Here is a 72,089-nt window from a genome sequence, read left to right as displayed (position 1 = left end):
GATTACTGGCAATTTTTCCTGGAAATTTCCAACCAGCACCAAATTGTTGCAGTAAACAAAATCCCTCAGCTCCTGAATCCTTAGATCTCTCCACCGTGAACAGATGCAAGATGTTATAATGAGGCTTCCAATGTTTTCACAGCTGCAAAGCTAAGTCCGGATGCTGAGAATCCATAGCCAGACTTGAAGAAGGCTGAATTGGGGATGTTGGGGCTTGGTATCCAATATTCAGATCTGGAGGAAGATTGTCTCTCTGCTTGCTCTGAGTTTGAGGACTGGAAAGTTGCCAAGATGGATGATTCTGATATTTTGATAAATCTGTCGGAATCAACTGTGGGAAAATAACTAGGCCTCTATTTTTAACTTGCGAGGCCTCTACCTGTAAGGGCAAATTTGCAGGTCGTACTATAGAATATCCATTAAACTGAGAAGCAGAAACAGGGGGTTTCCAAGTAGGAGAGTTGCAGAAAGGAGAAGAAATGCTTGGCTTTTCTAAAGTGTTTTTACTATCAACTGATTTCCACTGGCCAGAGGTTCCAACTGACATCCATGCTTTTGCAGCTGCAGATGTTGCTGGACTAAAATTCTCCTTGGTAAGTGGTGGAACTATTGTCGTGGATTGTTCTACATGACTAGTGCCACTAGTGACAAAGTTCTGTTGGTTGCTAACCTTCCCCGGAAAACTGGCCAACTTGAAGGGATAATTAGAAACCTGATCATGATTATTAGCACGACCAACACCATAGTTTACTCCAGTTTGATTGCTTGAGATGAAAGCCAAACAATTATTTGAACCTCTTATACCAATTTCTGGAGCAGTATTGAGATTCTGTGATGATACTGCTTGGAATACTTTATGGGTTTCAGTCTGCATATGGCTGTTCTCCCTAGAAAAACTTCCAGGAAAGCTAGTATGTGCTGCTTTATTGGAGGGATTGCCCGTAGACCCCGAAAGGGCTTGTGGCAAAGCATTTGTGAAAGCCTTGGGAAAATCTGCTGTGGTTTGATTTTTCAGCTGATGAGAATTCATTTGGTCATTGGTGCGAATCACTTCTTGCTTCCTCTCTGCAATATCGTCGCACGGGGTTTCCTCCTTTACACGAACAGAAGCTATAGATAAGCTTCTGTTATTCATCATCTGACTATTGACACCAATGTTTATGTTACTGGAATCACTGCACTGTTTCAGCCCAACTGTGCCATTGATTTTGGATTTTGCTGTGCCATCAACACCAAGAAACCTCGGCTTTTGATCTCCTGAATTCTCACAGGAGATAATCTTACCAGAATTAGGTGCTTTTCTGGGGGCTTTAGAGGTCATTCGTTTCTTGACAAGTAACTCTATGTTATCAGAACTGGGAGTCTGTCCATTCTTTGATTTCATTTCAGCAACCTTATCATTTGTGGCTGTCCTTGAAAATGAGGTTGATTTGTTAGTAAGCTGCGGATTGCAGTTTCCAACAGAAAGAAAAGGAGTGGGAAGTGGCTCATATTCTCCAACCCATCCTGGCCCAAATTTTATCCCAGGAGGTAAGGCTTTTTCAATCTTTTTGGACACTATTTCCCAGGCCACAGGCCCAAGAGAAGCAGTAAACCGTGCAAGGCTCCTAGCATAAGAATGCTCAGAATCAAGTCCAACCTAGTAGACAAAGGCAGCAATTAGATGACACTGGTGACCTAACAGAACCAGGTAAAAACAAGTTATTAGTGAAGTCACCTACAGGAACCAGCTGTTTTTGCTCATCGTCGAAGAGATCGAGCACAAAATCAGACTCGACCATAGATTTTTGCTGTAGACTTGTGCTATAAGTTGCCCGTCGATTTTCATCGATAGGTGCTGGTTTTCGACCGATCTTGGAGGGGGAGCACTTAGCTGCAACAAGAACAAATGTAAGGTGGCAACATCATGAGAACTAATATCAAGGATTTAAGGAACGCATCATATATATAGCTAAGGAAAGTTTTAAATCTACCAGAAATATGGCATGCATTGCTTTAGGTTAAATCTCTGAGAACCTTTCCCCACTGTCCTAGTACAGAACAGTATCAGCCATCTCCCCAATCCTGTTAACAGAACTGTATATCATTTCTTAGTAAGTAATTCCCCCCTCTCACCTACTCCAGTGGTCGGGGGAAAGACATCAGGAGCATAAGGAGATGGCTGAAACAGTTAAGGACTATAAATGAAAAGAGTGGTAAGATAATTTTTTTTTTTTTTTAACAAAGCAGCTGTCACATAACTGATAATTCATAAGATATTAGTTATATTTGTTTTAGATGCAATATTATGCAACTTAGCTTCCAAAAATATGTAGAGCATGAAAAACATGAGAACGACCATAAAAATTCTAATCAAACTGCAAAGGATTTGAAAATAAGGATATTGACCTAATACCAAGTTTCCAAAGCTTTGCTGCCAAGCATCATAATCAGTTTATGGCCTAAGGCTTCGTTTGGGACGGCTTTCTTTATGCTTCTTAAAGCAGCTTTCTAGTATAAAATTTTTAATTTTTGTACTAGAAAGCTATTTTATGAAGCAGTGAGAAAACCGTACCAAATGAAGCCTAAGTAATGGATCTAGAAAGTTGGATGGCATGGTATAGTATAACTTTTAGTAATCCTCAGGCAGAAAGAATTTAGTTCTCTGACGTTAGGTAAGCATAGTATCATACCTGAAAAGTCATCTCCTTTATCTTGTTTGCTCTCCCCAAGAGAAGAACTAGCATCTATAAGTTCATTAACAGTGGCAGCCTTCTCTTGCTTGCTCTCCCTCAGAGTAGAACTAGCATCTACAAGACCATGAACAGCAACAGGCTTCTCTTGTTCGCTCACCCTCAGAGAAGAACTAGCATCTAGAAGTCCATTTACAGCAACGGACTTCTCTTGTTTGCTCTCCTCCAGAGAAGAACTAGCATCTAGAAGTCCATTAACAGCACCGCACTTCTCTTGTTTGCTCCCCTCCAGCGAAGAACTAGCATCCAGAAGTTCATTAACAGCGACAAACTTCTCGACGCCATTCACTGTGCTCAAGCCAGTAGAGGTATCGCCGGCAGAGGCAAGAGTGGCACCAGAGGAGATATCAGATACAATAGGCTCCACCACAGCCTTGTGCTGGATCTTGTCACTGCGCAAGGTCCGTGTAATCTTTTTTTCCATGGGAGTTAAACTGGCTTTCTCTTTGGACCTGTGCTCAGTTTGTTCAATTTCTTTGTGTTTTACATTCTCTCTAACACACTGAAACTTTTTCCTTGCCAGGTCTTGTATAGCACATGCCTTTGTTCAAAATAATGAAAAAAAAAATAGATGTTAAGTGTGAAGTCTTGAATTTCATACAACAAAGGGAAACTTCTTAAGAAAACGCTCATACTTGTCTGAAGTAAACGGTGTCTGGTGCATTATATTGCATTGCATTGCTGCAAATTAGCAAAACATCATCCTGCATGCAAGAGAATGAAGTTTATAAACTATATAAAATATGAGAAATTTCAATAGATCTATTTAAAACAGTTGTTACATTCCTTAAGAAAATAATATAGGTTGATTACCTTAAACTGCTCTTCAAAACAGTTGTTACATTCCTAAACATTTAATTGAAATGGAAAGCATACCGTTAAACAGAGCTGACAACTCAAAAGGAAAACCAAACTCTTCCATTGATCTTGAAGGAGAAAATTGCTTACTTTTTATGAATAAATTATATATATTTAATGAAAAAGGTTAGTTGTTCCATTTTTTGCAAGAAGTTTTAGCGAATAGTAAAAACAGTGGCCTTAAAAATCCTTAAGAAAAAGAAGATTTTAAGAAATGAAAGGGAATGGCTAGCTTTTGTGCTTGCTGGTCGCTACTAAGCACAATTGGCACATTTAAGTAGTTCATTCAAGCAATTTGCAATTTCAAATCCACTATGACCTCACAAATTTATTTATAACAATCAGTTGAAGCAGATCCCATCATCAACAGCCATCACAATCATCATTATTTTCATCATCATCATCGTTAAGATAATTGAAAACGTGACATCTTTATAAGGGCAGAATGACATCATTGAAGCAATTTGCAAATTCAAATCTGCTATGACCTCACTACTTTTGTGCTTGCTGGTCGCAGAAAGTGTTCAATAAGGAGATTTCAGTGCTTATATTAAGGTTTCATTTGGGGTGACTTTCTTACTGTTTTTTAAAGCAGTTTTTTAGTTAAAAAATTAAAATTTTATATTAAAAAGTTGTGTTAAGAAGCAGTAAGAAAGTCATCTCAAACAAAGTGTTGGTCACAGTATTTTATTGAAAATAATATAAGGGCAGAAAGACTGATGAAAATATCATAGAAGGAACAATAAATAAATAAAACATATATTTCAAAGCATTACTATACAAATAATTTTAACAGTAAAAATATAGACTTTTAATTCTTGATATAACTATTTCAATACAACAAAGGCTAAAAAAGACATTTTCACAAGCACGCCCAAATAACCCGGGTGTAGTCATTAACTAAAAAACTAAAAAAAAGAAAACCCAGATAATTCGATAAAAGTTATGGAACCTAGATACCAGAATATACCAAGTCCAATGGAACACTACTACTAGAGGATATTAACACGGAAAAAAGAGCACAATGCTATTTATCATACTCAAAGGCATCATATTCAAACTTTTAAACATGTGAGGGATTAACAATGAAGCTCTGAAGATTATTAGGTAGAATGTGATCAAGATGATAATACCATTGGCAAGGTGAAATAATAAAAGATCAATGAAGTAATAAATTCCTCCAACTTCACTACTGCCACCAATCGTGTTCTTTGTGCCAAGATCATAAACAAAATGAGAAGGAGAAAAAAGCACCAATTAATTATGGAATATGTTAAGATAGTTTATGGATAACAATAAGGCAAGCAGTGCTTTATGGCGTAAAATATTGGCCATTAAAATTTCATCAAACGTCGTCGAAGGAGGAATGAAAGCCACTGGAAGGCGGAAGCATTGTTAGGGCTCGCGGGCAGAACGACTTAATCACTTGTACAGTTATACGTTTGGCGAAGATGGTCAAAACCGAGTCCAAATTGGGTTTCTGGATTGACCCGAACCCAACCCATAATTCAAAATGGCTCTAAAATCGAGACCCGAATTCAACCCGTTCTTAAATCAGTTTGACCCTAACCCGAAAAATTTGGGTCAGGTTTGAATCAAGTTTTAGTGTCGTGCCAATTTTTGACACCCCTACATATTATTAAAGGAAAAAAATATGATAAAAATATCACAAAAATTGCTAGATTGATGGATTTAAATCATTTAAACATTTAGCTTCATTAAACACCTAAATAATATCAAATGAATTATACTAATTTAAATTCAAATATATGAATCCGATTATGACTAATAATTAGGCTATATCTTTAAAAAATTAACATCAAACATATAATCAATTAAAGCACAATTATGACCCGAACTGGATAAGAACACTAATAAATAAGCTTGAATAAAAGTTTTAAAACTTAGATCATGTTCAAGCTCAACTAGATCTCGACAAGTAAATAAATGAATGAGCTTTAAACAAAGTGGTACTTAGCTTGACTCAATCATTTGCAACCATAATTGTGTGTTATAATAAACAATCATAGAGAGAAATAATTCTAAAATACGAACTAATAAAATCGATGATCAAAGTGTTCACATGTTGAGTAGTTGAAGGATAACCAATTTTTTCCAACTGTGATCATATGAGTGATTAATTCTCCAAATGCATTGACAAGGAGAAAAGGAGTAGAAACCACCATCACATTCACCCTATGATGCATAGACACGGACTCTGACACGACACAATCACAGGACACATCAATTATTAAAAACATGGGACGCAGTTACGGGTTGGACACGGTATTATAATTTTTTATATCTTAAAAATAATTTATAAAAATTAAGTAGAATATTAAGAATCATTGAGAAATAATAAATCATTTAATATGGATTTGTGTTTGAAATAATTAATATTAGGATGTTGAGATGATGTTGGTCAAAGATGAGATGCCAAAACGATGTAGTGGTGTGATTGTGGGGGTAGAAATTACTAGCATGAAACTTTGATTTTCAGATGATTTTGAAACATTAATGTTGTAACGGAGTCGGACATCGATGTTGTGATAAAATCGGGCATTATTGTGAAACCCTAACTGCGATCTGCATATAGAAATGAAAATGGTATGTTCGGACCAAGGTTTAAAATTGCGTAAATAAGCCTCGAGGCGTTTTTCATCCGTGAGGTGAGGCGTAAGCCACGAGGCGGTGTGAGGCGTAAGCCTACGCCTCACAAACGAAGAATTACGTAAATGAGAATTTAAGGGTGTTTTAGCAGGTAAATAATAATAAAAGACTATCATATAATAAAAACATCTAAATGACAAGTGAAATTACTGGAAAACAATAAAATAGATGCATTATATGCATCGCATAGTATAATTCAAAGTACAAAACAACAAAATATAAGTCTATCAAAGCTCCCAAAGTACAAATAAGAAATAACATATAAAATCCAATCATGTCCCATCACTAATTTCTTTATGAACGGAGAGGCGGCAGAATGGGAACCGAGCAGAGCCTGGGCTTGCAAGAGGATTTTCGTTCGGTTCAGTATAGCCGAATGCAAGAATAGAAGAAATAAGTCATTTTAAGAAGGTGGGACCCGGTTTCAAGAGGCGTGCACCTCACATGCAATTGCGCAATAGCGCCTTAGAGGTACGCCTCACCTGGAACAAAAATTTCTTAGGCAATGAGGCTCTTGGGGGCTAAATTGTGCAAAGGTGCGCCTTGAGGAGCGCCTCTAATTGCGTAATTTTAAACTATGGTTCAGACAATGGGGTATTAAGTAAGGGCAATTGATTTGGGGTTCTTGAGATGAAATAAAAAATTAAGTTTTATTTTTTAATAAATAAAAATTTTAAAAATAAGATATTATATTAAAAAATTTGCATAAAAATATTTAAGACAAGCATATCTAATTTATTTTTCATATTTTTTTAGTTGGACGTGTCTTTGGCATGTCCGATACATATCGAAGGCTTGGTGAATGTGTCGTATCTGATAGGTGTTAGACATTGCATATCTCATTGAGGAGAAGTATTGATGCATAATAGCACACCCCTAAGACCACCACGACCACTATTACCCCAAACATTTCTTGTGCTAGCAGAAAGAGCATTCTATTCATGATTAAAAAAGACAGAGCATCGAGCTAAGTGACTAGAAGAATAGAGAGAAATGTGGAGTTATTTAGATCAATAAAGTCGGTTATTAACTAAACTTGAACATTCTGAGAGATGGATGGAAAATAAAGAGAAACTTGACAACAGGAATACCTCCTTTATCATAAAAGGTATCATAGCAATCCTGAACAAATTGGTCAACATGTTGTAAAAGAATATATTTGTGTAAAGAGTGTATACATGAGTCATGTTATTGATGTGAAAGTATGTGAAACAAAGAAAATCAAATATGCTTTTAGTTGTCTCCTAAACATGACAATAGAACAAATTGTTGGTTTGAGGTTATTAAGCATCCATGTGATAACCGCTTATTATCATTTTGTATATTTGGAGGTGTTCGTTAGTTCTAATGCCAAAAAAATCCAAATGATGAAGCTTCTTGAGAGAGTTAACAAGGAAACAAAAATATCAATATCATAAAGAATAGTTGATGTTATTTAGTTTGTTAGTGATAGCTACATAGGAGAGTTTCATTTCATAGATAATTGAGGCAGCATTAGCAAACACTACAAATAAAATAGGACTACATGAATTAATATAATCATAGATCAAATATTCATGATCGGATGAGGTTACAAAGAAGCAATCATCACAAGTGATCATTTAGCAAACACATGTGCAAGGGCAAATACACAATCAACAAGAGGCTAGGGGGTGTCAATTTCAAGTCACAGGTCGGGTTCAGGATGAACCCGAAATTGACCCGGCACTATTTGGGTCAACCCGAACCCGACTCATTTTTGCAAACGGTCAGTTTTTCAGACACGAACACGGCCCACTTCGGGCCCGGGTCAACCCAACACAAACCAAATGACCCGGACAGTGAAAAAATTGCTAGTTTTCGGGTCAAAAAATGGGTCAATCTCCGCTTTTCAAGTTGAAAACATGTCACTCTCGGGTTTCCGGGTCAAAAACGATTTTCAGATCAAAACGGGTCAATTTAGGCTCAAAGGGTCAACTTGATTTTTGAAACGGATCGAATTGTTGAACCTGAACCCAACCCGTTTCGGGTCCGGGTTGACCCTAACCCGGAATTTTCGGGTCAGGTTCGAGTCAGGTTTTTCGGATCGTGTCAAATATTGACACCCCTACATAAGACGCGCACAAGTGAGGAAGTTATCAGAGGAAGGAATGGTTGCACCAAGCATGAGATCGAGAAAAACAAAAAGCTGCAAGTAGAGGCACGCGATTGCACGTAATAGGTGTGCACAACATGCAGGCTAAAAAAGCAACCTAGTGTGAGGGCAAGTGCAACCCTTGGGTGGGAAGTGTCCAACAGGCCATAACACACGAGTAACTGTAGTGAGCATGCAAAGCATAATGTGAGAGTATAGATGAACAAACGAATCAAAGGGGCATAGCGAGTGAGAAGGCACAAAAAAATGAGAGATAGAGAGGGCCAAGACAGTTGAATGATGGCAATCCTTAGTTAGGCTCTGATGTCATGCTAAGGTAATTGAAAATTCACTATAGTATTGATGCCTGCATATAAGCAAATGCAAGAGAAAAAATAAAAAAGAAATACTCAACAGAATGTCATTAATTAAGATAATATATTACATCATGATGAAATAATATATAATAATAACTAACATCCACTCTAATAAAACCTATAAATTAACAATAACCATTATCACATATCTAATATCTTATCACAACAATTTAGATTCACATTATCTCTCCATTCATTCTTGTTAAGTGTAGCCTTATTGGTGCATCTTCTGCCCTTTGATGTATTAGCCAACCGCTTAAGATTAGTGACCACTTGAGAAGTTACCTAAAATTTTATATTAAGAAATTTGATGGGCTAAAGACTTCAAGCCACTAGAAAATCATGATACATGATGTCTTTGCCAAATAAGATACGCTCATAAGGCATTCAAATATTTCAATGCAACAAGTGAAATTGAAAATATATGTATGGGACAAAAGCAATTACAATGATCTAATTGTGTTTTGCAGGCGATATCTTGACAGAGATCTTGGAGAAGACGCCCTATATAGCTTTATAGCTCGAGCTAAAGTCACTATACATAGCTAAAGGTCTCTCCAAAAAAACTATATCAACTGCAAATATAGCATTTACTTCGCATGCAAGAAGGTAAGCAAATCAAGTCATATGAATTATTATCCATGACTTGAAAAATACTTTGATGTAATTGTTAATGTGAGGTCAACTTTTATTATTATTATGCTTTTTACTTGCCACTTTTAAGTGATCCCATGTTGCATGGGAGAGATGGAGAGATAATATAACTTTATAAGATGTGAAAGATGTACTTGTATCTAATGATGTGATTTTTTTATACGCCCAAACAGATAGGTGCCAATCATCAAAAAAAGGACAACCTACATAAATAGTGATTCATAACATATCTAACGATATTCTTTATATGATTACATATTACAGTCATACTAGTGATTAGTGGGTGTTATCTGCATGTCTCATGATAAGTTATTTTCTAATTATAAATCTTGTAGTTAAATGCATACATGAAACAATGGTGTGCAGGGCTATAGATCTTAATACTATAAATATTAAGACATCTTGAACTTTAATTGGGATGAGAGGTACTTGATTTAAGATTGAATCTTATATCTTTGGGTACTCTAAGTGTGCATGGTACAATTTTTTGAGGGATGATGAGATTCTCAAAGTTTATAGGAATTTTTTGTGTAACATTTACTACTACAATGTTCTAAACTAGTATGAACCTGATCTGGTAAGTCATGCGTGTTTTGAAAATTCTATATGTTCGCTCTACATATGTTTGTGAATGTTTCTGTATGCTTGTAAATATATAAATTCTATTTTAGATCAAATCTCAAGGGTCTATATGTGTAAAATCCAAATTCTCAAAAGTTCCCCTTGGGAGTGCCGCAATGCTGCAGCATAGGTTTGTCCTTGTTCGTTGTGGCGCTGATCTAGCACACTGTGGTGCCTTCTCTTTGAAATTCTAGTTTCTGAAAGACCAAAGGGTGTTGGGTCTCTTAGCGCTGCAGTGCTAAGCAACATTTTTAATAAATATCAAAATTCACAAATTTTTACCAAATGCTAAATCATTTTACCCCTTAAGCTGCTTGTTAAAGAGAGAGAAAGAGAAATGAGGATGATTTATAAAAAGAATGAATTTCGGGCGACTTCGGGTCGGTTTTTTCCATCGAGTTAGTTCAGGGATGTGAAGTAGGTTACGTTTTGCCTATCTTAAATTTTAATAATTTGGAGTTTTGGGGATTTTCTGACGTTAATTAAAATTTTAATGCAAAAGTGGATAAATTCAATCACGTGATAAATTTTACCGTGTAACTTTTGATATGTTACAATGTCAATATTTCACACATTTCGATATTTATTTGTAAATTTTTACTAGGCAATTCTAAATATACGTCATTTTGACAATAAAAAAAAATATTCTAACATTTAAAAATAGTGCTATAATAAAATAAAATCTTCGAAATATACCTATCAACAATGTGCGATAGTTTGTTTGTTTAATTTTTAAAAATATAAAATTTTGTGTTGATTTCCCCTGAATTTTTGTTTGTGGTAGTACCAGTAGGGCATTTTATAAAGATGTTGTGATAAGTCTAATATTGTTTATTATTTCTAAAAATGTGATTATTTTTGTGTTTATATATATATATATAAATCATGTGAATCGACGAAGTACTGATAATTTTTTGGAGATTCTGCTGCATTATTCACAAAGTTATAAAATCCAGAAATTATGAATATGATATTTGAATGGTTAAAGACCTGAAATTCTAAATATGTGAGTGTTATCCACTGTGAGTCATAAAAGTCAAAAATCTAAATTATGTATTTGATGGCATGTATAAGGGCCTGAGCGGGAAATGAATGTGTTTTGTTCTGAGCACTTAATGTGATGTATTTACTATTATGTTACTTATTAATTAGTGTGATAGGTTTACGATCTGCTATTCTGTAGAAATCTATTGGTTATGAGAAATATGCTTATAATTCTATATGAATGCATTAACTCTAACCTTTTGTTCCATTACTAATGTTTATTATTAAAAATTTGGGTAGGTTCAATGTGACCTACTAAGCTGTGGTTTGCTCAAGCCTGCTTTCTGCATTTGTTTCGGGTGAGAATAAAAGGAAAGAGCAGGTTGAGTATAGAATGATTGTAGGTCCTAATAAATATGTCTATATAGATATGTTTTATTAGATTTTGATGATCATGACTTTTTTGTTATGTCCAGTGATGTTTATGTCATGCAATGTTGTAGATGATTATTGTGATTGTATATATTTCTGAGATTAATGAAAAGAAAATTTTGATGAAGAGTATTTATGTGTTTAATTAGTCTATAAATTATATTGAAAATTATATAATTCTCTAAATTGGTCTTGAGGTTCCTGTCTTGTTACAATCCCACACAATATAACATGTACTGATTGTGGGTTATCTCAAGTCACATTGCGGCACTTTGGTTGGCAAATAGCTCAAAAGAGTTAGAAGACTTATGTTGTTTTAAAATGCAACTTCAAGGGATGTTTCAGCTATTTCTTCATTATGTTGGAATAGTTGAAGCATCACATTATAAGCATTGGAGCATCATATTGTGCAGAAATGAAGAATGATCAGCTTCTTAACTATAAGCAAAGATTTAAACCAAGGCCATGAATGAGATAATGAGAAGATTTCAAGTGATTAGACAGATTTGGTTTGTGTTGCACATACTACCCAATGTCAAGTCATACCAATGTCGCACTTAAGGCAAGGAGGTCACTTCAAGGATATGAAGATTCAATTACCAATATTAAGTTTAAATGATCCCCTAACACCAAACTCCATATCAAACCCTAGATCCACCACTGTCCTTCCAAGCTTTAGGAGTTTAAAGTGCTTAGTTTAAAGATAAGTCACAAAAAAACATGTTTGCGATGATATTGAATTAGGTTAGAGAATTATTAATTATTGATGTAACTACGTTTGAAGATTCCCTAAATATTCCTACTTGGAGTTTCAACCAAAAGATCGTAATCTTTAACACCTCATCAATACGCATGATGATCCTTGGGATTGATTCCAAATCTAAAGCTCCCTTGGGATGCATAAAAGCGATCCCGATTTTGGGATTAGCAAAAACCTAATTCAGGATTTGTTTGTTATCTTCTTCAACATGTAAAGAAGACTAATGCTTATAAAAAGAGATTCTAGATCTAGAGCTCAAGTAAACACATCTCCAAACTCTCTTGAATCTTCAAATCATCTCATATCTAGAGTTTTTGGAGAATTGGTAGCTTTGGCAATGCATGTGAGGTAATATCTTTGTGTGAGAAGGAAGATTTTTGTGAGGTAATCTCTTTGTGTGAGATTCTTAGGGATCTTCTTCTTCATGCATGGGTGTACTCTAAGTAGGAAAGAAGCCATTGCTCCTCTTGATTTTGTATACTACAATTATGGTTTAATCGTTGATAGTAGATCGAATATTGTCTACTCTCTCATGAGAGTAATCTTGGTAGAAACTGAACAACATAAACCTTGATGTATTCTGTGCTAAAATGTTTTCCCTCTTTTTGGGTGATTTATGGCACATTAATGCTTCCTTTTTAAAATATATGGCTTTCACACAAAAAAAGGAAATATTGAAACTCGCTTGGGTGCCAGATTTCAATTGTTTGAAGCTGGGATTACAACATGGAACTACAATAGGGGACTTACTACACATGCTAGGGTCGCACTTAACACTGACTGTGTTTTGGACGATTTTAATTTTAAGGACATATGAAAGTTGTTTCATGAAAACTAAAGATATTAAGAGGTTTTTCTTTGTTCTAGTAAAATAACGAATCGGGCATTTTATTTAGGTGCACATTTCTAAATCAAATCATGTACAATGGTAGAACAGTAGTGAGAGAGAGATAAGAATGAGAAAAGGGAGAAAATAGAGCCCAACTTGAGTAGAAAAGGGAGTGAGAATAAACGTGAGATAGATGGGAGAAGAGCAGCCGTTTCTTGCTAGAGAAAGTAGTAATATGCATTACAGCCATTCACTGATCAACCATTACAACCCTAAGTCACCTATTTGTAGAACAAGATCTAACTTAACCAAATATCTAAAAAAAAAACACAGGAATGCTAACATGACATAGATAAGAAACCCTAAAGACAGATAGAATGGTTTCACATTGTGATATAAAAAAAATTAAAATTTAATGCATGGAAAAATCCACAGTAAAGAATGATGCAGCAATTAAAATGGATCAGTCCAAGCCTACATTTTGTAACTATATTAATGCTCATTGCTCCTCTTGATTTTGTACGCTATAATTGTGGTTTATTTGTTAATAGTAGATCGAATATTCTCTACTCTCTCATAAGCATAATCTTGGTAGAAACTGAACAACATAAACCTTGATGTATTCTGAACAATAATGTCTTCTCTCTTTATGGGTGATTTGTGGAACGTTAGTGCTTCCTCATTAAAATATATGGCTTTCACACAAAAAAAAATATCGAAACTATCTTGGGTGCCAGAATTGTTAGAATCTGGGATTACTACAGGGAACTACAATAGGACTTACTACATGCTAGGGTCGCACTTAACACTGACTGGATTGTGGACAGTTTTAAGGGAATGTGAAAGTTGTTTCATGAAAACTAAATGGAATGAGAGGTTTTTCTTTGTTCTAGTAAAAGGACAAATCTGTCATTCCATTTAGGTGCAGATTTCTAAATCAGATCATGTTACAAAGGTAGAACAATGGACAAAGTAATAGAGAGCTAAGAATGAGAAAAATGGGAGAAAATAGAGCCCAACTTGAATAGAAAAGGGAGTGAGAACAAACTAGAGACAACTAGAGATAGATGGGAGAGGAGCAGCCGTTTGTTGCAAATAGAAAGTAGTAATATGCATTACAGTCATTCATTGAACCAGAGAGTCCAAACCTAAGCTTTGTTTCTTGGAGTTAGGTTATTGTTATGCAAAATAAAGATGCCTTTTTTTTTCTTTTTTCTTTTTTTTTTGCACAGATGGAGGAACTACTCCGCAGGCATTTTCTAGTAAATGATAGGTAAAAAGGATGCACATGTAAAGTAAAGAATAAAAATTGAGATGTGACGAGTTTTTTGGGGAAAAAAAAAAACAAAGTACAAGAAAGCACTGATAAATGAAGCTTTGGTAAATAAAAAATATCATTTTGACATACTAACCTCAAACTGCTCAAAGGAACGGTAAGCACCTCTGCCCAGCTTTTTCCTTACAGTCCCAAAATCCATTGGATGCTCAATGACATCATGATAGTCGGGAAGCTGCAAGAGAAACAGCAATATTGCAACTAGCAATCAAATATTATAGATCATATAAAAAATTTAATCCAATAAGAAGGCATTCATACCTCTTCGGGATCCACAGGATCCGCAAATGCATTATATGTATCCTTCCTGCCACATTCGCACGCAAAGCGAATCAAATCTCAGCAGTTAAACGAGCTCAGCAAAAGCATGATAGAAAATTAAGAACATGAATGGAACAACCGCGCGCACCTTTGGAGCTTAAGTAGAATTAACTCCAGCACCTTCTTCTCCGGCATTGGAGTTCCGTTCCACGAAGATGGAAAATAACCTGCAGAAGAACAAATTATGCCCTTCGTTAGAACCGAAGGTGAACTTTTCCAGCTATAGCTTAACCCTAAAGAAACGAAAATCAAAGGAAAAAACTCACCAGAACCATCGCCTGATGATCTTCTGAATGCATTTTTCTTGCTTTCCTGCAGGAAAAAATAAGCAGGGAATTAAAAAAAAAATCAAGAACTAAACTTGACTCCTAATGAACTGTAGACTTCTTTCCCCTGTTCTCTAAGCACTTCCTCGGTAAACTCAACATGGCAAGACGAGCGTGGGTACAGAAAGCCGCTGGTGAGCAAAAACCCTTTTTAGTTCGCAACGAAGCAACTTAGCCAGCTCCGTCGTCCTTCTGAAGGACGGGTTTAACTTTATATACCTCATGATAGCCGGATCTACACACGGCGACTGCCGCAGCATCGCCGCAGCGGTCGATCCGCCGCTTTTTAGGGGGCTTGACGGGCTCGACTTCATCATCTCCGTTCACGCCAAGCTCATCCTCGTCCGCATACGACGAAGAGGAGGACGAGGCCGGTGAGGGCGAAGGGGAGGACGACGACGAGGAGGAGGCCGTACTGACAGCCGCCGCCCGGCCAGGCCTGCCGGCGGGTGAACGAGGCAGCTTAACGACCAAGCGTAGCTTCTTCAGGCCGCGCTCCTCCTCTTCTTCTTCTTCTTCTTCGTGGTCAAACTCGTAGGCAGTGCCCTCGGACAGCTGCCGCCGCCTCCGGGGACGAAGACTACGTCTACGGCGAGTCTCAGGCGGCGGAGGAGGCGGCAGGTGACGAAGAAGAGGGGGATCGGGACGAGGAGGTCGCCCGTTGTGCTTGTTTCCCAGACGAATCTTGGTCGCCGCCGGCTTCGCCATCATTATCTCTCTTCTGTGCTCACTCTTCTCTCTCTTGCAAGCTGTTTACTTTTCTCTCTCTGTCTTTCTCTCTCCTCTATCTTCCAGCTTTAGCGGCCTTTTTTAATTTATTTATTTGTGGTTTATTTATTTAACTGAAGAAAAGTTGAAAAAGGATGAGAGAAGAGGAGAAATTGGGGAAAGGACGAAGAAGGTGGCGAAAGCTGGTGGGGGAGTCCACCCGGCCGTTAAATTACATGTTTGCCACCGCCGGTGCGTATTCGAACCGTTTGTTCGGTCTACCAGATCGGACAAATATTCGATGCTGGGTCCGTAATTAAAAATTAAAATTACTATCATAATAGATTTTCAGGTAATTTAATCTACTTATATTTCATATTCTTAATTATATTATTTTCAGTATGAATTTATGATTTTTTAAAATCATTTTAATATGTTTTGTATCAAAAATAATAATTAATTTTAAAAAATATATTTTTCCTTGCTTATAAATATTATAATAGTTCAAATTTTTAATTATCGAGATATTATATATTTTGGATTAATGATCTCACGGCAATAATCTTGCACAAACAGACTTAACTTTAGAGTTTCTTAATAAATTAACCACCATTATATTAAAAAGTTCCTCAATATATAAAAACTTAGCTTCTTTTTTATTTAAAAAATTTCACATATATAGTATTTTTTTCATTAATTTTCATTAATTATTTAAATGTCTTCATCATTAGTGACATATATTCACATCAGAAACAATTTTTCTAGAAGGAATTTGATTTTTTTGGTCAATTTTGCAGTCGTAATTTAGAAAAATTAGGAAAAAAAAAATATTTATCTAAAAATTCGTGAATAGAAAAATTAATAAATTTTGTCTTAATATAAAAGCATAGTATTTATAAAAGTTTGATATAAATATTATATGTTTTTAAGAGAAAAATAGGCCTCTTAGGAACTTTTAATTACTTTTTTGCTAACTAACCGAATTTAATTCAATTAATATTTTCATAACATTCGAATAAAATTTAGTAAAAGTTAACAACAATCACGAAAAAATTTGATCTATAACTAAGTATTCTTCAAATCCTAATCAAATATTAGTTGTTCTTAATTTTAAAAAAAAATTGAATATGCTTTGAATTATATTAGAATAAGATTTTCATTTTTAGAAAAATTTATAAAATATTTTTAGCTATAAAATGTACTCTTGAAGAATGTCGGTATTGAAACCATTTAAAATCATATAGGTTTAGTTTGAGACAGCTTTTTCTTTTATTTATAAAAAACTTTTTAATACAAAAATTTATTAAACTAAAAATTTTCGTAATAAAAATTTACTTTGGAAATCAATAAAAATGTTGGGATAACGGATAAGGTTTGGTTTATGACAGCTTTATTATTGTTTTTTATAGTAGCTTTCAATATACAAATTTTTTCAGCTATAAATTTTTGTACTAAAAACTAGAAAGAAGCTTTAGAAAGCAATAAGAAAATTATGTTTCGTTTGAGATGATTTTCTTTGTGTTTTCTAAAGCAATTTTTTAGTACAAAATTATTTTAATTAAAATATTTTGTGCTTAAATTTTACTTTAAAAAGTAATAAGAAAGCTATCTCAGAAGCTAGACTTCATTTGGGACAGTTTTCTTACTCTTTTCTACAACAATTTTTTAGTATAAAAATTTATTGAAAACGATGAAAAGTAGTGGTCAAAAGTACTCCGGCTTGTTTATTGCTTCTTAAAATATTTTTTTAACAAAAATTTTAGTTTTTTTGTTATAAATCTGCTTTAAGAAGTAATAAAAAAGTCACCCCAAATAAAATCTTAGGATTCTTTTGAGACATTTTTAGACAACTATTTTTTTCTATGATTTCAAAAGATTTTTATACCAAAAAGCATCTTTACAAAGCAATAAGAAAGCCGTCACAAACAAAGCCTTAGGCTTCGTTTGGGTCGGCTTTCTTACTGCTTCTTAAAGCAGCTTATTAGTATAAAAATTAAAATTTGTATACTAAAAAACTGCTTTAAGAAGCAATAAGAAAGTCGTCTCAAACGATGTCTTAGTCTCATGTAAAAAAAATCGCAAAAAAACTAAAAAAGATTGAGTTATACAAAGAAAGCAATTAGAAAAATCCCAAATAATTCCAATATATTTTTTAAGGAAAACCCCTATTTTTTTTTCCTAAGCATTTAGCCTCGTGATTCTTAGGAGGAAAGATGTGGTATATTCTCTTTATTTAAGAGGATATTTGAGTCAATTAAGATAAATTCATACATATTACATATACAAAATCTCTTAATTAATAGACGAAACTCCTAACGGACCATTCAAAAATGACCTTCTTTGATGTGATATTCTCATATCTTATAAGGTTTGCAAAGGCTTAAGTACAATATGGACTAATTGATTGGAATTAAAAACCCAAGCTGTTCCAGAAGCGAAAAGAAAAGCTATTCTGAAGTCATTGAGAGAAAGAGAAAAAAATATTTTTTCATTGAAGACAAATAATTGATAAAGAGGGGGCTAATTAACAATATACAAATGAACAAAATAAAAAAAAAATTAATAGGGCATACAAAGAAATTATATGCTAAGTGCCAAAGACATATGGACTATGGAGTTTATCAATCAAGCAAAGCTAGTGATACGTTGCATCGCCTTAGCAGCTTAAGTATGATTGCGACATCCTTCTTTTAGAGGAATCTATGTTTTTTTTTTTATTTTTTAGCATAAGCCCTATTTTCATAATTCTTAGAAGGCATGATGTGCTCTTCTCTCATCTTATTGGAGACATCCATTATGGTATGCCGGCTACTCTCACTGCTCCCTCCAACCTCAGTCTCCCACCAACTACTGTCATCCGCGACTACAGTCCCTCTAACCATCGGTGTCCGTTGACTATGGTCCATCAGACCATCATCGCTTACCAACGATCACAGTCCCTCCAACCATTGTCACACAACAACGGTCTCTACGGCCTCCATCACCTAACTGTGTTCTCTCTAACCTCTATCGCTCGACTACGATCCCTTAAACCATAGTTGCCTGCCAATTACGGTTCCTTCGACCTCCGTCGCACGACAATGGTGCATCCAACCTTTGTCACCTAACAACAATCCCTCCAACATTTGTAACATGATAATAGTCCCTCTAACCTCCGCCACCCGCTTAATACGATCCATCCAACCACCATCTCCCACCGACAACAGTCCCCTCTACCTCAGTTGTCTGACTATGATCCCTCCACCTCAATCACTTAACTATGGTCCCTCCGACCTCCGTCGACCGACTATATATGGTCATACCAACTAAATGAACAGGTCAACGTTCTCTTGAGAATAACTCTTATATTATTGGATTCTTCCATCTCTAACCATGTAATGAGTTCTATATCATGCATATCTAATACATTGAGTCAATACCTTTCCCGAATAAAAAAAAAACATCTTTTGTAATCAACTATAAACAATAGTATAATCATTTTAATTGGATCATACCATGTGATTTTTCCCCTTTTAAGGATTTTCCACGTAAAAATTATGGTGTCCCGTATGATTTTGCACTTCTCTTATTTGTTTTTTTTTTATGGATCTTCGTTCAAAGCTATAAAATTAAGCACTTTATCCCTCTACCGTCGTGAATGTTCGGGCATGCAACAACTATAATTATTTTTCAACATGAAATAATGGAATACGTTTTATCTTAAAGTTCTTCAAAATGACACTCACTACCAACAAATCATATTTTGCAGCACTTTTTATAACATGTTCCAACGATTTAAACACCTACTAATTTACAAGTAATGGTTTAAGAACCACTGCAAATCCGTTATATTTGTGTTTGCTGGAAAGGCCTTAGCAGCGATTTCATAAGTGTTGTTATAGGAAGGCTTTAGCTGCACTTTTAGCAGTGGTTAAAACTTAAAACTGATGCTAAAGTGTGAAGTCAAGCAGGAGCTAGGGCTTGAGAGGTAACAATGAATTTGAAATTGTTTATAGCGGCAGTTTGCAAACCGCGGCTATAAAATCGCAGCAAAAATCTTAATTCAATTGATAGATTTTAGCAATGGTGAAAACCGTTGTCTATATCAATCTTTAGTGCCGGTTTACAAACCGTCATACAAATCATCGCTAATAACTACTGCGAAAATTCTATATTTTTTACACCGACCTTTCACACCTTCAATGGAATTACAGAAATTTTCAGCACCATTATATTTTAAGGTGTCAAAATGGTTCTTCAATGTCATTCTTAGTATGTTTGCATGTTTTTTCCTTCCATGCTTTTTTTTTTTAATGTAGCCTCTCTCATATCAACAAGCTTTACTTCTCCATTTTTACTCAAGAACAAACTTTTTTTTTTTCCTTATTACTTCAGAACAATATATTGCGCAACATATATTTATGCAACAAATGAACAAATATATAAAAAAAGAGAGTATATATGCTTTTATTCCAGAATATAAATATTGTTGTATAAGCTACATTGACAAATTATAAAAGGGAAATTTACATACATACCACTTTATACTATTCTATTTACATATCTAACGCCTAAAATTTTAATATTACATACATATATACCACCTGATATTATTTTAATATCAAATATATCACTCATATTTCCTTCCTACCACTTATATATTGCATTTCTACCACTCATATTTGATATGAAAATAAACTATGGGTGTTATGTACGTAATATTAAAGTTTTATGTGTTAAATATATAAGTAGAGTAGTATAAAGTGGTATATATGTAAATCTCCCATTATAAAATTACTCATAAGTTACTAGATAATTGGAAGGAATCATACTCATATTATGTCGCTCGCTTTCTTCCTGCTTTATGAAATATCTTTTTAGAAGAACAATTTTGAACGATAAATTTTTTTGTACTAGAAAGTAATAAAAATGTTGTCTCAAACAAAATCTAAATATACTATCTAAAATGTTTCTTCAAAAAACCTTGGCAAATATACCAGCTAATTGATCTTATGACTTTATAAATGAAAGTTGGACCGTTTTTGTTGTAAGCTTTTCCTCAATGAAATGTTGATCCACTACAACCTGCTTTGCTCAATCTTTTTGAATTAAATTTGGTGTCATATCAATGAAAAATTACTACGTGCGGAGTTCAGACGTAGCTCCGTGTCCGGACTCCAATTAATTGAAGACATGTATATAGCTCTAACGTGACCTAACAACCAGGCCTGCTTGTACACACACTGTGTAAAACTTACATGCAGTGTGTGTACAAAGATAATTTATACACACTTTGGACTGAACCTGCAAGTCGTCGGATCACGCTAGAAAAGAAAATTCACATGTTTTCATTTAATTGAAAGTCCGAACGTAGAGCTACGTCCACACTCCGCGAGTAATAATATCTCTATATCAATGGCTACCTTATTTTCAGACATCCACTAAGATAATATCGTTCTCAGAAGCATTAAAAAAACATTCTTTCAAAGCATCATAAAGTTTCTATCCAACAAAGTCTACATGACACTTAAAGGTGATACTGATCGAATCAATTGACGTATTTTATAAGCATCGCTTGACACTTGCAAGGATTATTTAAATAAGTTCAAGCTCTGATATTTTTCTACTCAGCTGCTAAGCTTTGAATTGTTATATCGTCAGAATCTTTTGACATTTCAGAAGTAGAATCAGCCTAGCATTCACTGTTAACTCACTGTGCTCAATTTGGAGCAGAATCTTTCTTGTCTTCACGTAATTGGCCTAATTAGCTTTATTGGTTTTGACGTTTGATTGTTGCGTAGCTCCATAACATTGCCGTGTTAATTAGGCTTCATTTGGAATGATTTTATTACTACTTCTTAAAATAATTTTTTATTAAAAATTTATTTTAAAAAATAATAATAAAACTGTATCAAACAAAACCTTCGTCTAAAAAGATTTCAGATCAAATGACAATAACATAAAAATATATATATATATGAAGTCTTTGTTGCCAACACCTTCAGTGGACTTCTAATTTTTCAACTTCATTTGTTTAATAGAAAATTCCAAAGATGTTAAGATTCTAAGGAATAGTTTTTTTTGTTATCCTCTTCATATTTCCTGAGGTATCATTCATCTACAAAATTATTCTAAGTATCAAAATTTTCTTATAACAGATAATTTTTAATTTGATAGATTTTTTTTTTCTAAAATTATAGTTCACATAGCTTTATTACACTACAGGAAATTCAGAAATTTCCGGCGGTTTTGTAAAAAAACCGGCAGCACAAAATTGCCAGTAAAAACCGCGTAGGAAACGGTTTCCGACAACCATTTTTGGGCGGCTTTAATAACTGGTGGCTTTCCGACGGCGGGGGCGGCTGGTGATTTTCGGCGGTACCGACTGTCGAAACCGCCGGTTTCAGGTAAAACCGGGGGCTAAACCGTCGGAGCATCGCCGGGTAACCGCCGGCGACCGCCAGTAAACCGTCGGTTAATCACCGTATTTATTATTACTAAAATTACACTCTTTATATTCAGTTTTAGATCTACTCAAACCAAAGTTTTTAGACTCTAAGGCTGACCTCCATAATTCATGTTTAGCTTCAACTACAACATTTTCAAATGTCTAGTGAGAACATTCATGACTAAAACAAAAAAGATATGGGCTTAAGGCTGATCTCTGATGTAATCCAATTGAAATAAGGAAATACTTGATCAAACTACCTTGCATTTGAACACAAGTAATAGCTCCTACATACATATTTATTGCAAATGCACTCGAAATGTTATCATTTAAACACAATAAGTAATCCCTCTCTAGCCTTATCAACAAGAATAATACATCACAAAAAAGCATACACCAGGTTACAACCATTTCAAATGTCTAGTGAGAACATTCATGACTAAAATAAAAAAGATATGGGCTTAAGGCTGATCTTTGATGCAATTAAATTGAAATAAGGAAATACTTGGTTAAACTACCTAGCATTTGAATACAAGGATTTTACCTACAGTAAAGAGGAGAGTCGGCGACTAGGGTAGAGGAGGTGGACGAGTCCGACGGCTGGAGAAGAAGTTTGGGGCGTGCGACTCAAGGAGACCGGAGAGGAGAGGGGTTCGACTTGGGGGCGAGATCTTCGGCCGGAGGGAGGTTGTTGGCTCCAGATTCCTGCACAGAAGGTGCGATCACGAGAAGGGGGCGAGCGTCTGCAGCAACGAGAGAAAATGCAAATAAGTGAGGAGGAAGGCTCGAGATAGGTAAATTTAGAGTTTTTTTCTGCCGGTTTTCCAACGATTAAACCACCGGAAATTAAATACTTAATACCGGCGGCCTTAGCCACCACTTAATTAAGGCATCAATATTAAGTTAAATCGGTGTCATAGCCCACAATTATTAAATCGCTGCTAATTCTAGCGGCTGTTTATTAAAAACCGCCGATTAATACCATTGGTCAAACTGCCAGCGAATCCGCCGGTAATTCCGACGGCTATAAGACCGCCGGTAATAGCTGAATTTTCTATAGTGTTGCTCTACTTCCTTATATAATTACTCTAAAGTCCCGTGCCCGCTAGGCTGCCCTCTTCTCTCGCCTGCTCATGCAATCCCCCCACATTGCCGCACATTGGCACTCACCCCGCATCTCGACACTGATCCTAACCCAAATACCATTTTAATACTTTCAAGGTCGATCAAGTATTTAGCTAACATAACATCATCAAGACAATCAACAAGTGGAGGATTAAAATTACATATTACATATCACCGAGTCCTCCACAAACTCCCCACGAGGGTCAAAAGAGTCAAAAATGGAGATTGAGTCCACAAAAAAAAAAAAAAAAAATTCAATCTCTAATAAGGAAGAAGCAAGATTGATTGCAATAGAATTATTTAATTTTCCCCTTAATTTTAGAAGATGAGTCAGCAATACGATGCTTCATGAACTAAAATTTTGTTATGGGAGTATAAAGAGGGAAAGTTTTCAAAGCCTTTCAACTATATGTGGATATTAAACTCAAAAACAATTTGTATAATCAAGGATAAAATAAGTTCATATTTTAATAAACTAATTGCATATTCTTTAATTTTTTATATTTAACTCAAACATCTCATCATTAAATAAAAAATAATATATTTATAAAATATGGTATATTTAATTAAGACCATTATATTTTATTAATTTTTATATTTAAATAATGACTCAATTTTTGCAAAATAGATTGACAAATGGCTAATAATCATAATATTATTGTATGCTAATTAACATGATTTTATTTTAAAGCTTCATTCTATTTTATTTATATTTTTTATTAAATTGATCATTATGAGCATATCTTCATAAAACAAATAAAAAAATTCAAGCCAAATAAAGTAAATTTGAACATCATTTGAACTCAAAAGTTCAATATGAAAAATTAATTGGAGGTGAAAGTCAATACAAATGACATTGTGAAATTAATGTGATATGCCTCTCTTCATTGAAGAAAAAAAAAAAACAATTGTACCAAAAAATAAATGACACAAATGGCTTAGAACTTTGACTTGGAAACCAGTTGGCAGAGTACTCGAACATATCTATCTCTAGATTTACGAAAGGTGAGAGGACCTTGCAACTATGGCCATGTCCTACTCACCAAAACATATCTATTGTGCAATAATATCATGTGACCCATCTATAGACTTTATGATTCTTTGCATTTATATCAATAAGATTAAGTGGTTGGTGTGCTTTGAAATCGAATTTATAGGTGATTTTACTAAGGGTTTGCTTTGGAAAAATTTTAGTATTTACTTTTCCAAACAAAGACAACTCAGCTGGCAGGGGCGGAACCATCTTAAATTTTGAAAGAGGCAAATACAACATAAAAGTAATTAAATATTAAAAAAATAATGTTATATATCTATATATTACGAAAAGTTTTTTTAAAAAATTAAGCAAGAAAAATAAAGAAAAAAAGTGTAATTAAACTATCATGAAAAGCATGAAATTGAAGATTAGAACTAAATGTGAAGAAATATATAGATATTTTAGGACAAGTTATAAGAAAAAAAATAAAATACTCTAAGGTTTTGTTTAGTCACAAGGAATTAAAAGAAATGTAATGAATGTAAATAGAAAGTAATTTGAATTTAAAATTGTTTAAGGTGAAAATTTATTTATTTTTAGTTTAATGTAAAAAAAAAAAAACACACACACAACTCACATTTATCTCCTAATAAATTTTCTTTCATTATTTGGCTGAGATTGGATGAAAAACTGACAATTAAATAAATTGCAATCTGACACCTAATATACAATTATGAAATAAATATATTATATTCCCCATAATTTCTTTGAAAACAAACATGCTTAAGTGCGAAAGCAGAATAAAGAAGGGGTATTAACCAAATCATTAATGGAGTTTGGATAGGGAATAGGAAGCCAGATATATGATTAATTAAAACTAATTAAGCATTAATTAAATTCCTTAAATTACTTAATAAGAGAATAGGCCTAACTCAAATTTCTAAAGGGTCACAAATTAAATCCCTTTTTTAGCTAGTTTAAAATGTAAATATTCATCTTCCTTAAAAAATATAATATGATTAAGATTTTATGGAGGTGGTTGATCTAACTCCACGAGACAATTTTGATTAGAGATTAATCATAATTATGAAATTTGATTATGATTAATATTGTTAATGATTATGAAGCTAATGTTTAAATTATTGTATTTATCATTAAAAATAATATTTTAAAATTATATAAAAACTCTCAAAATGAATTTCAAAGTATTAATTTTTTTTAGATTAATGCAATTTAGTATATCATATCCAATCTAATATCTGTGCAAATCTAAGATCCTTGAAGTCCATGCTGATATATTTTGTATTGGATAAGACAAAAAGAATATGAAAGAGCTACAACTCTTTGACTATTTATTTTTGAAATTGTTATCATAGTTATATACTTATATATGACTTAGGGTGTCAGTTCGGGTCAACAGGTCGGGTTCGAGTCGAATCCGAAATTGACCCGGCACTATTCGGGTAAATCCGAACCTGACCCATTTTTAAAAACGGGTTAGGTTTTCAGACCCGAACCCAAACCGATTCGAGTCTGAGTCAACCCGACCCGACACGAATGACCCGAAGTTGACCTAAAATTGCTAGATTTCGGGTAAAAAATTGGGTCAATCTTCGATTTTCGGGTCAAAATCGGGTAAAAAATGGGTCAATCTCGGGTTTCTGAGTCAAATAGAAGTTTTCGTGTCAATTTCGGGTCATTTTCAGGTTGCTGGGTCAACCCGAACCGACCCGATTTTTAAAACGGTTTGATTTGTTGAATCCGAACCCGACCCGTTTCGGGCCCTGGTTGACCCGAACCCGAATTTTTCCGAGTCGTGTCGAAAATTTACACCCCTAATATGACTATACTTTTATTGATATTTTTAAACAAAAATTCTATGATGAGAAGTTTTTTAAAAAATTATAATTTGAAGGTCACTTTATTTATTTTTCTAATAAATGTATAATACTCATAATAATCTTTAAATAATTTATTTATCTCACAATAATTTTAGAATGATTTTTATAATTTTGTAGCTGTTCAAAGTGAACCCGTCAAGAAATATGATGAATGAATGAGAGAGAAAAAACGAACACAGAAATAACAATAAAATTCTCCTAATTTTGATTTCCTTATATAATTTTTTGAAAGGAAAACTCTTTTTCTTTTAGACTTCTATTAACATTGACAAATTAAAATATGATAAATGTTGATAAGTATTTTAATACATTGCCTTTCATCTTCTCTTTTCGTCGTTGCTGTTCGGCTTCGTTGCTCCCCAGGAGGTGTAGACTGTAGAGATTTCACGCGTCGCTTCTTCAGCTCCTTCGTGGCTGTTCGACTTCGCTCCTTCGACGAATTTACCTTCCGGTCGGATCGGAAGTTAAGACATTTTGATCGGAAGCAACAAAGGGAGCTCGCTGGCTGTGAAGGTAACTTTCTACCTTTTCGCGAGCTTCTTCCGCCAAATCCCATAAATCCGCCGAACCGAGGGATTTAGTAAATCCGGGATTTAAGTCGTAAATTCTTAATCCGGGATTTACCCATTGCCGGGATTTAACGCGTGCACAAAAACCTTTTTGCCGGATTTAGCGTAAATCCGGCTTGAATCCCGCTGTAAATCCCGATACCAAACAGCCCTAAGCTGGTGTTTGGTATAGGATTGGATTCAATTTTAGTAGGATTTACTAAATCCTGTAAATCCGAATTTATAAATACTAGGCTCTTAAATCCTGAATTGTGTTTGATATGACAATTTTTAAATCTTGTTAAATGCAGAAAAATGTTTGACAACAAATAATAGGATTTAAAACGGTTGGAGATTTAAAATTGAATTAATTAATTTTTTTGAAATAACTTACTATTTAAATAATATTTTAACTAATTATTTAATTAATAATTTAATTACTAGTGTCTGCCTCGATGTTCGACTTCGCTCCTTCGACGACGTTCCCTTCCTGTCGGATCGGACGTTACAAAATTTTGATCTGAAGCAACGACGGGAGCTCGCTAGCTCGCTGTGAAGGTAAGTTTCTCCCTTTCGCGCGCTTCTTTGGCCAATTCCCGTAAATCCGACGTCTAGCGGGATTAGGATTTACCGGGATTTAGCGGATTTACGCCGTAAATCCGCAAATCCGGGATTTACGGATTTGCCGGATTTACCGCGACTTTTTTTTGCGTTTGGCTGGATTTACCCTAAATCCTACTAAAAACTAGAAATAAGTCCGATACCAAACACCCCCTAAGGATTGTGAATTGCAGCTTCGCTCTTCGGCGTTTTCGTAGCCTTCGGCCGTTCGGCGTCTTCACAGCCTTCAGTCGTTCGGCGTCTTCGCAGCCTTCACTCTGCCCTAATCTTCCCTCTCCGCCCTAGCCGCTCGCAACGCTATTATCTGCACGATCACGGACCGCCTGTTCTGCTTTTGCTGTCGCCGATCCTTTCCATCCCATACGGGCCCGTTGGTGTGAAGACCTCGTCGTTCTCGCTGGTGTAAAGACCTTGCCGTTCTCAGATTGAAGGTAATTTTTATCTAATCGAACTGTTTTTGTTGCCAATCTTTTCAATCCTGCTGGAGCCTGTTACTGTGATTTGGTTTGTTTGATTATTTCTATGAAGCTAGGGTTTTGTTAAGCTCTTCAATCAGCCGCCCCCCTCGGTTTTTGGACTTTGGTTATATCATAATTATTAGAGCTTTCTTAGTTTTTTTATTAAGAAGTTTTCAAGCTGTTTTTGTTTCCCTTCTCAAATACTGAAATGAAGAAGGATAAGTGGATAACAGAGAAATAGATTTTCTCAGATTGAACTAACTTTTGTTTATCATTATTATTCGATTAAAGTTAAATTGAACTCTTCAATATCCAGTTCTTCAGTGAACTGAAAAATTATTTTTTTATTATGCATTTACATTTTTGTTCATATTATGGCTCTGAGATTTTCAGCATAGTTGAGAGAAATGATAATTTTTTCCTACACAACTATTTTCCTTCATGGAAAATAATCTGCAATCTGTTTTCCTTCATATCTGTGCTTCTCCTCTTATTATTATCTTAAGCAAATTGTGGCTGGAATAGGCTTTAGTTATTATTCTGGAGTTGGCTTTGGAGTATTTTGTTGTAGGCTATTGTTGCTGCTCCATTTTCCAATCCTGCCGCCATGCTTCTTATAGTATTCTCTTGTAACAGTAGATTGGTGAGGCCTATCTGGAAGGTTTTCTGCGGTTTGCTTCTATGGATTTTGAAGTATGTGATTTTTGTCGGTTGTTCCTTCTCGTTTACTGCTAAAGTTTGTGCAACTATTTCCTTGCTTATTTCTTCTATATAATTATTTAAATGTACAAATATAATAACTATCTAATATTTGTTTTATTTTCAGAGCTTTGTCAAAGGAAGGACTACAATTTCTCATGAAACAAAATTTGGATTTCATCATTCAAGGTGCAACTTTTATTTGGTGCTTCATATTATTGAATTTATTTATTTTTCATATTTAGTTCTTCATATTATGATTTTATTAAAATTTTTGTTATATTTGTGCAAATGATTGTGTTATTATTTGTAATTTACATAATTTTTTTATAATTAGTATTTATTATGCCATCCAGTTCAAGCCCGGTCAAACCATCGAACTGTGAACCTCTCCTTCTTCCGGTTCACTGTCCGGTCCGATTTTCACAACCTTTAATACTCAATTAATTATTTTATGTAGTAATTCCGGTTATTATCAGAGGAAATTTAAATGAGGAAATTTAAAGAAGAGAGAAGAAGGGAGTGTGATGTCAAGAGGAATACAAAGAATATTTCACAACCTTGGTATATCAGAGGAAAAAGAAGGGAGTGTGATGTCAAGAGTTGTTATCAAAGGAATTTTAAATGGTTTTTTTGATAGAGTGATACAAGATTTTACAAAAATTCATGGTAGCTATGAGTTTGAAGCGACAAACAAAGATATATTAGGATCATATTAGATTTTACTCTACCTTATAATTTTGTAGACATTTACTCGGAATGATTTTATAATATTTATAATCTGAACGCTATATTTTTCTTATAAAAAAATCAATCTGAGTTTTATCATGTCCATTCTTATAAGTGATGAGATCTTTCTCCTTTAAAAAAAAATCAAGTATTAGTAATTATAAAATTATAAGGTAGTGTAAAATCTAATATGCCTACCATCTTCATTAGTCGCTTCAAACTCATAGTTATTATGAATGCTTTTAAAAATGTTATACCACTTATTTAAAACATTCATTTAAATTTCCTCTGATAAAAACTATTTTTTTCAAGAGATATCATTTGTATTAATTATTCAAAAGTCATTCTTTATTTTTTTAACACTTATCCAAAGGCTTGATGTTGTTTTTGTTGTACATATCCAAACATATTTGAGAAGCATAAGCACATATAACATTAATAATCTTAACATTAAAAGTTATCTTTAAAATTATAATTCTATCTCCAATTCTATTAATTTTTATAATATTATCATTTAAACTCTTATTTATAATTACACTTACATCATTTCTAGTATGAATTTTACCTGAATACTAACATTTAAAATTTAAATTCTAAATTATCAATCTTCTTAGTATTTTGCCCAACTAATTTAGCTTTTTGAATACATATATTATTTATCTTCCTATAAATCATAATATTTATTAAATTCATTAATTTGCTTGTCTGATCATCTATATTCCAATTTCATATCTCAATTCTATTTTCATGGACTAGCTTCTTTGCTCACATTTGTCTATGATGAATGAAGCCTTGCTTATTTAATACTGCCCTTGGGCTCCAGTTCAATGGCCCTTACACACTTTTTTTGTATTCAGGTCATATAATGCATCACTTCCATGGAACATCTTAGTATTAACACAATGTATTAAAATTTAATTTATGTCATAATTGTTCGACAAGTTTTACATTGGTTGTCAATTATCTTCACTTTTATCATCTAGGGCTAGGGACCCACGACAGTGTTAGATTAATGATTTATACACATATGTGTTATTCATGTGTATCCCATTCTCTAGTCATTTTGATGAATCATGGTCATTTATATTGATGATGTGTGTGATTTTCTACAAATAATTTGTGGCATCTCTTTTGCGCACACAAATGATAAATATGATGTATATTCTTGTGTTTGATCAATGAATTTGATTTTTGGTGGTATCATATTTATTTATATACTTAATGTAGCCATAATCTTAATATTTAGGCTTCGTTTGGATTTTCAAGTGACTTATTGAATAAATCTTCCTGCACCCATTCTATATAGGTAGATGAGGTAGAAGCAGCCAAGTTGCTTGGCTTTCACTTGTCACTTTGCGGCCCAATTTGTTAGGATTCGACATTAGAGAAAATACGGAGGTCTTGGAACATGGAATTCATTCTTAGGTGGAATCATGAGAATTGAATTCAGCCTTTTTGTTTTGCCAAAAAGTCCTAAATACCCTCCACTTCAGCATGATTACATATAGCAGTATTCATACCACACTTCTACAACTGAAAATCTTACCTCTACATATCCCCACTACTGTATGGCAGCTCTTGCGTAACACTAATATGAATTTTGTTGTGCTTATGAATATAGGTTGATATGTATTGTAATTTTTTTTGAACAAAAAATTTTAGTAAAGAAAATCTCTTTTCTTTGTTTGTTGCTTGGTGGCTTCAAGTTTGTTTCTATCTTTGATGAGTTAGATAATTATCACTTTACTTTAAAAAAACCAGCAAACCATCATCAAAGGCCACATGACAACTTCACAACCCATTATAAAGCTCTCAGCCAATCAGTGAACACAGTGGCTTCGTTTTATTCTCTACACCATCTAAAATTACGCAAAATACTAGCATCTACTTCATATATTATATATATTTTAAGCTAAGCCTCCACCATCATTTCTAGTCATTTACACCACTTAAAAACTCATTCACTAAAATGATCTTTAAAATTAACCCTTTGCATTCCTTCCACCAAACTCTTTTAAGTCTTGCACCGTTCCATCTCAAACTTTAGTTCACATTCTTAAACATGAAGCTAAATGCCCATAACTATTTCCAGCTATTAATCTCACTCAAAAGCCACTCACCACAAACTATTACCATCATTTTACTAATGATTGACATTATAACTTTCTGTATTTCACTTTTTTTTTTAAATAACAGTGCTGTTACGGGAAACTTCTTATTTTAATTAGTATGCTCAGGATATTTATTCTCATAATATTTACTAGAACTTACGAAAAGAGAAAATATTTCTTGTCTAAACTAGGAATTTGGAGTGAATCCCAAATTTTATACTCAGTGCTTGGAGCATTGTCTCTTTAATCTATTTTACGCGGAATGTTGATCCGCAAATTTGTGAAAATGGTTGGGTCACCTTGCTTGTTTGAAAAAGCTATTTATTTATTCATTGCTTGGAATATGAAGTTATATGTAATTTTTTCATCATAAATTGTAGCTAACAAGTCATCTAACCTGCTTGGTAACTTAGGTACAACTCCACTTGGGAAATCCCTGAAGACCTGCATAAAATTAGCCAGTAAGAGGGTTCCAACGCAACTTCAGATGAATAACAGCGAGCATGTTAGTCGAGGTGTTCTTATTGTTTTGGAAGGATTGGATCGTTGTGGGAAGACCACTCAATGTGGTAAGCTGGTCTCTTTCCTTGAAGGAAGAGGCTTACCAGTTGAAGCATGGAGATTCCCTGATAGGAATACGGACATTGGAAGAATGATTTCATCATATCTTACCAATCGATCACAGCTAGATGATCAAGCAATTCATTTACTTTTCAGTGCTAATAGATGGGAGAAGAGGTTTCCTTGATTTACTTTTAGTGCAAATAAATGCTAAATTAATAATCTCATAGTTTTATATACTGTTTTACTTAATTATCATAATACTTAGTGCAATGACAAACATATTTGTTTTGTTAGTGGTAATTTTGTTTGCATTAGTAATTTAGTAGGTGACTTGTTAATATTGTAGGTCACTAATGGAGAATAAGTTAAGAAATGGAACCACTCTTGTGGTTGATCGTTATTCATATTCAGGAGTTTCTTTTTCAGCAGCCAAAGGCCTTGATATTGAATGGTGTAAGGTAATGATACTAGGTTACTTTGAATCATTTTATAAGCATATATCAAATAATATGTTCCCTTTTTCAGGCACCAGAGAAGGGGTTGATAGCTCCTGATTTAGTAGTTTACCTGGACATAATGCCAGAGGTACTACCTTTTGCTTATGATGCTAATAAATCTCCAAATGGTATTAAGCTGTTTTACCCTTTAGCTGTGGGAGTTGGCTATTCTGTCACTGTTATAACGAAAGCTTATTCTTTTACTAAATGTAACTAATTTACTATGAGATGTCTTTGACCTTTTTATTGAAATAAGCATAACAAACATATTGCTGATTTGGTAAAAATTCTAACAGGAAGCTGCTAGTAGGGGAGGCTATGGATCAGAAAGGTACGAACAGCTTGAGTTCCAAAGGAATGTAGCTCATTGTTATCAAATTCTCCATGATGCTGCCTGGAAGGTATTTTCTTGAAACGGTGGATCTTTATTATTATTTTTTAAATGAACAACCCATTCAAAAAATTAATCATCTTGTCTCTTTGTTTCTGCCATGAATGTAATAGATCCTTGTGTTGTCATCTTTTTCCTTGTGAATATGGGTAGAATTAGGTTTATTTCTTTTACCATAATCTTAGGTTTATTTCTTTTACCAAAATTTGTTGGCAAATCAAAATTTTGATTTTAAATTTCAATCCTGACTAATCCAGTTCTGTAATCTTATCTTGTTTTCTTATTTTTATGTTATTCTAGGTTATTGATGCCCGCCTTCCACTTGATTCAATTGAGAACCAGATTCAAGGGCTTGCACTGGAGAGCATTAAATCATGTCAAAAGAAACCGCTTTCAACTCTTTGGCTCAACAATTAGGTATCAATGCATCAGAGTTATAATTTTGCCATTGCAAAACAAATGCTGGGTTTTATTATTCTACCATGGACTATATGATGAGGACATCAGAGATCAACGGCTACGTTCTGGAGTTTATTTTTTTTTGATGTATTTTATTTACTAGTTTATTTATATTTATGTTTTTCCCATTTTACCCCTAGGGTGGTCATATGGTGTTGTAGCTCAAAGGGCATTTTTGTCATTGTTTCTTTTCTTTTCATGAGGCCTATTTATAGGTTAGTTCTCTTGTATTTTGAGTTACTTATGCATATGAATAAAAATTTCAGCTTTCTTGTTCTTGATCTCTTTGTGAGTTTTTGAGAGGAGAAACCCTAGGAGTGGACCACGCATCACCCGTTAGCCGCCGGTGGATTCCGGGACTCGCGGTTAGTATTCGTAGTATTTTTTTTATCGTCTATTCCTTTCCCTACATTCGACCACCTCTTCTTCCCCAAACCCCGCCGGCCACTTCAAGTCCTCAAGCCATCGGTCAACCTCAATAAGATCCCTTCCACTTAACCAACACCCCTTCTTATCCAAACACCACCCAAACCCCAAATCCTAACTGTCGGCCTTCCCCTCCCATGGATCCAAAAATGATTGTCTTGCCTTTTTCCAAAAGTGGAGCATAAAGATTAGGAGGGAAATTGACATAATCCATATTAGAAAAGTGCTCAATTCGTGGATCTAAGTTACCTAGCCCAAGCTCTTGGCTTTCGGCTTAAAGCCTCCACCCGCCGGCCCCTTACTCCACCACCTGAAGCCGCCGGTCACATCCTTCTGCCCTACAATAGCCGCCAACCACATAATTCCCTCCAAACATTTGAATTCTAATCCACCATAAATGCTTTCTTAATTTTGCCCCACTAATTTAAGATGAAAATTAAATTCAAATTCAAAATCTTTGAATTTCAAAACTCTTCTTAAATTCTCCTCCTTTAATTTAGAAAAACCCCCCAATTAACTTAAATCTGAAATTAATTTCATATTTAAATATTCAATCCCCTTAATTGCTTGGGCCCATCTCTTTAATGCCTAACCCATCTCTCTCTCCTCTCTCCTTCGCCGGCCCCTTTCCCCTCCTCTCTCTAATTAATTAGGTCCCATAAATTAAGGATCTAATTAATTCAATCCCATCCCCACTTTCCTTCCTAATCCCCACTCGTTCCAAATTCAAATTTCAAGGAAATTTCTCTTTAATTACTCACTAGATCTGAAATTATTGTCAGATTTAACCATTTTCCCTTCTTCCCCTTTGCTTGGTTGAACCTACCCGATTCCTTCCCCCTCTCACTCTCTACTTTCTCTCTTAGACAATCATGCATGGCCGACCTGGATGTTGATCATGTGTTCGTAGAGGATTCTCTGGCCCGGACCGACATTCTCCGATCTCCATTCTTCGATTTCAATTTGGACATTGACGACTCCGTGGAAAGCTACTTTGAACGCATCATCTTCACGTTGGCACCGTCAATTGAGGAACACCTCCCAACCGGATCGTGGATGATCGTGGGACGTCAACCAATTCATCCGTCATCGGCTCCTTCGGTGAACTCCTTCCCTCACTCTTTATTTTTCTCATTACTTTCAATTGTGGAATTTAATTGATTCATTGAGATCGTGTTAGTCCCCCGCTAAAGCCTAATAAATTATAAAGTTGTGTGAGTGATCTTTCATAGTATTAATCTTATTGTTAGTTTAGGGATTTTTTGTTGAAACTTTTCATGTATGCAATGTTTGACTAATTGATTGTTTTACGGGCTTAACTCCTACACATGTGATTTAGTCTAAGCTTGTGTCACCGCTCTTTATGTTTTATGTTGTCGTTCGAAATCACTATAAAGATATAGTTATTGTGCTCTAAATATTAAGCGTGCAAATTCCTTAATCTAATCATCCTTACATGTTTGGTTTCACATCACTATAGTTTTAAGGATCTAGATTTAAAATCATCATATGCTCTCACTGCTAGCTTGTAATGATGAATCAAGTTGTGAATTAAGGATATGAGAAATAACTGACCCAAACGCTTCCTTATTTTGCTTTTTTTTATGCATTTAATATGCGTGTTGCGCTTTAGTTTTTATATCTGCTAGTTGTGTAAAACTTTAGCTTATGTTGCATAATTTTATGCTCTTTTCAGTTATATTCTAGAACCCATTTTGTGCTTTTTTTAAATATGCGCTTTAGTTATTTTTTTCTTGTTTATCTTGTATGTACAGATTAATTATATTATAATTAATTGCTTTTGTATGTTTATGAGTTAATTAACATTTCATGGATCTTTGGTTTTTCTTGATAAGATCAAGATTAATCTGTTTAGTCTAAAATCACATGAATATGTCAGAGGATATTGATTTATGCTTTTGGTTAGACATCTGTTATTAAGCAAATGTTGATTGATTTTAACAAGCATATATACTACTATTATAGGAGTTTGAGTTTCCTTCTCCCAGCAAATTTTGACCATCCATTTTATTTATTTTTATATTATCTTGACCATCCATTATATTATAACTAATTAATAAATTAAAAAAATAATACTTATTATAATTGAATGCTCTTTCTCTCAAATTAAATATTACTATTCAATTAATACTCTCCAGCTATTAAATATTATCTAGATTTATTCCATTTTTTTTCTTCTTCCATAAATCAAATGATAGTTGCTGGAGTCCTTTCTTTTCTTCTCCTAAATATCAAAGCCAGCAGCTACTATTTTCTTGAGATATGGAAGGAAAATAACATGATAAGGGAAGTTGGTTTTATTTTTAAGTGTTTTTTTTATCATTCTAATCTTCCAGAAATTATATGCAAATAAAGAATGGTTCTGCTAGAATTCTTTTTAGACCTACCAAATTCAATATCATAATGATTTCCATTTAATTAAAAGAAATGGTACCCATTATTATTTTAGTTTCATTTTTATCCGTATGCTATTCTATGTACACATACAAAATCTGAGATGCAGGTTCCTTTTAATGATTCATTTGATGTGGTATGCAATCCAAAGCTTTATGTATAAATTTTGAGGAAACATTTATATTGGTTTTTCTCTTTGTGATTGATTAAGAAGCTTTAGAGCAAATCGCCAGATCCCCGTTTATGTTAATATAATATATATTTTAGTAGAAGCCCATAGACCCAAATCTGCAGACCGAGCAGATCAAATACATTCGACTCATGGTCGGATCCTCCATTCACTTTACAACACTGTTGACCTCTTCTCGACGTCTATTGGTGTCGTCTATTCATAGGAGAACAATTTGAACCAGAAGGTACATGTTTTTTCAACATTACGTAGATGAAGTTTCATAATAAGAGCAATTCACCTTCAGGCAATGCACGCTCCATATAAAGGTTGATTTCTGATCTTTCAAATTTTTGTGTGAAGATTTTGATAGAATTGGAATCTGTATTTCTTATATTTATCTATTAGATTTTTGGAATTATATTTGTAGAATGATATTAATGAGCATTGTTGATTTAAGTGTAATTAACATGTGGGTGCTGAATTATTCATAATATGTTGACAATTTCAGCGATTTGAGAATATTATAGTATTTGGTGTTATCATATTTGCTGCTCGGTAATACATTTCCTTAATAATATCAAAATATCATTCACATACATCTTTATGCGTTGAAACAACCAAATAAAGTCCATGTTTACTCAGTTATATTGCTTCTCAAGATCAGAAAAATCACATGTTTATTTGTTTTTGAATGAAAGATATTCGATCATACTTTTGAGATGTAGAATTCCTGTTCAAATAGCTATGTCCGAGTTTCATAGAATTAATACAATATAAGAAAATGAAAGGCTTTGAAGTATTTTATCCTGGATGTATCAAGAAATTACTTCAGAGGCCATTTTGATGAGCTTTTTTTGCTAGCATATCATTATAAGGCGTATTTCTATAATACATAAAAGATTTTTATCTTTTTGAGTTCACAAACTTAATGATATCATAGCTGCGGATTTTTTTGTTCTTTTAATTGAATATGAAATTATCCTCTATAGAGGATTCTAATTGTTTGGTTATAAATTATAAAATTCAACTTTTTCATTATAAAAAAGCAATAAAAAAACCGTCCCAAACTAAACCTAATATAGAACTAAAACATTCAAAATATAACTCTTTAAAATAATTTTTCTTTGAATTTGTGTTTATTTAAGCTGACATAACTCTTTTTTAAATCAAAGCCCCTAGGTAAGTTCTTTTTTGCTATTTGTTTCATTAGAAAAATCATATTTTACTAATGAAATTATAACTATAAACTTAATATTGTTTCATTTTTAAATAGAATATAATTAAAATATTCATAGTATAAATTTTTATTTTAAAATTTTATTAACGTGCCTTTAATGTGCATACATTAAAACTATGACAAAAATCATATTAAATATCTCACATATAAATTATTGACTCTTTAATGTTAATATTAAGGTATAATTATCTATATTCATTTACCATTTTTATATTTGCTCTTTTTATTTATTTGAATTTTTAAATATTTTCTTATAATTATTTTAATTATAAGTTTTTAAATTGATCTCATAAAAAAAAAACAAATAATTGTGTAGAATTTCTTATTTTATGAAAAATATCCTCAATTTACAATTTATTCACATTTACTTGTTACACATATTTTATATATTCTAATGAAATTTATTCACATTTTTACTTGGTTCAACGAGAGAAACGACAATCCCATTCACATCAAGTTAGACAGGATGTTAGTTAATGATGTTTGACTGGAGAGATTTCCTAGCTCCTTTTATATTGTGGATGATCCTTACATATCAGACCACTCTCCTATTGTCTTGCAACATGGCGTTAACCGAATGCTGAAGCATAGATTTCAATTTAAGAATTATTGGGTTTCCATTCCGGAGTTTTGGGATGAGCTAATCACTACTTTCTCTCAAAAGCTTCACTGCAACCCCATTCACTCCTACCACAAGCTCAAGAATCTTAAACTTAAGATTAAAAACAAAGACTGGTCCTCCTCCGACTCCCTTAACAATGATATCAAGGAGCTTACCATCAGCCAGAACTCTATTATCTCCCAACTTCAACTTTCCCCTCTGGACCCTGTTCTAAACCTAGAGCTCAAGGCTGTCAACCACAAGCTCATTCAAAAAAATGCTGATTGGATCTCACAACATGCTAAAGCTAAATGGTTGTCTTATGGGGAGGATGATCTCCACTTTCTCTATTCCAGAATCAATGTGAGGCATAACTCTAATCTGATTAAAGTCTTATCCACTGCCAATGGGACTTTCTATACCCACTCTGAGATTTCTAATGCAATTATTCAGCATTTCAAGAATCTGTTTAACACCACCCCTCCTCCATTGAATCTTGGCCGGGTTGTCCCGATCACCCACAAGCTGCCTACTTCTCTTATTCCAAACTTGGTTGCCCCCATCACTGTGGAAGAGATTAAACAGGTGATCTTCTCTTTTCCTAATCACTCTGCCCCGGTACCTGATGGGTATACTTTCGAATTCTACAAATCATCATGGAACATCATTGGCAAGCAATTATGTGAAGGAATCCTGTCCTTTTTCTCTTTGGGTTCACTCCCTAAGCAAGCTAAGGCTACGACCATAACTTTAATCCCAAAGAAACCTCATGCTAGCAACATCTCCGATTACAGGCCGATTTCTCTATGTAACACCTTCTACAAGATTATTGCTAAAATTTTTTGGCCAACAGAATGAGAGATGTTATGCCTTACATTACCCATTATAATCAGGCTGGTTTTATACAAGACCGTATCATTTATGATAACATCCTTTTAGCCTCAGACCTGCTTATGGAATTCAATGCTAAAGATAAATACCAAATGTTATGTGCCAAGTTTGATGTTCACAAAGCATTCGATACTGTTTCTAGAGATTTTTTATTTAAGCATATGATTGACAAGGGGTTCCCCAATACTTTTGTCACCTGGATCAAGGGGTGCATCACTGATGTTCATTTCTCGGTTTCTATCAATGGAGCTATTGAAGGTTTCTTTAATTCTTCTTCCAGGCTCAGACAGTGCTGTCCACTTTCACCTTACCTCTTATGTCTGGCTATGGACAGTCTTTCTGACCTCTTTGAGGAAGCCACCATGAACAACTCTTTTCAAGGCACTGGCATGGGTAATGTCTCCATCTCTCATCTCCTTTACGCTGATGATTTGCTTGTCTTTGGCAGGGCCACTGTTCAAAATGCACAAACTCTTAACAGCATCCTTGCTGACTTTGTTGGTATATCGGGCCTTCATGTTAATAACACCAAAAGCACCATTATTTTCTCTAACAATGTGCATAATGAGGATGCAATTTCTAACACTTTGAACATTCCCATTGTTCATTCCCCTATCAAATATTTAGGCATCCCCATCTTTTGCAAAAGACTTAAAAAGGCTGATTTTCAACCCCTTATTCAAAAAATTCAAGGTGCTCTCGACGGTTGGAAAGCTAAAAATCTGTCCTTTGCTGGCAGATTTCAATATCTTAAGCACACAAATTACAACATTTTAGCATATTGGGTTAGATTCACCATCATTCCTAAAGGCTGTTGTAAGGTTATCAATAGCCTATGTGCTAAATTTTTATACTATGGGGATATTTTCAAGAGGAAGCTTCATATCATCTCGTGGAAGGATACTTGTTTACCCAAACACTGTAGGGGTTTGGGTCTTCCTACCACTGATTCCTTATATTATGCTTTTGGGTGTTCTTTGATTTGGAGGTTTTTTAACACCAACAATCTCCTTTTTAAATGTTGGAAGGGCAAATATGTATCATTCTGGTGTACGACTAACATGAATAAGAGTATCTATTGGAGGTTCCTTTGTGATGTGGCTGCTAGGCTCCCCTCTTCTTCTCAACTCTGTCTTATTGACAACTCTTCCTTGTCATTCTTTTGGGATCCTTGGTGCGGTGGTATCTCTAATGCTGATAGGCTAAAAATTGAAAACCTGGAACACTTGATACAACCTCATGACTTAGCTGTTCACTCGCTTCTGGTCAATGATACCTGGAATTTGCCTACCACCCTTCCCCCCAACATTACTGCAGATATCTCCTCCGTCCCCATTTCCTCTGGCATGGGAATCTGTCTCTGGACAGGAACTGATAAACATGTTTTTAATTCTTTTCATAAATGCTTCTTTTTAGATCAACAAACTGTTCCATGATTTCAGCATGTTTGGCACAAGCGTTATGCTTTACGCTTTTCTCTTACTACTTGGATGGCTTTTAGACATGGTCTTAAAACTGCTGACAATCTGCTTTTCCGGGGTTTGGCTGTTTACTCCAACTGTGCTTTTTGTCACTATTCTGAGGAGAACCACAACCATTTGTTATTCGAATGCAATTTTACCTCTCAGGTGCTGCTAAAGGTCTTTCCCTACTTTAATTGTATGCTGTTAAGGCCTAATCTTGGACAAGTCTTTCACTGCATTGATGATTGGGATGTTGGTAGGAGCAGAAAGAACATTTGCTATATGTTGCTTTGTGCTATTGTTTACTATCTTTGGCGTGCCCGGAATGACAGGTTATTTGGCAACCTTATTGACTGTCAAAACACTATTATTGCCAAGATTAAACGTGATGTGCATCTTAAATCCGTTAAGTGGAAATGATTGTTATTGCCTTGGATTATCTGGCATCTGTTACTCTCTCGTGCTTGACCTGCTGGATGAGGACCCTGCTGCTTCCCGTGCATATGCAATCCCTGGAGGGCCGTCTTTGGCAACCAGGTTTTGCCTTTTTGAAGGATGATGATGAGAGCATTCTATCTACTACCCCCTTGGACGGCCGTCCGACAACCAGGGGAACCATACATCCTTTTGGATGAATTTTGTTGCCTGGGTGATCTTCAAGTGTAATGCATTTATGAGTCATTATTTTTGTTTTACTCATTTCTGTTATAGCTTTCCTTTTTAAGCAGCTAATTGCTGATAGGGTTTTGTGTCTGCTACCTTCTTGTTGTGCTAGCAGACTTTTTTACTTACTGTAATTCTTCTTTCATTTATGAATGAATTGGGCTAAGGCCCCTAATTTTCCAAAAAAAGAAAAATTCTTTGATATTTTACTGATAACTTTTTACATGCCATGAAACAATAAAAGAATTATTTTATCCAAACCTTTAAGTGATAATTAATTCTTATTCATATTTATTATCATTATTTCTATGAAATAAATTTGCTCCTCTCTGATTATAATGAAATATATTTCTATGTAACATAATACATATGTAATATGATCACCAGGATAATGTGCTATTATATATATATATATATTTTAATTTTTATGTTATAAAAATTTGATTTATTCAATTTTTAATTAATATTAATCCTTATTCTAAATTCATCAAATGCAATTTTAATAAGCCTCTAAATCTTTGTTGGAAAATTTATCTCATCACATTAAAATTTTTATATATTTTTTTCACTAACAATTACGCAAGCACAAATTTTACTAAATTTGTTTCGTACATCAATTTATGCTTTGTTTGGGACAGTTTTTTTACTGCTTCTTAAAACAACTTTCTATTACAAAAGTTGAAATTTTTGTACTCGAAAGCTACTTTAAGAAGCATCAATGTTCCAAACAAAACCTTAATCTTCTAGTAATTCATATATTTTTAATTCTAACAACGTGCATATTGTGCACGTACAATAAAACTAGTGTTAACATTAAAATCTAACAACTCCAAAACCATTTAACGTCAGAGTTTGTCTTTTGGTATTTGAAAAACTTAGAAATTTACAGTGTGGATTCAGATGACAGTGGGTATAAACTAACACAACAAACCTTCTACTTAATCCAATTTCATGACAATCATACACCTAGTTAGAAATGATTTACTTGCATTTCTAGATTTGTACGTGAAAGAGTGGATCTCATTCCTTCTCAAAGAGCTCCCAGCTGCCTCATATTGATCGGATAAACATGCGGCGCTGACCCATCAAAGATCTCAGCCGTGAGGATCCCGGCGGTGGCCTCTGTTGGGTGGTAGTAGTCCCAGAAGATATGGCTTGTCCTGTTAGAACAGTAGTGAGAGAAGGGAGTACAGGCCACCTTGGCATTCAAGTCTCCAATCCCACAACAAGCAGCCTTCACCTCAGTAAACCCTGCAACAATTTAAAATGTCAATTCTGTTTAGTTTTGAACTTAGATTACCGCTTCTTAAAGCAGCTTTCTAATACAGAAATTAAAAATTTTCTACATAAAAGCTGATTTAAGAAGCAATAATAAAGCTGTTCCAAATGAAGCCTTAACTCTGCCAAGGGGCAGATAAAGGAGAATGATCATTGATTGATTGTACCATGATTGAAGGGCATCTGGATGATTTCTAGCAATGCAATGTAGGTGTTGAAGAAAGAGTAGTTCATGTCACTGAACTGCGACTTCATCTCGTGAAGAAGAAAAATGATCTCTTCGTTGTAGAGATGAGAAACCAAATTGGCCACTTCTTTGCACTCTCCAGTTTTGCTCTGGCTCCTCAGGGCTGGACAACAGCCAACAGGACCGGTGCCAATGAAGGAAAACTTGCGAGCGCCAATGTTGTATATCCTCTGATGAAGAAATTAAAGACAGGATTTTGAAACTTTTGCCAGTATATAGTAGCAAAAGTTGTTTCAAAAAATGAAAAATGAATGGAAGTAACTTTGTTTTGGTTTTATAAAAACTTTTGCCGGTACGATTTTCTTCCTGGTTCTTAAAATAACTTCTTAAAAAGTCACTTTAAGTTAAGAAGCAGTAAGAAAACCGTCCCAAACGAAACCTGAGTTTGTACCTTCAGCTGGCCTTGCAGCGTCGAGGTCAAAGAACCAACAAATTGCTGTGGAGTAGCCTCACCGTTGGATTTAACATAATCAAATATATCATTGCTTCCAATGATAATAGTAAAGATGGATTTGGCTAAGTGTTCCTGAGTTTGCCTGTCTCCAATTTGCTCCACCATTGCTGCATATGCCGTTGATAAATACTCTATCTGCTTATTCAATGAAAGGCATTCACCCTGAAAATTTTCTCCATTTGTTTAGTTACAATATGTTTCTGTAAGTCGTAGCAAATAATTTTTTATTAATTTTCCTGTCAAGAAGTAACTTTCTTATGAACAGATCCAGCGTTTAAAGCTTTGAAGAGTTTAAGGAGATTTTTACACTGTGGGTGGTGTCTAAGATTCCAGCGCCTGCAGAGGCAAAGTTGATGCCATTGAAGAATGCTTCTGAGCTATTTGAGATTTTTCTCATGGAAAGATATGGTGGTGCTGAGGCCAAACCTAGCTTCTCAGCTGCCAAAATTAATATATATTTTGTAAGTTCTAATTCGTAAATTAACTTTTTTTTTTTTTAAACTTTTCATTATAAGAGCCGTTTTTTTTTTTAAATTATAAGAGCCGTTGAGAGCACATTAGAGCTCATATTCAAATGAAGGCGTTGAGAGCACATTAGAGCATTTTGTATATGAAATTAATTTGGGGGATTTACATACATACCACTTTATTTCATACTATTTATATATCTAACTCTCAAAATTTTAATATTACATTCTTAACACTCATATAAAATTTTAATATCAAATATAACACTTTTATATTTTCTTGAGGGATTTACATACATATCATTTTATTTCATGTTATTTACATATCTAACACCTCAATTAATTTTCATTTCTTGTTCTATCTTTTTAAACCAAAGAAATTATTTCAATAATTTTCTTAGAAATATTTACATATAAATCATACAATTCTAATATATTTATAAATTTGATATATAATTTTTTTATATAAATATATATAACATTTTAATATCTCAATCACGAAAATATATTTCTTCAAAAAAATATGAATATTTGTAATACTTTTATATAATTTTAAAATTTATATATTATATAAATAAATATAAATATTTAAATATTAAATACATAAATACATTTGCATGTATATCATCCTCATGTAAAATATATTTATAAATACAAATTTCTAATGAGGATAATTTCTAAAATTATTTATGATTGCATGGCAGAGAATCCTTTTTCTTCTGTGTCCAACACTGCGCAGGGGGGCTCTGCACCTTTGACCATTTAAGCTTGAGCTTCTTAAGTGCGACTACTTGAAACATTAAATTGTCTGCTGAATATTTACCTAAAATCTTACAAAAGCATTAAATTGCAAATTCCAATTTCGATATTCATTAGAATAATGTTTTAATTAATTAAAATTTAAATTTTTAAATAAATTTATTAATCTTAAACTCATCATGACACCAAAAAAAAATTTTTTTTTTGATCAAGAAGGTGAAGACATACCGATGAAGTCGGCGGCGTTCCTGCCGTTGCAGAAGCGGCCGGTGGGCTTGCCGCCGGCGAAGTCGACACCATTGTGGGGGAAGTCGGCCTTTATAGTCGTCAAAAGGTGGTTATTGTTCCCCACGTCTACCAGTGAATCGCCGAGTATGTATATCGCCGGCACCGTTGCGTTTCCGGCGGTGGCGCCATTGGTAGCTCCAAGCGTACAGAGAGAAAGCAGCAAGATGAGCTTTACCATTGTAGAGAGAGAGAGAGAGAGAGAGAGAGAGAGAAAGCTTCTTAAACTCTCCGATTGATGCAAGCTGAAGCTTAAAGAGTGGGAGATGAGCAATGCATATTCTGATGCTCGAATTTATATATAATATATATATTGTCGTGTTATGTTTGCGTTATTGAGAAAAAAAAAATATAAATATTTGATAAAATTTGTTTATTTTATTGTTTAAAATGTTGTAAAGTCCTAATTATTTGATGAATTAATGTTATGAAGCTAATGCCAAATACAAATAAAATTGTATTTTTGAGCAAAAGAGAATATAGAAACCACCGAATTTTTATATATATTTACATTTATATATCCAACTATTTATATTAAGTTGATGAAAATATTATATATTTGCATGTAATTACTTAGATATTAGATGTGTAAATATATGTTTTGTGATGTATACGTATGTAATGAAATAAGTCATCTTGAAGGAACACGAGAGGATCTCTTGCAAAAAAAAAAAAATAATAATAATAATAAAATAAAACCTAATAAAGAAGAAACTCAAACTATAAAAAAATGAAGTCAACTAGTTCATATGTATCGTCAAGCAAAGTCTTTGAGTTTCTAGCATTACTTAGCACAAATCTATTTTATCTAGAAGGATGAATATTGATATATCCTAAAAATTTAATCTTGATCGGGCTCAAGGCAAAAACAAGTTAGAAATTCCGGAAATTAAATCCGGAATCATATGAACTTCGATCTTAGCAAAGTTACAGTCAAATTGGACATCTCGAAATGAACCGAACGATACTAAATTCACTCAATCCAAGCCCAAGTGTGCCCAAATTGAAACCTGAAGCGCCTTTGTAAAGTTTGAAACATAAATTGGATGACCAAATAATTTCCAATCCTGACATGCTTACAGTCGAATTGAGAAGCTTGACGAGGCGAATCCAATGAACCCAAGATGTCATATTCTGATATGATTAAGAAATTCAAATGTCCAGTATCCAGGGGATCAATATCAGTTGTTCATTCAAACCACTCTCAATATACCCTTGTCTCCTTCCAATTTACTGGTTATGTCACTCCCAAAAAATCATAAATAGACCCATAATTCTTCATGGAGGGGTACTCGAGTCTCGAGCTCAGCTCGCCTCAGTTTGCTCTCCTAGAAGAAAGACTTGTTTGTATTTGGCTCGATCATTAACAATGCAAGCTAATAAATATTAGTCAAATTTAAGCTAATTATCAAGCTGATTAATGTACAATCAAGCACCAACTAAAGTTCTAATTTCACTATAGCTATCAAGAAAGGATGAAACCACAATCCATTCAATTCTCTCTCTAGAAATGAAGCTTGCTATCTTTGGAGCAAGTCCAAATGAATATTTTCTTTGAATTTCTATCTTAGCAAATGAAAAAAGAATAGGAGAGTTTGTCCTTCAAAAATCAATTTCCCGTTTGTTGTGAAGATTTTCCTCTGAAGATGAAGCTTGCAAGAGAAGTGTTGTATCTCGTTTGAAGATAAAGCTTGCAAGAGATCTGTTGTTAGATGAGAGGTAAGTTGAAGCTCTATAACTTAAAGTAGTGGTCAACCATAAAACTTCTATTGAGCTTGAGCTTAATTTAAAATTTTTGTTGTTTGCGGTTGATTTTAACTTGGCTCTTTACTAAACTAAGATTTCGCTTGGGACGACTTTTTACTGTTTCTTGAAGCAGCTTTCTAGTACAAAATTTTTAATTTTTGTACCAAAAAACTGTTTTGAAAAGCAACAAGAAAGCCGTCCCAAACGAAACCTAAATTAGACTTATTAAACCTATTAACAAGCAACAATATTAAGCAACTTATTAGTTAATTAATCATGCCTTATTGAGCCTAGTAAGAAGCAACATATTGAGCATAAAAATGAGATTCTAATTGAATGTACTGCTAAGTAAACAAACACTTTAAAAAGAATAAATAAGTAGCTTGTGTTCATGAACAAAAGCTATCTAATAAAGAAAAGAACAAAGCTCTTAGTTCCATTAGTAAATTAAACTATTATGAGCGAGCTTTTATAAAAGCTTCATTTGGGACGACTTTTTTACTGCTTTTTAAAGAAGCTTGAAAGTTGCTTTAAGAAGCATTAAAAAAACCGTCCCAAACGAAGCCTAAGTCAAGTCAAAAATAGTTTGTTAAGCATATTGATTTATTTGTAAATTTATTATGAGATGTTTAGGTTACCACAAAATATTGAATAGCAAACAAATTTTTGTTCATTTGAGAATGGCTAATCGCTATTGCTCATAAAAGTCAAAATTAAAGTTATTAATATATCTTGTGAACATTTTTTATTTTACTAATATACCAGTTCTTAATATTTTTTAGCCATATATGAATTAAATTATCCAACTTTAAATATTTAGTTATTAAAAATTTATAATATCTTATTTTAAAAATTATAAGGTATTGATTTTTTTTAATTTCACTTTATATGTCTCATAGTGTACGCAATTAGAGAAATAACCCTGCTGTTATTTTGTCGGAGAAATACGAATAAGAATATACAAAAGAATTAATTTGTATATTATATAAAATTTTGATCAAATATATATATATATATATATATATATATATATATAACTTGGATTAAATTAAATAAATACAAATTGAATTCTAATTAATGCTATTTATAGTACCGCAAAATAATGAGTTAATAACTTTAGATTATTTACTTATTTTCTTCCATCTTCCTAAAAAAGTCCCAAAAAAAGCATGCTTCATCTTTCACAAACGGAGGAGGCCCGTGGCCCCTCGTCCTTCACGGTAGGGGTGTTAAAACTTAAAACGGATATTCGGATCGAACTCGGAGTTGACCAAGCTCCAATTTAGTTGACCTGAATCTAACCTGATTTTGCAAACGGGTCAAAAATTTAGACCAGGTCTTGATCCTCCAAGTTACCAGGTTGACCCGACCCAACCCAATTTTCAAACGCTTGTTTCGAGGGTTGAGTGTGAGCTGCGTGACTGTGGCCTGTGGGCGAGGCCATGAGGGGGGCCTAGCGGGACCGTACAAGTCTGCGGGTGTGAGCAAGCAAGCTTACAGTAGTATGGGGTGAGTGCGCAGGTGCGGGACTGCCCATTATGCGATAGCGCTGAGGGCAACCTGACGAGACCGCTCGAGGCCAGTGAGGGTGTTGCGGTTGCGGGTGAGGATGTGTTGTGCATGTTGGTGCACTGCGTGCGGGTGTGAGATTACATGAGCTCGTGGGCAGCCTGGCAAGGCTGCGTGGAGCGCGATTGCAAAGTGACCTTGAAAATACTCGATTTTTCAAAAAGTTTGAAAAATAAACCCCGAATCCGACCCATTTGTTAAATGGGTCGATTTGAACCAATATTTTCACGTTCGAATTATCGAATACGGTCAATAATTGACACTAATACCAATTAGTAGTTTTTTTAGCTTTAAGTAAACTTGCTCAAGGTAAATTATCGTAGGATTGCATGAGGAGTTGAAATGACCAATCTTTCGTAAAGGGATTATGGTATTTTATTCAATGTTTTATTTATCAAAATAAAAACAAAAACATGTTTGTTACGACAGATAAAAAATAAGAAGATTATACCTACAAGCAAAAAAAAAAGGAAAAAAAAAATTAACGGGTCATTTTGGATCAAAATGATTTCCCAGGTCAGTCGAACACGACCCATTTAATAATCATGTTAGAAAAATTCAACCTGTTTATTAAACGGCTCAATCCAAATCTAAAATTTTTAGTTAAAAGTTAACAGATTGGGTCAATTTTTTTGACATCTCTATCAAGAGACATGCATTTTCAACGCACTTCTCATTCCCTTATCAATTTTCTTCAGCACAGTTAAAGCTGTCATGTGTGAACATATTGCTAAACATCAACTTAACTTCGGCATAGCAATTATCTCTCTGTTGCTATTTTGGTTGGTGATATTGAAATCAAAAGTAGCTCTTGTGGGCATAAATATGTACATAAAGTTTTGAAGAGTCACTTTTGAATGTGCCTTTAATCATTGTTTTCAAGGATGATTTGCAGACTCACATTTCGAGGAATAGTGAGGTGATGCGGGGTGATTGGTTACTTGCCGACAATTCCTCAGCTGATGGTGAAGAATTTTATGAGGAGGATTTGACTTCAAGACTATAATTTTTTTAAAAGAATTGGCAAACGTAGAGCTCGTAATTCTAAAAAGAAGTGATGCACTTTTGGGTCTTGATTTGGTTTTCGTGGACGTTTGTTCGTGCTTTTGGGAGCTGTTTTGGTGCTGGCGTTGATGCTGATGCTGTCTTTTTGAATGTTAGAGCTGATTTGATTTTGTTGGTGTTGGTTTGACTTGTTTCCAGTCTTTTCCTATGTTGTGTGATTGAGTCTTGTTTACCTCTGCTTTGTGTTTCTGTTTTTTAGCTTCTTTTGTTTGTTATAGTATTTAGTTTGAATCTATCGCTCATAGGTTTTTCTTTAAATTGTGTATTTCTTGATTGCTTTAGATTCATTAAAGACTTGTATCATTATTTTGTTTTTTACTTGTAAGCCACATCTGCGGGTTTTTGGCGGAAAAAAAAAAAGTACAGAAAATACTATTTGTAGGATTTTTTTGCCTCACCCATTAGCTTACCTACAATAAAGCCTTTTCTATTAACATTCATAAGGAATCTTATATCTTTTGAAAAAACAAAGATAAAGTTTGTGGATGAGCAATTTATGATGGAACACAACTGAAGAAACTTAAAGTTTCAGAAAGCATAGAGGAAATGAAAGAAAGCTTTATTATCTTAACCAACCCAGACGCTACAGACCAGACTCTTTTATAAAGGAAAATACAGAGCTTATAATATAGCTAAACCAGTTAGAGAAGGACACGTGGATAATACATTTATTTACATACAAATTTGTGTTTCTGTTCTAATAACAACCATCTAACATGCAAAGCATGTATATACATATAAGCTCATGTAATTATGTGCAGGGCCTTACCTTAGTGGTTCATATCTCATAATCTGACTATATGAGGTCACGTAGGCCCGGTGGTGAATTTTATGAATAATTTTTTTGTGCGGTCACCGAACGGCATCTAAGGCGAATGAGAACACATACGTCATATTTTTTATGTATACCACTGATGTGTACTTCTCGATATCGGGTAATGTGGCACGTTTTGATTCGCCTCTGAACCATTTGGTGACCGCACATAATAATTTCACGGATTTTACCCAATATAAAGAAGCATGAGAAGCAATCATTTCTTCAAATTGGGCAATAGAGTCTTTCATTTGCTTCAAATTCTTCATTTTATCCACCGTTGTTTGTCTGGGTGGTGAAGAGCCGGCTGGACAAAGCCGAGGTCCTTGGTTCGAATCCCTTGGCAAACAGTGAAAGCCTTAAGTGTTGGCCCATGTAAATTGGTGTGGGTTGTATGTTAGGTTGACCTGGGTTTTCAGTGTCCTAAGGACAATGCTTCTTCGTCACCAAAAAAAAAAAAAAATTTCTTCATTTTATACTACATTAGAGTCATGTGCTAACTTATCTACCACGTGGCGATTTGACAAACTCTATTCTAGCAACAAATAATGCGAAAAAAATTACAAATATTTGTATTTTTTTGTGCCACTCAAGCAAATGTTTATATAAAAAATTTCTTATTAAAAATTACAGATATAATGTCATACATTGATATGATAAATTTAATATTGCATAAATGTTTTTAATTACAAAAATCTTAAATAATAATTGAAAAGATACAAAAAAAAAAAATCACAAGAACTATCATTTAAAATCTTGTTATTAGACTTTATGATTTTGGTTGCAATTAATTCAATTAATATGATTTCGGAAGATGAGGAGCTAAAAGCCCAAAACTTCATAAATAAGTTTGTTTATTTAGTATTATTAAATAATTTTCAGATTTCAAAATATAAAGGAAATTTAAAAAAAAAGTCTTATAATAGCAATGAAAAAAAACACATAATTTTTTTTTTGCATTATTTTCTATAGAAAAAAAATTGGGCAAGTCGCCACATGACGGACGACTTGCCTACGTGGCACACAAATCGACAGCCATGTGGCGACTTAGGCTTCGTTTGGGACGGCTTTTTTATTGCTTTCTAAAACAGAGTTTTAGTACAAATTTTTTTATTTTTGTAATAAAACTCCATTTTAGAAAGCAATAATAAAGCCGTCCCAAACAATGCCTTAGGCTTCTTTTGGGACGGCTGTCTTCGGCTTTCTAGTACAAAAATTTTAAATTTTGTACTAAAAAGCTATTTTAAGAAGTAGGAAGAAAGCCGTCCTAAACGAAGCCTTAATTTGATTTGGCAAAAAAAACTACCATTTTATATAATTTAAATTTAAATGAATGCTGTTTTTTAAAATTTCACCTATAGAAAATAACATTCATTGTGATTTGTTTTTTTCATGCATTAGCTTTCCTGTGACAAGTTCTTTTCAATTAGCAGTCACAAGGAATCTTTTAGCTTTTAAAAAATCTAAGGTAAAGTTTGTGGATAAGCAATAGTCTTCCCTTTGCTTAGCGAGTAAGTCTCCATATTAATGACATTCACTCTTTCAGCTATTTCTGCTTGTGTAATTTAACATTGATGTTTGTCTTCATTTGATTCAATTCCACTTCAACATATCGTATATTTGTATTCACATATGAAAATGAAAATTACTTAGTAAATAAGTTTGCATGGTCATTAAATTATACAAATATGTATGGACAAAAGGGTAATTTTGGTTGCATGATTTCTAAATAATTTAGAAGAACGCTCTCAGCCATCTGTGATTGCAGAGAAAGGATTAATTAATGGGTAATTCTGAGAGTAGTTCCTCTCAATTCCCATACAATGGGAGCAACAATGAATCTGATAAATCAAAGAAGAAGGAAACTGAAGAGCAAACTTCAACAGCAAGTTCTGCCCTCAAGGTGGGTGCAGCTACAGCAGGAACTGCTCTCCTTGCGTTTGGTGCATGGAGCCTTTCATCATCATATGATTCTTCTGAGAACAAATCCCGAAAGGTTGGGGTTATGGGCAGATCTGAACTACAAGGTCATACAGATATTTCTATGATCTTTATTTCATTTTGATTGATCTAATTTAGTAGTTTATGTCGAGCATGTTAGCTGAATTACGATAGAAGTTTTTTAGTTGAATATTTTAAAATTGTCAAAGTTGATGCAAACAGAACATTTAGATAATTAAATAGTGTGAAATCTCTCAAGTAAAAGAAAGCTAATTTTTAAACATCGATGTGCCTTTTGGTGTAATGGTTGGATTTTTCATAAAAAATTGCAGTTAACCGTGCTCATCCAGAGCAATTCTAGAATGGGTGACATACTGGGAAGTTACACCAACTGGACAAAACCGTAAGACTCTTAGGCCAAAGTGGACAATATCTCGATAGTTAAGAGTTTGGACAGTTACAACTAGGATGTGATTAATCTGCAATCTTATGCTAACATCAAAACTTACACTATTCAGGCGATTTTGGCTATCATGACACCACTTCCAGATTGATCAAGGTAATGAGTTATAATGTTTGGTCCCGTGAAGATGTAGAGGTGATTGAGCGGATGGAAGCCATTGGCCAACTAATTCAGAAGCACTCCCCTGATATAATCTTCTTCCAGGTGTAAATTCTTTTGAATCAAATTAGTTTGAGCCTTGAAGAGGGTGGATACCTCATACTAATAAAAAATAGTTATGAATTTAAATTGTTTGTCTTTCGGGAAATTACACCATATATTTATACCATTTTTTGTAACTCCCAATGGTGGAAACTCTATGAATGTTCTGTCCCCCCACAGAAGGCAACAAATAAATACTTCTGCATGCTGGTAAACTTCTGATTATCAACAACTAGTCTAGTTTTCCTTTAAATCCTTACGATATGAGTTTAGGATATTTCTTGTAATTTCCTTCTTGAAAATCAAACTTTGATAATTTGATTGTAGTTGAGCAAGTTGCCTGTGACAACATTTAGCAACAAAATCTTTGAGAACTCCAGAAAGGAGATTTGTTTGGCTAAGGTTGATGTTGGAACTAATAATCACCTCGTAGTTGCAACCACCCACCTTAAGAGCCCAAATCCTCCTAAAATGAACAGCAGCAAGCGAATAGCTCAGGCAGAAGAGGCTATCAACCTACTCAAAAACTTGCCCAATGTTGTATTTGGTGGTGACATGAACTGGGATGAGAGCTTAGATGGCCCTTTTCCACTCAATGAAGATTGGGTTGATGCCTGGACTGAGCTCAAGCCAAGAGAGGATGGATGGACTTATATGCGCCCTCAGAAGAGATTAGATAGATTTCTTTGTAAACTGAGTGACTTTAAGATCATTGACATTAAGACGATAGGAAAGAAAGCAATAGCAGGGCTTTCATACCACCATAACAACATGGTTGATCGTGTGTATCCCAGTGATCACTTTGGTTTGCTTTTGACTATTTCCAATTAATAAGCAAGTCTATCGTTAGAGAATAAGGAGTTTTCTATCTATATTATTACAAGTCTTAAGGAATGTCTTCATGTAATCTATGACTGTTATTAAAAAATGGGTCTTATCTTTGTTGAAGCTTTGTTGAAGAACATAATTGCTGTAATTGAATAATAGGCCAAGCAATATCTGCAATGGCATTGTTTGGTTTCTTTCAAAATTGTTAACTGTTTTGATTTATATTCTTGTATTTATGCAAATTGGACATTAATTTGGCTATGTAAGCATATAAGTTGATCATCAACCTCTTTCAATTTATTGTTAGTTTCTTGCTTGTTTGATGAAGCTGTCAACCAATCAGAAGTTTATTATTCAGAACACTAAGGTTTCGTAAAATTTTGGAGGATTTACCTTTGTACTGTTTTGCGTTGTAAATCTTTAGGACATTCCAAATCGGAATGTTTGCTATTGCACCCTCAATTAGCTAAATCCCATTTGATTCGGGATGTTCCTCTTACTATTACTGTGCCCGTTAAAAATATTAGTCTGCCTTGTGTTCCTAATGTGGATGTTGTTGTGGAGAATCATTATTTAGTTAATTCGGTTGTTAGTCCTGTTGTGTCTCTTGGGGCTAGTTGTCACGTCTCTGCGCTTGCTCATGTCACGCATGGGGGTGGGAAGGCTGTATTTCTTATTGAGGATAATGTTGTGCATCTGATTGATGTTTCTGATGGGGGTGTTGGCTCCCCTACGCCTTTGTTGAATGATGTTGGAGAGGAGGATAAGTTAGCCTTGAACAATTGTAAGGTGAATTGTATTGATGATGGGGGTTTGGTTGGTGGAGTGAATTTGGTCTCTGCCGCCATGGAGCTGGTTGCTTCTACTCCTTTAGGTAAGCCGTTTGAGAGTGTGAATGTTGGGATCTCTAAGGATTTTGTCTCCTGAGCTTCTAGACGTCGGCCTTAACTTCCAAAAAACTAAAACACCTATCTATCTTTCATAAAAGACTGGACAGCTGTCACGATTCCAATGGTGTTGTTAGTGGAAGGGTTATAGTTGGGGAGGGTGTTAGTCCTGCTGTCAGTGGAGGGGTTGCTTTTGTTGGTAATGTTGTGTCTTGTGGTGCTCTAGTTTCTTCCCCTTCTAATGTAACTCATGTGTCGTCTGGTGATCGTCTTGTGTTGAATTCTGTGGAATGTGGCCCTTCGAGTGAGGTTTCGATTATTTTTGTTGTGCCAGAATCTTCTCCTATTGTGAATCTTGATAAGAGAAACAAGAAATTTGTGGATATTCCTATTTATGTTATGTCTAATGTTGAGTTGAATGCCCATATGGCTTGGTCATTGAATAACTATGTCCATTTGCAAACAGATTAGCTAATTTTGGATTATTCTTCTTCTTCTCATTCTGAGGGGGAGGATGTGACATTTGAAGAAGAGGTTTTGCCTTCTCATATTGTGGATCAATTTCGTCCCTATGTTGATGAAAAAAAGGCAAAAATAAAGGCAAAAAGAAATAGGCTTTCTTCGCTTCTCTTTTTACTATTTCGACTGCGGCTTTTGGCAAGTTTTTTTGGACGATAATGATGAAGCCCCCAGCTTCCCTCTTGTTGGCTTGTGTGGTTGGCAACTCGGGTGCTTTGGCTCATTGTTTGTAACTTATGACTGTGTTCTATAGCTGCTTATACCATGGATGGTCCTTGGCAGGCCCGGAGTTGGTGCGGGGGGCTTCTCCTGAATCTATCTCTGTCTTTCTCACAGCTAGTTGTTTTGCATATTGGCTGTCTTTTTGAGATTTTGCTGTTGGTTGATCGCTCTATGCTGTATTCCCTTTCTTTTATGAAATAAAATGTGTTCTTGTGTTAAAAAAAAAAAAGACTGAAAAATAGAACAATAAATAACAACTGGCTCGATTCAATTTCTAAAGTCTTAAGATCATGTTCTTGTTCAGCCATAAAAAAAAAAAATCTCAAAAATTTGCATCATATAACTTCGTCATAGCAATTATTTCTTTGTTGCTATTTTGCTGGGTGATTTCGTAATTAGAAGTAAGTGTTGGCCCGTGTAAATTGGTGTGGGTTGCATGCTAGGTCGACCGGGATTTACACTGGCTTAAGAATAGTGCTTCCTCATCAAAAAAAAAAAAAAAATTAGAAGTAGCTTTTGTGCGCATAAATATGTACAGATTTTTTTGCCTCACCCATTAATAGCTTACTTACGATAAGGCCTTTTCTATTAACATTCATAAGGAATCTCATAGCTTTTGAAAAAACAAAGATAAAGTTTGTGGATGTGTAATTTATGATGGAACACAACCACCTAACATGCAAAGCATGTATATACATATAAGCTCATGTGATTATGAGCAGGGCCTTAACCACTTTATATCTCATAATCCGACTATGAGGTCTTTTAGGCTTGGCGGTGGATTTTATGAAAATTTATTATGTGCGGTCACCGAACGGCATCTAAAGGCGAATATGAACATATCATGTCTTCTTTTTTTTTTTTGTGTTGCTGCACTGTAGCGCTCGATATCGGGTGACGTAGCACGTTTTCTGGTTCGGCTATGGACTGTTCAGTGACCTCACATAATAATTTCTCGGATTTTACGTAATATAAAGAAGCATGAGAAGCAATCATTTCTTCAAATTGGGCAATAGAGTTTTTCATTTGCTTTAAAGTCTTCATTGTATATAACATTATCAGCACACGTGTTGTCACACGTGGTATTTGACAAACACTTTTCTAGCAATATAAAATTAAAAAAAAATTACTAATATTTTTATTCTTTGTGCCATTCTAACAAATATTTTACAAAACTAAATAGATAAACTTATTTTTAAAGTTTTGGCTCCATAAAAGTACTCAACTTTAGACTGCAATTTAAAATTATGAAATTTTTTTCGAGATAAATAAAATATTTTTAATTATTTTAATTGTTTATACTTTTAAATGATGAGCAATAATCATAAAATATCTTATTCTTCTTTTTTTTTTTTTTTGAAGAAATAATTTCTCAAAACACAAGCCTCATATCCTTTACATTAATATGTTTCTTGATGCAAAGATTTGTTAAAAGTTATATATAAAAAAATTCAAAAAATGTTATACATTGATATTATAAATTTAATCTTGCATAAATATTTTTTAATTTCAAAAATCTGAAATAATAATAGAAAAGATAAAAAAAAAATCAAAAGAGTAATAATGATTTTGGTTGCAATTAATTCAATTAATATGATTTCGGAAGATGAGGAGCTAAAAGCCCAAAACTTCATAAATAAGTTTGTTTATTTAGTATTATAAAATGATTTTTAGATTTCAAAATATAAAATAAAGGAAATTAAAAAAACTCTTATAATAGCAATGAAAAAAAGTAAAAAACATATAATTATATATTTTTTGCATTATTCTCCCTGGAAAAAAATTTGGCAAGTCGCCACATGAGGGACGACTTGCCTGTTTTTTTTTCATCCATTAGCTTTCCTTGTGTTTGGTGTATGGAGCCTCTCATCATCTTCTGATTCATCTGAGAACAAATCCGGAAAGGATGGGGTTATGGACAGATCTGGATTTGAACTACAAGGTCATAAAGGTATTTGTATGATCTTTATTTCATTTTGATTGTTCTAATTTAGTTTATGTCGACCATGTTAGCTGAATTACGAGCAATTTTTAATTTAAATATTTTAAAATTGTTAAGCTGATTCAGACAGAACATTTAAATAATTAACTTGGCTGTGCTGTGATTAATCTCAAAACATACGCTATTCAGGTGATGATGGCTATCATGACACCGCTTCCAGATTGATCAAGGTAATGAGTTATAATGTCTGGCCCGTGAAGAAGTAGAGGTGATTGAGCAGATGGAAGCCATTGGCGACCTAATTCAGAAGCACTCCCCTGATATAATCTTCTTCCAGGTGTAAATTCTTTTGAATCAAATCAGTTTGAGCATTGAAGATAGATACCTCATACTAATCAAGAATAGTTATGAACTTAAGTTGTTTGTCTTTCAGGAAATTACACCATATATTTATATAATTTTCTATCACTCCCAATGGTGGAAACTCTATGGATGTTCTGTCCCCCCAGAGAAGGCAACAAAGAAATACTTCTGCATGTTGGTAAACTTCTGATTAGCAACAACTAGTCTAGTTTTCCTTTAAATCCTTATGATATGAGTTTAGGATATTCCTTGTAATTTCCTTCTTGAAAATCAAACATTGATAATTTGATTACAGTGGAGCAAGTTGCCTGTGAAAACATTTAACAACAAAAGCTTTAAGAACTCCAGAAAGGAGATTTGTTTAGCTAAGGTTGATGTTGGAACTAATAATCACCTCGTAGTTGCAACCACCCACCTTAAGAGCCCAAATCCTCCTAAAATGTACTGCAGCATGCGCATAGCTCAGGCAAAAAAGGCTGTTAGCCTACTCAAAAACTTGCCCAATGTTGTATTTGGTGGTGACATGAACTGGGACGAGAGCTTTGATGGCCCTTTTCCAGTCAATGAAGATTGGGTTGATGCCTGGAATGAGCTCAGGCCAGGAGAGGATGGATGGACTTATTTGCGGCTTCAGAAGAGATTAGATAGGTTTCTTTGTAAACTGAGAGACTTTAGGATCATTAACATTGAGACGATAGGAAAGAAAGCAATAGCAGGGCTTTCATACCACCATAACAACATGGTTGATCATGTGTATCCCAGTGATCACTTTGGTTTGTTGTTGACTATTTCCAATTAATAATCAAGTCTACCGTTGGAGATAAGAAGTCTTTTATCTATATTATTAGAAGTCTTGAGGAATGTTTTCATGTAATCTATGACTGTTATTAAACAGTGGGCTCTTATCTTTGTTGAAGAACATAATTGTTGTAATTGAAAATAGTAAGCCAAGCAATATCTGCCATGGCATTGTTTGATTTCTTTCAAAATTGTTAAACGTTTTGATTTATATTCTCGTCTTTATGCAAATTGGACATTAATGTGGGCATATAAGCATATAAGTTGATCATCAACCTCTTTCAATTGATTGGTTGTTTGATGAAGCTGTCAACCAATCAGAACTTTATTATTTAGAACACTAAGGCTTCATAATTTTTTGTACTTGAAAGCTGCTTTAAGAAACTATTAGAGCAACACAACACATCTCAACCGTAGATATCATATTACTTTCTATAGTTGTATGTGCTGCCTAACCTGTATAGCCATATGTGTTATAAGTCTCGGTCCTCTCCTCTATAAAAGAGGGATCATTCTTAGCTGTAACAGTCATTCAAGTTAATACAATTACTTTCTCCTCTTCTCTGTTCTCCGTCTCCTGGTTTCTACATGGTATCAGAGGGGCGTTCTTGATCCTGGATCATGGTGGATTCTGCTTCGTCGCAGATTCAAGATCACAACGATTAGATGATTCATGCCGATCCCTCCATTCCGACAACTCTGAAATTTGTAGTGCCAAAACTTCGCAACTTTGTCACGATCCAACTTGCCCCAGATAATTAAGCTATCTGGATATCGTAGATTCTCAAAAAAATTCGAGCAAATGGCTTTCTTGACTTTCTTGATCCCAAAATGTCTCCACCTTCTCGGTTCCTGTTTGCTCAAGATGGATCAACCGTTGCCAACCCTCTTTACTCATAATGGACGCTCACTGATCAAAATCTTTTAGCATCCATCTGCTCCACAATATCCCAATCGGTTTTACCTTATGTCATTCAGCTTCATTCCACCGTAGAGATCTGGACAACTCTCAAAAATTGTTTCCAATCTACTAACCTCTCAAAGGCCATTCAACTCAAAAATAAACTTCATCATGTTTCCCTCAAGAACGCATCCATGGATCATTATCTTTCCAAAATCAAGAATTTAGTCGATCAAATATCCGCGGCTGGCTCCTCGGTTGACACGGAGGACATCATTCTTTACATTCTTAATGGACTACCTCCCTCTTACAAATCCTTCAAAACTGGCATTAGAGCTATACTCACCCTCATTACCATTGACCAGCTCTACCCTCTGCTGTTAAGCGATGAAATCAATACTGCGTCAGACACCGCTCGGGCTCCACTCGGTTAAGATCCAACTACGGCTCTATTCACTTATCGAGGTCGTGGTCGTCGGTCTAGAGGAAGAACTTCGTTAAACAATAATGGACAAGCTCGGACTACAGTCAATGCCTAGATTATCTGTCAAATTTGCTACAAGAAAGACCATTCGGCTCAATCTTGTTGGCATCAGTTAAACATCCAGTATATGCCGTCAAACAAAACAATAATGTTGCGCTAGTAGCAAACTCAAATGCTCCGGATGCAAATTGGTTCTTGGACTCGGGAGCATCCTCGCACCTCATCAACTCGCTTGACAACCTATCCATCTCTACTCAATACCAGGGTTTGGACAACACACCATAGGCGATGGAAACTCTGTCAACATTGCTCACGCCGGGGTTGGTATACTCCCGACCCCATCCCGTATGCTGAGTTTGTCTCAAATGTTTCACACGCCCTTTCTTAAGTTCAATTTATTATCTATTTCACAACTAACCAAAAACAATGATATTTATGTTATCTTTGATCCATCTGACTTTATTTTAAAGGATCTGAAGACGCAACACATCATTCTTCGTTGGTCGTGTAATCGTGGACTTTACTCTATCCAGATCAGCTCCTCCACGCATACTCACCAAGCTCTATCTGCTACCAACTCTTCGCCAAATTCGTGGCACCTTAGACTTGGACATCCGCACAAGAGAATATTAGATCTTGTTTCTAATTGTAACCCTCATCTCAATATTAATAAAAAGTCGTCCATTTGCAGTTCTTTTATTTCTTCCAAATGTCACAAACTTACTTTTGAAAGTTCTCAAAACCGTCAGTCCTCCACTCTTGCACTCATACATTCTGATGTTTGGGGACCAACTCCCACTGTATCTACACAAGGATACAAATTTTACGTTATATTTGTCGACGATTTCTCACGTTATACTTGGTTATTTCCCATACGTCACAAATCTGATGTTTTCAATATCTTTATTAAATTTAAAAATCAGATTGAGAAATACACATCCCATCACATAAAAATTTTGAGAACCGACGGTGGCTCTGAATACGTTAATCATGCTTTCAAAAATTATCTTGATACTCAAGGCATTCTGCACCGACTATCTTTCCCCTACACTGCGAAACAAAATGGCCTTGCCAAAAGGAAACACCGGCATATCATTGAAACTACTCGTACCCTTCTTACTACTGCTTCGGTTTTGTACATCTACTGGCCCGATGCGGTTCTTACTTCGGTCTATCTTATCAATAGACTTCCTTCTCGTACAATAAACAATCTTTCTCCGTTTGAGGTCATTCACAAATCGAAACCGGATTACAGTCACCTCAAAATTTTTGTGTGTGAATGCTTTCGCTCACTCCTTCACACTCCCGTCACAAACTTCAACCTAAATCTCAGTCATGTGTCTTCTTGGGTTATTCTGAGACTTACAAGGGTTACAAATGTCTTGATGTATCAACCACCAAAATTATAATGTAAATACATACTAAGTTCAACGAAAACGTCTTTCCTTTTCTAAATCTCCATCAATTCCCTCATCCAATCCTGCTGAGACCTAATCCTTTCTATTAACTCCAACTTCTATTAGACCAACGGTTCCTATTCCTAGTCTCGTTTCTATACCAATTCAGAACCAACCAAACGTCCCTATTCGCACCACTCAGGCTCCGCAACCTCATAGAAACGACACTGTCATTACCAACAATCGGAACAATTTGTCTGTTCTATCTCAATCCCCCAGTACACACACTCCCCACTCATCACATGATAACTCGTAGAAAAACTGGATCACTCAAGAACACGTAACGTCTTAATCTCTTACATATACAAAAATCCATAAATGTGAATCATTATCCGACTACATACACAGAGGTCGTCAAATACTTTGAATGGCGTCAAGCAATGGCTAATGAATTTTTGGCTTTGTAGAAACAGGGGACCTAGAGTCTAATTCTGCCACCACCTGAGGCATCTATACTAGGTTGCAAATGGACGTATAGAACAAAGTTCCACATAGATGGTTCAGAGGCCAAATAAGGCAAGGCTAATTGCCCAAGGAAACAATCAGGAATTCGGTATTTACTACACATACACGTTCAGTCCCGTCCCCAAACTACCCATGATACATATACTTTTAACAATTGTTCTATATCACAGCTGGATTGTTCAACAACTCGACGTGGCAAATGCATTTCTACACGGTACCTTATCTGAAACTATTTATATGACTCAACCGAAAGGTTTCGAAGACAGTACTCGGTCAGGACACGTATGCCGACTACACATGTATAATCCACTTCCGGAGCATATCTATCTACTCAAATGGCTACTCTGTTACATCAAAGGTATGCTAGAATTTGGTATACCCATTAACAGAACAAATCTCATTCTAAAATCCTTTTCAGTTGCTGACTGGGCTGGCGATCCTTTAACAAGAAGATCAACATCGGGCTATTGTTCATTCTTGTGCGACACACTTATATCCTGGACTGTCAAGAAACAACACATGGTAGCCAGATCATCCACCGAATTGGAATATCGCGCACTGGCAGCACTCAGCTTGGACATAATCTGGCTACGATGACTCCTCACTGACTTCGGCATTCAACAAGACTATCCAACACATCTCTACTATGACAACATGTCTGTCATAGCACTAGCCAACAACCCAATGTTCCACTCTCACACAAAGCATATTGAGATAGATCAAAAGTTTCTAAGGGATCACATTCAACAAAACAACATCAGTCTTCTTCCCATAAGTACAGTAGACCAAGTAGTGGACATATTTACCAAATCTCTATCCACGTCGCGCTTTCTTCAACTTCGTACCAAATTGACGATCATTCAAGATCCATCAATTTGCAGAGGTGTATTAGAGCAACATAACACATCTCAACCGTAGATATCATATTACTTTCTATAGCTATATGTACTGCCTAACCTGTATAGTCATATGTGTTATAAGTCTTGGTCCTCTCCTCTATATAAGAGGGATCATTCTTAGTTGTAACAGTCATTCAAGTTAATATACTTACTTTCTCCTCTTCTCCGTTCTCCGTCTCCTAGCTTCTACAAGTAAGAACATTGTCCCAAACGAAGCCTTTTGGGAAGACTTTCTTAATGTTTGTTAAAAAAAAAAATTATTACAAAACTTAAATCTTTTTGTACTCGAAAGCTGCTAAGCAGTAAAAAAGCCTTCCCAAATGAAACCTAAGGCTTTGCTTGGTTATCAACATGTCTTAGAATAATATTGCATAGTATAAATAAATAAAAGTATCAATTGCTTTATGATGTTTTACAGAAAGAGGACATTTATAATCATTCTTGATACGTCATCATAAAATTATCTTGATCGGGCACGAATCTCGAGGCAAAAAGCTAGCCTGAAACTTCAAAAATTAAATATGGGAACATCTGAACTCCGATTTCAGCAAACTTATACTCGAACTGATCGTCTCTGAAATACAAAACCAACGAAACCAAATTCAACTCAATCTGAGCCCAAATGAGCCGAAATCAAGCACTCGAAGCGCTGTTAGAAGGTTCGTACCACAATTTGAGTTCCTAAACGGTCTCTGATTTTGACGAGCTTATAGTCAAATCGAGTGGCTCGACGAGACAAATCCAACGAGCCCAAGATCGTCGAATTCTAACATCACTAAGTCCTTCAAATATCCAACAAACGGTGCATGATCGAAGGATCCAATATCAGCCGTCCACTCAACCACTTCCTATTTGCGTCTGATCTCACGCCTATTTACAAGCCATGCCACTCCAAAAAAATTATAAATAGAACCCTCATTTCTCATGAGGAGGGGGGGGGGGGGGGAGACGGAAGCAAGAAGAAGAATAAAAGAAGAAGAGAAGGGGAAGGATAATCAGCTCCTCCTCGACCACCGCCGGAGTTCTTCCCGCCGCCCGAACACGCCACGATTCTTCCATATATTTGGGATCGAGAACGTCGAAATTCTGCCCGACTTCCACTGGACACCAGAATTCTGCCCAAGTTCCACATATTTCTGAAATTCTTCCCAATTAACGACAGAGTTCCCTCCTGACGCTGAAACTCCACTCAAATGATGTCGGAGTTCTCCTCAGCTACCAATAGATGTCGAACATCTACTCGACGTCGGACCTTTACTCTTCGTCAAGTTTCTACCCGACGCTGGACTTCCACAGATTATCGGACTTTCGCTGGACGTATATCCAAAGATGGATTTCTTTCCATTGTTGGACTTCTACCTGACGCCGTCCTTCTGACCTTCATCGTCAGACACAGTCCTCCCGACCTTCGTCGCCCACCGACAACGGTCCTTTCAACCTCTGTCGCCAGCCGACTATAGTTCGCCTGACTTTTGTCGCCCGCCGACTACAGTCCTTACGACCTCCGTCACCAAACTATGGTCCTCCCGACCAAACAAACACATCAATAATGAATCTTTGTATTTCCAACATGTAATGTACTCTATAAAATGTACATCAAGCCTAGGCCTTCCCCCAAGGAAGGGCCTCATTTGTAATCAACTTTAATACTAGTGGGTTCATTCAAACTGGGCAAGACCCCATGGTTTTTCCCCCTTTTTAGGGGTTTTCCACGTAAAAATCTTGGTGTCTCATAAATGTTGGACCCTTTCTCTTATCTGATTGCGTGCTAGAATTTCGTACAACTTTAAGACGTTAAACTTTATATTTCTCTACCGCCGCGAGTACTCCTGGACGCAACAATTCTAATCAAAGTAAGTCTGAAAATAGGAAAGGTAGGGGAATGGATTAGAAGTTCGATTTTTTCGAGAAATCAACAAACTTTTGCCCTTGATCAAACCACTAAGTGAGGTGAATCGTGATTGTTAGATGTTTTGACTGAAACCAAGTCAGCAGGGTTCAACCCGGCTTAGATAACTAGCTCCTACTAGACTTACTGCTTATCTGCATCGAGAAGTCATGAAAAAAAAGAGTACCTAGTACCACTTTCCTCACTGTCTATTATGTCGTTGACTCATTCCAAACTGCTATACTTTCTTTACCACAAAGGCGCGGAGCTAAGCTAGACGTATGGGACAATCTTTCATTCTATCAAACATATTCACTCTTTCACTATAGAATATAATGTTTTTTTGGAGTGAGACTCCAAAGAAAAGGATCTAGCCGCCTTCTATAGATCTATAACGAATACATTTATATGCTAACATATTCATGTGCAATTACATTTGACATATTCACATATATGTGATCACTCATCAATCATCGATCTATATAATACTAATATAGATCATAAATAAAAATCTAATGAATATTTTATAATAGATATGATCAAAATTGGCTTCATAATAAAACATGATCTCCATGAATAAAATGTATTTTATTCAATTAAGAATATATTTATGAGGGCAAATCAGCTTGCTACCATATAAATCATTTTAGAATTAATGGTTCACCATCAATTAATTATGATAAAATTATCTATATGAAGTGATATTTGGTTATAAAAATTAAAAAGAATCTACAATAAGATGTAAGATATAATTAAGAGACAATTTTTTAGTAGTAATATATATAATACAAATAATTTTTGGAGTGCATCTATAAAATTTGAAAAATTGATACAATAGCAAAAAATAAGAAGTAATTAAGTCATCTTTAAATGAGCCTTTCATTTGAGTTCTAAACAAGTTACTTATTAAATAACAAATGAAAATGCTAACAAATACAAATGAATGATTGAACAAATATTCAATTTTGTTCAATTATATGTTGATCGACCAATAAAAAGAATTTTGATACTTTTTCAATTATCTAAATAAATCAATATAAATGAATCTTATGTGAACAAAAATTCAAGAGGATGCAAATTACTACATCAAATTTTGCATAAATAAATGATATAATATTAATTAAAATATAAATTTATTTATAAAATATAACAATTTAAACATCAATTGTGCAATGCATAATAATCATAAAATTCGAAAAAATTTGCAACCTTATCAAAAATCGCTCATTGAACAATATTAGACTCTTATAAGTCTCAATAAATAATTTAATCTCTCTTGCATTTTCAACCCAACAGTCATAAATTCTAGATAATGTATATAAGTGTGTGTAAGTTTGTAATTAAATTTTTTTGAAAATTAATAAAAAAAATTCTCTCTCACTCTTTCTCGCATAACTATTACTTCGTGTGGTACACTTTTTTACTACTTTCTAGTCTAAAAAATTTCTTTAAAAAAAATAGTGATAAGCCGGAGGCCCAAAGCAGGCCCCCACCAAAACACGGGCAAATTATTATTTGCGGACGCCGAACGTCGTCCGGAGACCAATTAGAATGAGTTACATCACCACCGTTTGGTACCGCGGCTAGGTATCATACTCGGTACTACTAACGTGACGCATTTTGATTGATCTCCGAACAATAAACTGTATTTGATGCCTGCACATAATAATTTCTTCACCGCACAAGTCATACAAACTTCCAAACTTACAAGCTTTTTTATAGTAAATGCCGAATACACGTTCCGATTTCCCAAAATAACTTTGACAGTAGTAAGCTGTACTCAAAGCTCCAATGATTTTGATAGTACGTAGATGGAATCTTCCTCCATGCATGCATGTGATCACTAGTCTGCCCTCATAAGAAAGCTGTTTGGCAACGAGCCACCTATATATATACCTAAATGAAAAAACATAATTCATTTTCATTGAATATATTATTATGTTATTGAATTTATTTATTTTTAAAATATTTTAGAAAATTCAATAAGGTATTCAATAGTGTCATATACAACAAATTTTTCCTAATTTTTTAGAAAGCATTAAATTCATCATAAGAAAATTGTTTTTGGGAGTGATAATGACAATGGTGATTGACGCTGGCCGTGGTTGTAGCTAGCTACAGGCCATGGCAATAACGACGAATTTGTGATGTATTTGAAACTCGTCTAAATATGAGGAAATTTCAATCACATCAAAATTGAACTAGAGAGTGAATTTCAAATGCACCAAAAGTTCATAATGCTTCAAATCAAACATCAATATTCTCAAAATTCATATATTTGAAATACTTACACCTATTTTATTGCTAACCAAATAACTCCTCTATGCATTATTAGTAAATACTTTAGATGACAAATCAACTTCATAAATGGGATCATCGCTATTGATTTCCTATGAAATAATATGAAAAGAAGAGGAATGGAAAGCTCTCAAGATTTTGATAAGAAGAGTGATAGGAGGAATCGCTCTTAATTTGTTCATAATATTCACATGCAATTTGAACCAAAAAAAAAGTTCATCAGTGTTGCTCGAGACCTTGGTATTAGGCTTGTTAATTACATGTTGCTTGTCAACCTCATGCATAGAAGTAGGACCACTAGAATACTCCTCACTCCCAACGGGACAATCCTTAATTAATAATAGCACCTCCATAAAGATCATCAAGCTAGCACTAAGATAATCTACTTAATACCACCCTAGCTATCCCACTAAGCAACTTCTCTAGTTACACTTTCGCTTATTGTCTCTCATCCCTTGTATATTTTTATTAAGATATCTCTCGTTACAGTGCTGATTGTTAACTTGAATTGCAACAAGTACTGATGAAAATACTATTATGTATCTTTGATCTGTTTGTTGAGAGTTTTGACTACCAACGAAGAGATCTTAGCTAGATTCGTAGCTTGCATATATGATGTGTGTGTCAATTTGATTTAATTGGCTTAAAAATTCCAAAAAAAAAATCATTGTTGACATTAGCTAGCCTTATCCAACCACTTGGTGTCACTTACAATTTTTTCTATTATATTTAATTCTTGCCAACATATTCTCTATAACTTATGGGGAAATTATTCTGTGCAGACTCCGAACGTAGATGATTGTCTGAATGTTACGTATGGGCTACGTATAGATTGCATATTAATTTGTTGATATGCCTCAAATACTAAGCCAATCATTAGTTCAGAGTATTTAGAGAGTATTTTTTTCATATATATAAATATGGAGTAAATGCACAATCTATATGCAATTCATACGCAGTCCATATGCAGCATCCAGACGATCCTCTAAGTTCCAAGTCCACAAAGAATAATTTCTTATAACTTACACACATCATATTAGGGAAGGCAGGCTTTTCTAGCATTGAATACATGTATTATTTATTGCTCCCTATCAGTGCTATATACAACTCAGAGTACCAAGAAGAAGCCACAATTATGAAAGCAAAAAGCGAAGGGAAGAATTGGTTGAAGTACTGTAATAGCAGAGAAGGAAAGTGCATGTGGTCACTAGTACCTAAAACAAAAAAAAAAACTAATGGCTGTGAGAAAGCTAGCCGAACAAAGATTTCGACAGAACCAACTAAAGAAGAAGGCTTGCCTTGCATTTATAGGCTTCAGTTGATCTTGTCTTCTTCCAAGTTATCAAATCTTCTTTGAATAGAGGATATCACAATGTTACCAACCTAAAGAAAATGCTAAGCTATAGAAGCATGCATATTTCTAGCAATGGAAGAAAATAATTGTATTGCACCTTCTTTTTTTCACTTTGCATTATGTTTAAATAGATATCTCATTTACTTATAATTCAAATAATTTTCTTGAATTTGATTAATAGAAGAAAGTTATTTCTGATTTCGGAGCAATTTTTGGCTTAATAAAACTTAGATTTAAGGATTCATTTGGGACAATTTTATTATTGTTTTATGAAGCAGTTTTTTAGTGTATTTTTTTTTTAATTGATTTTTTTTGTTCTAAAAAGTTGCTTCATAAAACAGTAAAAAACATTATCCCAAATGAAACCAATGTCACTAAGAAATTTAATTAGTTTAACAGGGATCATACTTCCTTCAATGGATTGTAATAAAAAAAAAAAAAACATTTTATATTATAGACAACAAAATTTGTTCTTCGATTCAGATGATGAAAAGAGATATTGATAGCTATATAATTGTTAAAACAATTAGGCATGTTTGTTTAGGAGGGAGACTAAGGCTACTAATTTTGGATAATAAATAAATAATGGAATAGAATAGTACTTGGCTTCTTTGATCCTCTTGAACTGTAATTACTTTTTTTTAGTTTTTTATTATTTTGCAATTACCTCAATCTGCATCATTTACTTCCAAATATTCTATTACCTTCAATCATAATGATCAAACTTTGATGAACATAGAAGCTATGGAAACTAAAGTTTCGTATGAGATAGTTTTCTAAAGCACAAAACCTAAGGCTTCTTTTGAGACAAATTTTTACCATTATTTTTCCGTTGCTTTCATAAAATCTTTATAATTGTTAAAACAATTAGGCATGTTTGTTTAGGAGGGAGACTAAGGCTACTAATTTTGGATAATAAATAAATAATGGAATAGAATAGTACTTGGCTTCTTTGATCCTCTTGAACTGTAATTACTTTTTTTTAGTTTTTTATTATTTTGCAATTACCTCAATCTGCATCATTTACTTCCAAATATTCTATTACCTTCAATCATAATGATCAAACTTTGATAAACATAGAAGGCAGAAGCTATGAAAACTAAAGTTTCGTATGAGATAGTTTTCTAAAGCACAAAATCTAAGGCTTCTTTTGAGACAATTTTTTACTATTATGTTTTCGTTGCTTTCATAAAATCATTATACTAAAAATTACTTTTGGTTTCGTTCGGAGCAACTTTTGTAATGCTTCTTAAAGCAACTTTTTTAGTACAACAATTGTACTAAAAAGCTGCTTTAAGAAGCAGTAAGAAAGTAGTCACAAATGAAACCTTTGAATGTTGTAAAAAAATTATCTCAAACGAAATCTAAGACTCGATTTATGCATGCAACACCATCACGAGACCAACTTTATCGATTCTTTACACACAAATTATTCTAAGAAAAAAAAAAACTAAGATGTAATTTTGAAATTTTCTTGAAAGATATCATGTTATAGTCTTCTAACATCTTTTCCTCTTCACCCAAAGACTCCTAATCTCCACAAAACCAGAAGACACAAAAACTACAAATAAAAAAAAAAATTAAAAAAAAAAAACTTCAACAGCCACTCACACATATATAATCCCCGCGCGCTTTCTGATTCAAATAAACGGCCCAGAAGAAGCCGAAGGCATCTTCTTAACTGCACCCTCACCACCAGAACCATCCTCAAATCCACCAAACAAATTACCCAAAATCCTATCTCCTTCTTCCCCAGCCACCGTACTCACCGCTCCTGCCATCTCTGGCTGCGCCGGCGGAATCCGAACCCCGACAACCATCGAGGGATCGATAGTCTGGCTTCCCATTGACAACTGCCTTGGCAATCTACCACCACTGAAGCACCGAGGCGGCTCTACCGTCCCGGTGTTCATTTGGTGGTAGAGAGGTGTAACAGAAGTAGTGCTGACGGCTACAGAGTAGTAAGAGGTGGGTGAGGGTCTCTTGGATTGTTTGGCGACTCGGCGGGTGGCGGAAGAGCCATGGGGAAGGTTGCGGAGGGCTCCACCTTGGGTCCAGTAGCGGCGGCAAGCTCGACAAAAGTAGCGGGGCTGTGAGGAGCTGTAGTTGTTGTAGTAGCAGAACTTGGTGTTGGTCGACTCGCACCTCGGGCAATTTCGCGGTGGTTCGGAGGTAGATTTCGACTCAGAGGCCATATTTCTTGATCCTTGTTTGTCTAGCTGATGATGTCTTTGCTCCATTATTTATTCAATGATGAGAACTGGAAGAGCAATTGAGGGAATGAATGGTAAGAAAGTGGAGTGGAGGGAGTATTTATAGAGTGGAAGGGGAATAAAAGCTGGGGTTAGGAGTTTGAATCTCACATGGAGAACCAGAAGAGAGAGAGAGAGAGAGAGAGAGAGAGAGAGAGAGAGAGAGAGGTTAAATATTTAAGAGGGGATAAATTGACCTTATAGAGAATAGTAGGAGTTAAATTTGTGGCATTGTTTGGTAATTCAACGAAGAAGTTTAGGATCTGTATGTTCTGCATTTCTACTGAAGCTGGAAGAGCTTTGAAAGAGACTGATTAATCTGAGAAGTCAGAAGAAGAGCGGAATTTAGATATGAATGATATAAGAACTATTTATAAAAGTTAAAATGGATTTGTTTACTTTTATATATTTTGCGAAAAGGTTTCTGTTTTATTAAATATAAGTTTCAATTAGAAAAAATAGATTGATAGATACAAATTTTTATGTAAAAATAGGGGATGACATATCATTTCTTATAATTTTGTATAATATTTGATAAAATTAATATTTATACTACATGTAGCTATTATGTGTGGAATCTGATTGTGTTGATCAATTTGTTTGGGTTCGGGTGCTTTGTACATGGAAATTTTTTTTCCATCGGCACCTGTGCTGTGTACCCGGCGGTAGGCGCTATGTAGCCGAGCACCCCGATGCTAAACGACAAAGAGCAGAGCGTTACAGCGGCACAGATATGGCGGTGCAGCATATTAAGAAAGAGATTCAAGAGCCACAACGCTTCAAATTGGCGACGCAGCGCTTCAAGACGGACTTGACGGTTTTCTTTCTCATTTTTCTGAAGGGTTGTGTCCCTTGGGGTTAATTTACTTGACTTTCGCTTGTATTTTGGTAGTAGTTTGACATTGAAAACGGTGCATGTGAGAAAAGAAGCAAGGCGAAACTTATAAAGAAGATATATATGTACTTATTTCTTCCAATTTTTATAGTGAATTTCTTGGTGTCGTATGGCTCTGTGGTTTCTTCCTATTTTGAATTTTTCACATTAATTGCTGATGTCATTTACTTTTCCGTTGCATTTACTTTCTTGATCGTTTCATCATTGTGGTGTTTACTCCTCATCTCCTCAACAGTAACCTATACATCCCAAATATTAATTATAAGGATTCATTGGAGTCAAGAAGTTGGCTAGGTTCAAGACAATTTGGTTCAGTTAGGATAATAAAAATGACTAACTCACTAGAATAATCATGAACTCACTAAGCTGAACATGAGCTCCATAGGAGTAGGACGAACTCACCAAGATACACTTATTTATAAGGTTACCAGGCCATATAGATTAGCACAAACTTAGTAGTTATCCGCATTCACTCAAGTTAATGGCTTCCTTTTCCTTCAATTTTCTCTCTTCAAGAAGGCCACGTCTACTAATAAGCAATTAGCCTTTATTGTGTATTGGTTTGGTTTCAGATTAGGTCGGGTCACCTACTGTTTGGGTTCCGTTCAACTGGAGTTCATGCAGAATTGGATCGCATGCATGGGAGTTGGACACACGATTTTGTGTGTGGGCTAGACTTCAGGTGGAGTCCGGGAGACAAAGGGATTGTTGGGTCTCAGAGCATTAGATCAAAAGCAACAAGATCAAGAATTGGGGCTCGTGCAAAGTGGCATGTTGGAACGCGCACGGGTGCCGGGGGAAGACTGGTGAGCCGGAGCTTCAACGCGGGCGTGCCGCACATAAGCAAATGCATGAGCATAAGCACGTAAGAGCAAGCAATGCACAAGTAGGGGGGTCAAATTCGGGCCACGTGTCGGGTTCGGGTCGAACCCGAAAATGACCCGGGTTCAAACGGGTCGACCCTAACCCTACCCGAGTAGGTAAACGTGTCGGATATCTGAACCCGACCCAACCCGACGGGTTGCCGGGTTGACCCGACCCGACACAAGTTGACCCCAAAAAGGGCGCGCGAGTTGCCGCGTTGGCGAGCGCGAGCGGGTGCATGGCGAGCGAGAGCGGGGCAGGGGAGTGCGAGTGGGCGCGCAGACATGGGCCAGCGGTTGCGCGGGCGAGCGCAAGGGGACGACGTGCACTGGCGCGCGGGCGAGCAAGTGGGAGGCAGCAGGGGCCCGCGGTGTGCGCGGGCGACAGCT

General features: G+C 34.8%; 4 protein-coding genes and 1 long non-coding RNA gene across 10 annotated transcripts in view; 2 read left to right on the top strand and 3 right to left on the bottom strand.

The window, feature by feature from the left end:
* Positions 1-15,829, bottom strand: part of LOC110105374 (bromodomain-containing protein DDB_G0270170) — a 16,337-nt gene extending 508 nt beyond the window's left edge. The window contains exons 1-9 of one of the 2 annotated variants that reach the window (XM_020834847.2): positions 15,233-15,829; positions 14,954-14,999; positions 14,776-14,854; positions 14,628-14,673; positions 14,443-14,541; positions 3,368-3,436; positions 2,673-3,273; positions 1,722-1,873; positions 1-1,639 (exon numbers count right to left, since the gene is read on the bottom strand). The exon at positions 1-1,639 is cut by the window's left edge and continues 508 nt beyond it. In XM_020834847.2, the coding sequence (XP_020690506.1) occupies positions 137-1,639; positions 1,722-1,873; positions 2,673-3,273; positions 3,368-3,436; positions 14,443-14,541; positions 14,628-14,673; positions 14,776-14,854; positions 14,954-14,999; positions 15,233-15,724 (3,087 nt within the window). In that variant the 5' untranslated portion in view covers positions 15,725-15,829 and the 3' untranslated portion in view covers positions 1-136. Of the gene's footprint in view, positions 1,640-1,721; positions 1,874-2,672; positions 3,274-3,367; positions 3,437-14,442; positions 14,542-14,627; positions 14,674-14,775; positions 14,855-14,953; positions 15,145-15,232 lie in introns of both variants that reach the window. The other variant, XM_028697829.1, reaches the window with a different exon arrangement.
* An 11,366-nt stretch (positions 15,830-27,195) lies between these two features.
* Positions 27,196-43,619, top strand: LOC110105381 (thymidylate kinase). Of its 5 annotated transcripts, none has more exons than XM_028697827.1 (9): positions 27,196-27,256; positions 27,493-27,750; positions 28,604-28,665; positions 31,730-32,054; positions 32,227-32,338; positions 32,406-32,465; positions 32,674-32,778; positions 33,069-33,185; positions 43,340-43,619. In XM_028697827.1, exons 3-8 carry the CDS (start codon positions 28,635-28,637, stop codon positions 33,183-33,185), a joined length of 750 nt encoding a protein of 249 aa, XP_028553660.1. In that variant the 5' UTR covers positions 27,196-27,256; positions 27,493-27,750; positions 28,604-28,634; the 3' UTR covers positions 43,340-43,619. The 5 variants fall into 5 exon arrangements, with proteins under 5 accessions (XP_028553660.1, XP_028553661.1, XP_020690517.1 ...); XM_028697828.1 differs by lacking the exon at positions 43,340-43,619 and adding an exon at positions 42,093-42,416; XM_020834858.2 differs by lacking the exon at positions 43,340-43,619 and adding an exon at positions 28,417-28,470 and having other exon boundaries at positions 33,069-33,503.
* LOC110105379 (GDSL esterase/lipase At5g55050-like) lies at positions 42,126-44,791 on the bottom strand. Its single transcript, XM_028697825.1, has 4 exons — positions 44,515-44,791; positions 42,973-43,254; positions 42,541-42,802; positions 42,126-42,346 (listed from the first exon to the last, which is right to left on the bottom strand). The coding sequence occupies exons 1-4, from the start codon at positions 44,764-44,766 to the stop codon at positions 42,126-42,128; spliced, it is 1,017 nt and encodes a 338-aa protein (XP_028553658.1). The 5' UTR covers positions 44,767-44,791.
* An 11,920-nt stretch (positions 44,792-56,711) lies between these two features.
* On the top strand, positions 56,712-57,272 carry LOC114580402. The gene is made up of 3 exons (XR_003701782.1): positions 56,712-56,791; positions 56,972-57,119; positions 57,216-57,272. It is a non-coding gene; the product is annotated as an uncharacterized LOC114580402 (long non-coding RNA).
* Positions 57,273-69,329: 12,057 nt separating this feature from the next.
* LOC110105372 (dof zinc finger protein DOF2.5-like) lies at positions 69,330-69,884 on the bottom strand. Its single transcript, XM_020834843.2, has one exon. The coding sequence runs from the start codon at positions 69,882-69,884 to the stop codon at positions 69,330-69,332; it is 555 nt and encodes a 184-aa protein (XP_020690502.2).
* Positions 69,885-72,089: the final 2,205 nt, after the last annotated feature.

Source organism: Dendrobium catenatum, unplaced genomic scaffold, assembly GCF_001605985.2.
Source record: "Dendrobium catenatum unplaced genomic scaffold, ASM160598v2 fragScaff_scaffold_1013, whole genome shotgun sequence".
Lineage (NCBI taxonomy): Eukaryota > Viridiplantae > Streptophyta > Magnoliopsida > Asparagales > Orchidaceae > Dendrobium > Dendrobium catenatum.
The sequence above is the reverse complement of the archived record's forward strand: the minus strand, read 5'-3'. Positions and strand labels throughout refer to the sequence as shown.

Coding starts and splice junctions, on each gene's coding strand:
- LOC110105381 (XM_028697827.1), top strand. CDS start 28,635: ATGAAACAAAATTTGGATTTCATCATTCAAG. Junction 32,055..32,226: donor GCTAATAGATGGGAGAAGAG/GTTTCCTTGATT, acceptor TTAATATTGTAG/GTCACTAATGGAGAATAAGT. Junction 32,466..32,673: donor ACCTGGACATAATGCCAGAG/GTACTACCTTTT, acceptor AAATTCTAACAG/GAAGCTGCTAGTAGGGGAGG.
- LOC110105372 (XM_020834843.2), bottom strand. CDS start 69,884: ATGGCCTCTGAGTCGAAATCTACCTCCGAACCACCGCGAAATTGCCCG.
- LOC110105379 (XM_028697825.1), bottom strand. CDS start 44,766: ATGGTAAAGCTCATCTTGCTGCTTTCTCTCTGTACGCTTGGAGCTACC. Junction 42,803..42,972: donor TTGGGACGGTTTTCTTACTG/CTTCTTAACTTA, acceptor TCCTGTCTTTAA/TTTCTTCATCAGAGGATATA. Junction 42,347..42,540: donor CCAGATGCCCTTCAATCATG/GTACAATCAATC, acceptor AAATTGTTGCAG/GGTTTACTGAGGTGAAGGCT.